The sequence below is a fragment of the Phragmites australis genome, chromosome 14, assembly GCF_958298935.1.
Source record: "Phragmites australis chromosome 14, lpPhrAust1.1, whole genome shotgun sequence".
Classification (NCBI taxonomy): domain Eukaryota; kingdom Viridiplantae; phylum Streptophyta; class Magnoliopsida; order Poales; family Poaceae; genus Phragmites; species Phragmites australis.
In genome coordinates this window covers 9,444,573-9,516,661 of record NC_084934.1, presented here as the reverse complement: position 1 = coordinate 9,516,661, position 72,089 = coordinate 9,444,573, and the positions used below count along the sequence as shown (strand labels likewise).

At 45.9% G+C, this 72,089-nt stretch overlaps 1 protein-coding gene across 4 annotated transcripts; it reads right to left on the bottom strand.

Annotated features, from left to right (window-relative positions):
• Positions 1-27,170: 27,170 nt before the first annotated feature.
• On the bottom strand, positions 27,171-47,256 carry LOC133891498 (protein RETICULATA-RELATED 1, chloroplastic-like). Of its 4 annotated transcripts, none has more exons than XM_062332228.1 (8): positions 46,402-47,256; positions 46,224-46,322; positions 45,906-46,126; positions 44,978-45,047; positions 44,799-44,878; positions 32,670-32,734; positions 27,639-27,856; positions 27,171-27,533 (listed from the first exon to the last, which is right to left on the bottom strand). In XM_062332228.1, the coding sequence occupies exons 1-7, from the start codon at positions 46,978-46,980 to the stop codon at positions 27,663-27,665; spliced, it is 1,308 nt and encodes a 435-aa protein (XP_062188212.1). In that variant the 5' UTR covers positions 46,981-47,256; the 3' UTR covers positions 27,171-27,533; positions 27,639-27,662. The 4 variants fall into 4 exon arrangements, with proteins under 4 accessions (XP_062188212.1, XP_062188213.1, XP_062188211.1 ...); XM_062332229.1 differs by having other exon boundaries at positions 27,662-27,856; XM_062332227.1 differs by having other exon boundaries at positions 27,171-27,489; positions 27,662-27,856; positions 46,402-47,255.
• Positions 47,257-72,089: the final 24,833 nt, after the last annotated feature.

Here is a 72,089-nt window from a genome sequence, read left to right as displayed (position 1 = left end):
TCTTGTCTATTTATTGTTGATTACAACTAAACGTGGTCCGGCCATTCTGCCATGCATGCAAGGTCCCGCACCACCACTCCCATGCCGCGCGCAGGACTCGCTCCACCTTACGTCGAAGCGCGGCGAGAGCGAGAGAACCGGGCATTACTCTAACAGCTTGTGCATACCGGCTAGAAAAGAGAGAATAAACTAAAACAAGTAAACAAGCTAGATTATCTAACATTACTCCCCCTAATCTAGTTGTCGAGGATGTTGACGACGCCGATCTTCGAGCGCAGGTGCAGGAATCTGACCCGGCCAAGAGATTTGGTAAGGATGTCCGCCAGCTGATCGTCGGTGTGAATCTTCTGGGCGATGACTTCACCGCCCTCGACGCACTCCCTAATGAAGTGGAACCGCGTCTTGATGTGCTTACTCCGGCCATGAAACACCGGATTCTTGCACAATTGGATGGCTGATTGATTGTCGATGAAGATTGTGGCGACGCTTGCTGCCTTTCCGTAGAAGCTCCCGAGCAGACTCCCAAGCCAAAGACCCTGGCACGCTGCTGTCGAGGCTGCAATGTATTCGGCCTCGCACGATGACAGCGCCACCACGGACTGCTTCTGAGAATGCCATGTCACTGGCGCGTTCCCAAAACAGAATAGAACACCCGTTGTGCTCTTGCAATCATCCACATCTCCGGCCATGTCTGCGTCGCTGTAACCATTTAGTTTGATCTCACCTTGGCCCTTGATGTAACTCAATCCGTAGTGCAGCGTGCCTGCTATGTACCGAAGAATGTGCTTGACGGCGCTGAGATGCTCCGTCGTTGGGTTCTCCATGAACCGGCTCACATACCCGACCGCAAAGCTGATGTCCGGCCGGGTATGAACCAAGTACCTCAAGCTTCCCACAATGCTGCGATAGTAAGATGCATCAACAGAAGGACTTGTGCTTTTCTTACTCAGCTTTAGGCGACTCTCCATCGGAACATGGACGGTGTTGCAGTCGGTCATGCCGGCCTTCTCCAATAATTTGGCTGCGTACGCCGCTTGCGACAGAGTAATCCGCCCAGGTTGTTGCTTGACTTCGATGCCCAAGTAGTAGCTCAGGCACCCGAGATCACTCATCTTGAATGAGTGCTTCATCTCCTCCTTGAATGCGTCGACCTCGCCTTGGTCAGCACCGGTGACAATGAGGTCATTGACGTACACGCCCAGGAGCACGCGCTTCTGCCCTTCGCCACGTGTGTACACTCCATGTTTATCCGTGCATCTGCTGAAACCGAGCTCCACCAAGGTGCGATCAAGCTTCATGTTCCATGCCCGAGGTGCCTGACGAAGACCGTAGAGAGCCTTGCTCAGCTTCAACACCTGCCGCTCGTGCCCCGCCACGGCGAACCCCGGAGGTTGTGCAATGTACACTTCCTCGGCAAGGTCCCCGTTCAGGAACGCCGACTTGACGTCTAGGTGGTGCACCGTCCATGCCTCATGCGCCGCGACGGCCACCAGTGCACGCACCGAGTCGAGCCTCGCCACCGGAGCAAACGCTTCTTCAAAGTCGATGCCGGCACGTTGTACGTACCCTTTTGCCACGAGCCGTGCCTTGTGACGGATCACCGCCCCGCTTGCGTCCTTCTTGAGCTTGTACACCCATTTCAGACCGATCGGGCGGTGGCCGGCGAGGAGATCCACCAGACTCCATGTGCCATTGTCAACGATGGCCGTCAGCTCCTCCTCCATTGCTGCTCGCCACGCCGGGTCGCCGTTCGCCTCCTCGAATGTGTTAGGCTCCTAGGACGCGGCAAGCAGGAGCTCATCTTGACCCAGCTCTCGCGACGCAGAGGTGTTGATACAGTCTGCCACAGAGCGGTACCGACGTGGTGCTCCTTCATCGTCCAGGTCCATCCCGGACGGCATGCTCGACGGCGGCGAGACAAACTTGACGCGGTTGGCGTCCTGTGCCTGTTCGCCTGGTGAAGAGACATGTGAGGCCGCAGGGGATACAGGTGCCTCCGGCTGGCCACCGCCTGAGGACGTGTTCACCGTGTATTCAACAGTGAAAGTCTCAGGAGCAGCACTTTCGCCAGAGTCAGCCCAATTCCACCCTTTGGCCTCGTCGAAGACGACGTCGCGGGTGACGTGAAGCCGGCCACTCACCGGGTCGTACACTCGGTAGCCCTTTGAGCCCGGTTCATATCCCACGAACACCATCTTGATGCTCCTGTCGTCAAGCTTCTTGGCGTGCGGGCGTGTCACCTTCACATGCGCGATGCAACCGAATGTGCGCATGAAGTGAACCACCGGCTTTGCCTCGTGCCACGCCTCATATGGCGTCATGCCGTGCAGAGCTTTCGTCGGTGACCTGTTCAGAATGAAGACGGCAGTACTCACTGCCTCCCCCCAGAACGTGCTCGGCATCGCCTCGCCTTGAGGAGACATCGCGCCATGGCCATCACCGTTTGATTCCTGCATTCCACGACGCCATTCTGTTGAGGGGAATATGGCGTCGTGAGCTGCCGCTGGACGCCCTTCTCCGCGCAGTACTCGCCGAAGGTGACCGAGGTGAATTCTCCACCCCGGTCAGTGCGCAGTGCGAGCAGCTTGTGCCCCGTCTCCACCTCGACGCTAGCCTGGAACTTCTTGATAGCGCCGGCCGCCTCGCCCTTGCTTGACAGTAGCACCAGCCACATGTATCGGCTGACGTCGTCAACAAGGAGGAGGAAGTAGTTGCGTCCGCCGTGTGTCGCCGGAGTGACAGGACCGCATAGATCACCATGTACGAGATCAAGCCGTCCCGTCGCCCGGTGCTTTGCCTCCTGTGGAAACGGCGCACGACGCTGCTTGCCGGCCAGGCACGCATCACACAGTTGATCGACATGATCTAACTGTGGTAGACCGCGAACCATCCTGCCACGACCGAGCTTCCGGAGCGTGTCGAAGCTGAGATGCCCGAAGCGTTCGTGCCAGCGCCACGCGTCATCGTCGGTGCGTGCCAGAAGTGAGACGGGCTGCGCGATGGTGAGCGTGATCCTGTAAAGTCGGTTCTGTGAGCGACAAACCTTGGCGATTAGCTCCTTCTGTGGATCGCGCACCCGTAGGACTCCTTGATCGATCAGCACCTGGCAACCGAACTCATCGAGTTGGCCCAGGCTGATGATGTTGCTGCGCAAACGTGGGATGTAATAGACTTCGGTCAGCACGCGGTGGCTCCCCCGTCGTGCCGAGAAGATGATCGTGCCGTGCCCGAGAATGTCCACGAGGGAGCCGTCGCCGAACTTCACCGAACCGGTGATGCCGCGGTCCAGCTCGGAGAAGGCTGCGCTGTTCCCGGTCATGTGGTTCGACGCGCCCGTGTCGAGGTACCAGACTCCGCGAGCTTTCTCGAGCTCGCCGGTGCCCCCCAGCTGCACCGTGGCCCGTTCCTCGTTGAGGTAGACTCGACTGTCCGCGGTCGCCACCTCATCATGCGCCGGTGAGGTGATCGACGCCACCTGGGCCATCATGAGGGCTGGCTCGTCCTCGCCATCTTCCTGTGCCAGGGCCAAGTTCGCCGCCTCATCGTGCTTCTTTTTTCTGCATTCACGCTCAAAATGCCCATATTTTTTACAATATCGGCACTGATCCTCCTTGGTGGCCCTGCGGGGCGCCGCACGACTCGGTTGTGATGAGCCGGGGCGCGAACTCCCAGAACTGCTGCTGGAGCCGCCGCCACCAGTGTTGCCGCCGCCACCGCGCACGACCTCCTTCTCCCACCGACGCATGCGACGGATCATCTCCTCCTCCTTGGTGGAGAGGAGCAGCCGCGAACCCATCTCCACAGCCAGCTTCCGCGCCTCGTGTCTCTGCTCGACGGCGCGCAGTCGCCCCGTCACCTCCTCGACAGACATCGTCCCCACGTCGAGCAATGTCTCGATGGAGATCGCGACCTGATCAAACCGCTCGGGGACGACCTGCAACATCTTGCGCACGACTTCGATCTCGTCGATGGTGTCGCGAGGAGACGCAGGTTGTTGACGAGGCCGGTGATGCGCATGTAGAAGTCGTCAACGGACTCTCCATCCTTGAAGGCGATGTTGTTGAAGTCGCGCCGCAGCTTCTGGGCATTGCCCTCTCGAACGCGATCGACTCCCATCCGCATGATCTTGACCGCCTCCCACGCCTCCTTGGCCGTGGGCTTTCTCCCGATGGTGGACAACATCTCCGGCGGGACTGAGCGAGCGATCGCTGCTAACGCCAGCCGATCCTCACTGTATTCCATGCCGCCGGGCTCGATTGCTGCCCACAGGCCTTGCGCCTGGAGGTCGATGGTCATCATGAGCTCCCACTCAGGATAGTTTGTCTTGGTCAGCATCGGGTACTGGACGGTCCCCGACGCCTCCTTGACAGTGCGGTGGACGACGACTTGGCCGCCGTCGTCACGGTGCCGGCCACGGCGCGGAGGAGGCGAGGGCGAGTGGTGTCGCTCTTGGCGCGGAGGAGTCCGCGACGAACCACCTTGCGACGCCCTGGACATGACGCTGCCAGAACACTCAAACTCTTGCTCTAAATACCAATTGTTGGCCGGAACGGCCCGCTGCAATCTGTCGACGAAGAGCCACAGAACACACGCGAACTCGTAGAACACACAAAGCGATTTGGTGCTGCGTTAAACCGGCCGCTTTTCTTGTGTTGATCTTGCCTATTTATTGTTGATTACAACTAAACGTGGTCCGGCCATTCCGCCATGCATGCGAGGTCCCGCACCACCACTCCCATGCCGCGCGCAGGACTCGCTCCACCTTACGTCGAAGCACGGCGAGAGCGAGAGAACCGGGCATTACTCTAACAGCTTGTGCATACTGGCTAGAAAAGAGAGAATAAACTAAAACAAGTAAACAAGCTAGATTATCTAACAACTTGTAGTTCCGGCACATAAAGAACATCCTTCTGTAGGTGTTGGAGAACTCGGAGGACTTCATCACCCTACAAAGGTCCCCACACTAGCACATGGGCACTTTGACCCCAGCAGGATAGTATTTGGCAAGTATTTCTTTGGGAAAGGATCAGGCGTCATTGTAGTAGGAGCTGTGGAGGTTGAGGCTGGTGGTTTGGTTCTACATGTGGCCAGGAGATCATCTATTTATACTACGGTTTCGTGCTAGTGCATGGACTAGTCCATGGAAATAGAATGTTGCAACGTAGTTGATTCCGCTGTAAGGAGTGGTCATGTCAACTCAAAAAGCTACTTCTGAAAATGCTACTTCTAAAAAGCCTACTTCTAAAAAGATTAGGCCTGAAAATGCTACTTCTGAAAATACTATGTTTGAAAAGGTTAGGTCTAAAACGGCTATTTCTAAAAAGTCTACTTTTGAATAGCCTACTTTTAAAAATTTTATTAGCATTGTTGGATATCTACAGGTAACACAAAGTTCACACTAATATTACATTCATGCGATTGAGAAAGGCTTCTACCAGGTGGACCGGGGATGTTTGCCCCTTCTTTGACATGCCGCTTTGTGCTCAACCTCTTCTTGCCGAAGCAGGAGTTATTCACACCTTTGTAGTTCTTCCTCATGTCTTTGAAGCTCGGCCTCCTACCTCCTTAGAATGTCCTATCAGAGACTGTGTTCCTCCTGAGGCCTCTGAAGTTTCTCGGCATGTCGCTTGCATTCTTGTTCTCGGCATTGGTGTTCTTGTTGGTGCTCTTGTCATGCCTACTGTCACTGTTGTGCTTCCTCCATCCTAATTGTGTACTCATATTTGGTTTCAGTCTCTCTGATGTAGGCCCCATTGTGCAGTGGCCTGACAAGGTCAATCCATTCCTTGAAACGATATGGGTTAGGACAATAAACCCGTTGTTAGAAGTGCTCTACGCAATATATAGTTGGGAGGTGTGGAGGAAGGGCAAAAGAGGGACGCACCATGAAATTGCCATCAAGCTCCACAACACATGAAAAACCTCCAACCAAAAGTCTTGACCTCGAAGGATGTCAACATTTAAGCTCGGTCATCACACAAGTACAATGGATGCTCATACCATTGTGGCACTCCCATGGGGTGGTTCCTCCAGGAATCAATGACGACCTATTTTGAGATAGCAAGAGTAAACAATTAGCAAGCAAAAAGAAGGAATGTGCGATACAAAAATAGTTGTAGATGTATGCATATTTCTTGTGTTGTTTTTTATGCTGCTTTGTGGAGTCATTTTGGTTGGACAAGTGATTTTGTGTGGTGTTAGCTATTCTTGAGAAGCTCAATAGTATGCCAAGTCCTTTAGGATGAAAAGACAATTCCTATATGGCACGACCAAAACAATTACGATGCAGTAAAATGAGCTATGTTGGCACCACACATCTATAAAAGGCACTTGTATCTTCAAACTAAACCCACAGCAATCAATGGAGGCTAGGGTTAGAAAATTCGATCGATCACCGGAATTCGCTACCTAGCGAATTTCCGAATTTCATGAGTATCAGAAAATTCGCTCAAAATTTGGTAAGAATTTGTTCAAAGTTCACTCGATCAAATATGTAATTTGGCAAAAAATGCGATCGAATTGACATTTGGTAACCGCTCAGTTTGAACCGAAAACCAGTCGAATTTGTTCGAAAATCGATCAAATTTACCGCTTTTTCTAAATTGACCGCATTGACCAAACTGGTCGCATTTCAAAAGATTTTGTCAAAAACTGGTCGAATTGACTGATTTGTCGAGCGCATTGTTCGAAATTCAGTGAAGTTAAAGGAAAATAAAAAATTAGAAAAAGTCACAAAAAATTAGAAACAAAAATAGAAACAAATGTGGCATGAGATTTGCAATGTTTTGTTTAACCATACTATCTACTCCATGCATATATCATACAAAAATAACAATACGGGCATGACCATACAATTGTTTCATCGAATATATTTAAACATTATATAAGTACCACCCCAAGTTAACAAATATATCGAATTGTCCATACAAAATATAGAAACACAATCGCATGCCACATAAGCTCACTTTATACTAGACATTGCCATCCACACTTACCAAAAGTGATGATCCATAGTTTTCATTGCATCAACACCATGTGCAACCTACCGAGATGGAAAAAATTAGTTAGATATTTTGTTATGTATAGAAAATTAGAAAATTATTCCAGAAGGTAAGCATCACCTTCCCAATACCACCAACTTCTAACGGGCCAATTAAATTTGTCTGTATTGTACTCCTCGGTGGACATGAGCACTATTTATCATGCAGATAGCAACTCTACCTTAAACTCTATCCAACTTTACCCCGCCCATGCAGAAGTGGTTGACCATTGTCCTTGCAATATGGCATAAAACTCAAGGTCTTGCTACTCATAGACCCACCGAATAGGAGGCTCTAATGAAGCATCGGGGACAGGATAGTGGTACGGATATGATCCAGAACTACCCTCCATGGTATAGTTGTTGCAAGAGCTCGCACTAGCTTGTGGTCCATCATGGTCACCCTGTATGACATGCCTTTGTAAGAATAGGGCATCGTGGTTTGGGTCCTATGTGGCATGCGTAAACTGACCCTCAGTAGTGAATTGCATGGGAACAACGGTAGAGGATGGGTGTGGAGGAGCACCGCCTCCCTGACCGTCATCATCATTGCTATTTGTCTTTGAGCTGCTCTTTGAGTTGCTGTCACTAGACTCTTGGTAAGTTAGGCTCTTTGAGCCACTATCCATGCTCTCATCGCTTTGCACTTGTCTTTTTCCCTTACCCTTAATCTTTTTGGTCTTCTTTGGATGCGCAATTTGCTTCTTCCTCTTTCCCATGTATGTGTCACCTACCACTTTAGCATCCCACTGTGATAGTGTATGTTCCCCAGTCTGCCATTGCAAATCATGTGGGTTCACTATGTCTATCACCAGGTGAGTTGGGAGGGGTATTTCACTGTCTGTGTCCTCCTCATCAAGCTCTGGGATAACATTTGATATAAATCTCCATCCAGTCCTGGAGTGGATTGCTCTATTCATTTAATGTGAGCTCCATAAGCCACTGAAATGGATCATCTTAAATAGTCGACCTGATGTCTACATCTAAATTATTCTGCATTCTCATGTTATAGTTTACATTTACCAACTTATGTAGCTTCTTGTAGCTTAACCGGTTGAAAACTTTCGTGTGGATAAATGCAAATGTACTCCAATTCCTCTCACATCCACTAGATGAAGCGCACTAAGACATTAGGCTCCTGGCAAGCATCGTTAGTGTAGATGTAGATGAACCGAACATAGACCACCATTGTGCTGCAAGTAGATAAAGAGATATAACATTTAGAAAAGTAGATAAAGTGGTGTAATGGTTATATATGTCAATGTAATATGTACCAGGTGGAGTCTTACCATCACATGCCATCCGTGAAGCGAGTTGACCAACGAATGACCAAGACTTTGTCCAATATATTTCAACCTCATTAAATGCTTCCGTGGTAGTATTATTATCGGTCATCCTCTCGAATGCCTCCCGGAGATCTTCGAATAAGGTTGGACACATGCCATACGCGTTGTGCATGCAGGGATGCAATGCGACCGCTGCAAGTTGATGATCAAAGCATTAGTACTATAAGAATGCAAGTGGTAAGAGTGTATCACCGGCATTCACGTAGGTCCCGTAGATTAGATCATACATTCTACGATCGACAACTGCCATGTACATATTGCCATGTACATGTCAAAGGTATCCCTATCATTTTGATACAAGGAATCATACTCCTGCATGATAATGTTGCATCTCAGGAGCACCTCACTTAATGTCGGCATCTTGCCTTGATCAGCAAATCAGAGGAAGGCATACAACGGCTGAACGGAATCGACAACCATTTTAAGGTTGTCCCACCATGTTAAGTTGGATAGGAAAGAATGTGCATATCTCCCAATGTCAGAAACAATATAGCGAGACTGCTGCAGCTTACTAGATGTCATCCATTGCATGAACCTATCCCTTTGATGTAGAAATCTTTAAAGAAATAGATAGTTTGTGCCAAACCTTGTTGCATTCCACTTCACCAACTCTCCACTAATCGCGGTCTTCATCATTTCATGGAGCTTTGAATGATCGTAAAGCCATCACGATATAGACCTTGAACTTTTAATGAAAATGTCGTGGTATCTAAATTCACCAGTTGATTTCAACATTAAATTTATCATATGTGCCACACAAGGCTTCCACACAATAGTGGGATACTCCCTTCTGAGAACTTGACAGGTCTTCTTATAGTTAGACCCATTATCGGTCACGATCTGCACAATATTTTGTGCCCCCACATCATTCACCACTGATCTTATCTCCTGCATAAACGAATCAATCAAATAAATATGCAACAATTGCAATACTAAGTTAGCAACTCAGCAAAATAATGTACCTTGTTCAAATACTTTGCATCTTGGCTGTAGCCAGTCGCATCTAAAGACTTGAGAAAAAACATGCAACCACTGCAATATAAAAGGAAATTAATAATACTCATATGCGTCGGTCCAGTCCAAGAATCACACATGATGGTCACACCATACTCTAGCCATTCTAGCTTTCACTTATCAAATATCTTCTTCAAATTTCTCTGTTCTCGTCCAGGTACTTACCATCTATATCCTAGCCAGTTGGAGATGGGACACCCTCTCCTGTTATAGAAAAGATGGTCATAAGTAAAAAAGAAAGAAATATGACAACAATAAAATTCATTACAAACTTTACCACTCACCCTATTTCTGTGTTTCTCTCACTGCAGCAACAAAGAATGTGTCTTCCGCCCTTCTACCAGGAATACCTGAAGTGTGAAAAAATTTGGACCATGCCAAACCAATAGCTGCCTTTGCATTCTTTCCCTTCTCACTCCATGACCCGGTGTCAATCCTCTGCTACACAAGGGGCTTTTGCTACAGCAACATTGTAATCCCTGACATTTGGTGCCTCCCTAGTTAAAGATGCCCTTCTAAGCATCCTCTTCAAAACATTGCCTCCTCTCATGCTTCCACTACCATCTCCATGCTTGTAGGAATCATCTGCCCTCCTCCTGAACTCTCTCTCCTCCCTAGACTGAGCCATGATATGCAGCACTTGTTCCTCTTCCGTCTCCTCATTATCGCTTATCAAATCTACGTGGGAAGTTGCCTCTTGCCTCTGATGCCTCTCCTAAACCTTTCCTTCCTCTTCTCTCTTGTCCTATCAAGCTCACACTTGAAGTAATCACGCACATCTGGAGGCACCCTATCACAACTTATAACATTCGATCCACACCCTGCCAAATGTTCTTTCGATCTTGTGGCACCATCACCTTTCGTTTCCTTGTGGCAGTAATTGCACCTAAACCTCGAGCACAAGTTGTCCTTGTGCTACCACACCACATCTCTATGCACCATTGATTACTACAAAACAACATATATCATCCTATTAGCACTCTACAAATTCCAACATTGAGTAAACATTGAACAAAACCAAGTACAAGACACTAACCAATGCTATCAGACACTAACCAACCCTAACAACTTAAAAATGGACCCTAACTGACACTAACCAGTTTGTATTGCCTCTGTTGGAAGAAGAAAGCTCAATGGTTATCCTACTGAATATACTTTGTGAACGAAATATATTGATCTATTTTAAAATAACCTTGAAGCTAAATTAATTATGTCCATGCATGTTAAAATGCTAAACATGTGTTGTCATGTTGCTAACCGAGCGCGCATGAGCTAAAACCGACCGCATCAAGTAATAAATTGTTCAGCTCCACCGAACCGACCACAGCGATCACTAAATCGTTCAGCTCCACTAAATCGACTGCATTACGCAAAAAATCACTCGGATTTAGGTGCTTACCGCTCGACTTGCGTTGATATTCACTCAGTCGTCAATGCGGTCGTGACTCCTTCCGAAAATCATGAAAATTGCATCAATGCGGTCGGTAACCACCTTGTCCCAACCGACTTCTTCGCTTTCTCCACCGGATTTCTTCGGCTCCGCAGTGCATCTGGCTATGCTCACGGAGTTCGTGCGATTTTTGCTATTGGTCGATGTGAGGGGAATGATGGAAGAGGATAAGGACCTCCTGCCCTTATCCCATTAAGCTAGGCTGAAACGGGTCGTTTGCACTGTGCATTCATCCCGTTTTGGCCTTTTCTATATTTTCAGCATTTTTTTCAAATTTTCTATGTTTGACCACATATTTCCTGATGCAAACAACATTTGTTTTGAAATTTTTTTCACTGATATTCTTAGAATTGTCTCTAGTTTTTTATGGATTTTTTATGATTTTTTTATTTTTTTCAAATCTGTTTTGAATTTTTTGAATTCAAATTCAAATACCGTTCAACTTCTGAATGCGGATCATAGCGCATTGGCTGAATATCACAAATACCGAGTGATTTTCAATGAATTTTTGAACCCTGATGGAGGCTAAGGTGGGAGGGTAGACAATATGCCAAGTCCTCCTGTAATACATCTCGAGGACCCTATTGTATGTATCGATCCATGGTGCCCCTACCCGTGCCACAAAAGGGTTGCTCTACCTTCTCCTCCTCCGCCAGCGCAATATGGTGGTGGAGCATATTGGGACTCAGGAGTCTCCATGTAGTTCACTCTAAGTCAATATGATTATAACCACTGTCAGGACATCGTTGCAATTTGTGTATCGTACCTTCGATCTGCGCCTTTTGACATTCCCTAAGGCATGTTAGCCAAAACTCTGGTACACCACTAGGTGTACCGTACATGCCATTGTACCTTAGGTTGATGTGTTTACTTTGTATGTTATGGAATGATCATAGTATGACTCTATGGTCCGAATAGCATCACACAAAAAAAGGTAGATACAAGATATTATGACACTAACTACAAAGCCACAACTGATAACTACACGCAGTGGTACATTATCCTAAAATTGTCCCCTCTTGGGTATGACCCCTTGGTCTCACCCGGCCTTGGAACCTTGCACCTTTGTGCTCCAACGCAGTGTGCTAAGTACGTTAGTGGGTCAGGGGAACGATCGGTCCTGCAGGCCATCCAGCGGGCGATGGCGTCGTGTAGTCGTCTTGGATGGCTATGTCCCTATCAGTGGTGCACCAGGTAGCTGTGAAGCCCTAATATTGTCCCCCTGGCCAAAGATGTAGTTGTATCTAGGGACCTGAGTATCGTCCCTGATCAGTTGCTCCATGTAGCTAGGCTACGCATCTATATCCTCGAGATCCTCAATCTCTACATATGGAATAACAAAGAAAACATGTTAGCACTGATGTCGCCTAAGATATGCAATAATTACTTAGTCATGAAGTGGTTGTCATACCTGAGGCAGGGACATGAGAAGAGGAAGGACCCGCGTTAGTGACGAAACGCTACATCGATCCACTGCCACTGTAGAAGTGGTCACTGGCACCAGTGAACGCTGAACTCAACACTACAACATTGTAGTGGGAGTCACCGATGACGGAGAAAGAGTACCTTGCTGAGGCACCGTTGTAGTGCTAGTCACCGTCACTGGTGAATGACTGCCTCATCGAGCCACCACCACAGTAGGGGTCAGTAGATTGGGTAGAAGACAGCCTTGATGGCTCGGTGACGTACGTTGGGCGTACCAGTGCCTGCAACGAGGCGGTGAACGTGGTCAAGGGGCATGGTGGAAGAAGAGCCGGTGCTCGAGGTCCTATCAAAACTTTTATGGAGGACTTGCAACTGGCGATCTTGATCACCTTCTAGGCCTGACAGTAGATCTTGCCGAACGCCATGCACAACTTGCTCATGGAGATGTCAAGGCCACTGTCCAACCGCTCCCAGTTTGTCAGTGCCTCGACCCCAATCTGGTTAAGTATGTCCTTCTGCAAAAAAATGTTTCAATGGATTAGATAATTTCTTTGTAACCTAAAATCGTAGTAAAAGACAAGTCATGCAATGCTCTATGTACCTCTAGCAAACGTGCTTGGTCCCTGTGCACTGGGTATTTGTCGCGCACATGCGCCACGTGCGAAGGAGGCTCGGCTATTGTGTACGTGATGTAGATCTGCATGCGAGCCACTAACCAAGCCAAGTACTTGACGTAAGTGTCGTTTGAGTGCAGCTGGTCTCCGTCCACGACGTCCTCGATAGCCTAGTCCCATTTGAGGACCCACGCCTGCACACGCATTGCAAACGTGCTCGTGGTATGAGCCCCGTTGCACGTCAACCTACATAAACATAAGAACATGACATATGGTTCGACAAAGACGAAGTTGAAGAGGTAATTTCAACATTATGAACATGTGGATGTTACTAGGCACTATCCTAGTTGGTGGGAGCGGGAATGCTTGGAAGCGGCCAAACTATCGCATCACACGATGCGGGGAGTACTCCTTGACGTAGATGTCGCACATGAGGGTGCATCGCATCAGCCAGTACTCCTGGTCCCGTTTGCATAGCACAGAATGTCCGAGGGGGCATGTAGATGTACCTCCTCATCGATGTACAACCTCCACTTGATGTCATTAACCGTCAGGTCATCGAACTGGTGAATGAAGTCTGGGTACGTGCGGTGGGACTGCATAATGGACCAAGTTAGCTATGCAACAAAACTAAGTCAGAGAAACATAGTAATGGAAGGATTTAACGAATACATGCAAAGTTGGTAGCTCTGACCTAATGTCAACACCACAAAGAGCCCAGGGTCGGGCCATTGACGCCGTCAGCAGGAAACTAGTATGCACTATGGTCAACAACGGGCCTGCTGATGGCGAACCGCTTGTACCAGAACTGCAACAGTAGTAGACACCTGATGAAGATCGCATTCATATCGACCTTCATGCAAGCATCGCACAGGCCCTAGTACCTCATAGCCAGCACAGCTGAAGCCCAGTTATACTAGTTATACTGGGGGACCTCTTACGGTTCAACATCTGCAACCTCTCCAGCGTAGTGGACCATGCTCTGTGAGATCGAGTTATTGTGGGTCTCGGTGAACATAATTCACTTGAATAACCATAGTAGGTATGCCTCCAAGTGGCCGGAGATGTCATCGTCGCCTACTAGTGGGTGGATGTTGTCTACCTGTCAATGAAGAAATGATAAAAAATCAGTTCATCAGTTTGTAGCATAAATGACATCAAAGAACATAACATGAGAAACGTACCACAAACTGAACGAGTAAGGCCTTCATCGGACCATGCTTCTCTAACCTTAGAAAAGGCCTAAAGGGGGCTAGGTCATCCCTCCGGACAATGACAGAGAAGCAGGCAAGGAACTTGTACACCACGCCATGCCCACATCCCTCACACCAACTTTGGCACCCGCACAACGTAGGACTAGTAGCAGGGAAACGTCCTCAAGCATGGGCGCCATCTCGCCGCACGGGAGGTGAAGGTGTGTGTCTCGGAATGCCACATGTCCATAAGGGTCACGAGTTGGGCCCTGTTGTAGCTGAAGTGCATGGCCGACTGAGCGCCTCCCAGCAACGCATCCAGCTCCACCATCCAACATAGCGGAAGAAGCCCAGTAGCACACAATCTGCAAACAAAATATGTTTAACGAAGACTTACGACAACAAGTTATAAACAATGTTACATTGAAATGATACAAACCTCAAAATCTATTGAGCGTCAACCTTCATGAGCTCATCTGGCACACGAGGTCGTAGTACCAGGAGCTCCTCGGCCTGCACAGTGGTGAGGTACAAATGATGCCTGAGGTCAAGCTGAGGGTGAAGTAGCTCCAGGTGTGCGATACCTGCAAATTCAAAAGTTATTTAGACTTTATTAAGCAAATCAAATATATAGTAACAAGTAAGAGTGCAACATATGATATGAGAGATGAAAGTGTTCAATGTACACGAATATGTTAACATAGTTTCATGCATACATTCGATAGGACATAACATACTCGACGAAAATAGCAATCACAACTTAACATGTTACAACATCAAACATAATAACAGTCTCACTTATTCAATAGGAAACTACAATATATGTTACAAACACAAATATTCATCACACTATGAATTACAACATGAATCAAACTCAATGAGTTGACGAAGCCGACAATCGATGAGCACGAGGATGTCTCCCATCTGAAGTTGAGCTGGAAGGACCTGCTTCAACAATGTTGCCACCTAGCACACCAACCGTGCATTTCTTGTAAGTGTGCCCTATTCCTTTGCACTTGTTGTACAATTTCATGCGATGGCTGACTTCTACTTGGTCCATGTCATTATGGATCCTCATCGTCCTGCATCGTCCCTTCTTCTGCTTCATCTTCTTAGGATCAGGGATGAACATACAATTTGCCTCGGGATCCTTCGTAAAGGAACCATAAATCCTGAAACTATGTACCTCATGGTTCCATGTGCTGAAGAGAGCTACCTTCTTAAAGTAGTCCAAGATGTACCTTTGAGTCATCATTCCTGTCACAGTAAGTGCGGCAATACACAAATAAGTTAACATTGTTTCATGCATACATTCGATAGGACATAACATACTCGACGAAAATAGAAATCACAACTTAACATGTTACAACATCAAACATAATAATAGTCTCACTTGTTCAATAGGAAACTACAATATATGTTGCAAACACAAATATTCATCACACTTTGAATTACAACATGAATCAAACTCAATGAGTCAACGAAGCTGTCAATTGATGAGCACGAGGATGTCTTCCATCTGAAGTTGAGCTAGAAGGACCTGCTTCAATAGGGTTGCCACCTGGCACACCAACCGTGCATTTCTTGTAAGTGTGCCCTATTCCGTTGCACTTGTTGTACAATTTCATGTGACGGCTGACTTCTACTTCGTCCATGTCATTATGGATCCTCATCGTCCTGCATCGTCCTACATCGTCCCTTCTTTTGCTTCATCTTCTTGGGATCAAGGATGAACATATAATTTGGCCCAGGATCCTTCGTAAAAGAACCATAAATCCTAAAACTATGTACCTCATGGTTCCATGTGCTGAAGAGAGCTACCTTCTTAAAGTAGTCCAAGATGTACATTTGAGTCATCATTCCTATCACAATACGTGCAGCAATCACATATGAGCATGGCTTGTGCAATAGCATCGGCTTGTAGCAACTGCAAACGCACCTATCATTAAATAGGGTGCACTCCTGGATAACTCTCTCACACTTGCCCCCTTGCCTTTGTCCCTGCAAAGAACTTCGTATCTATGATGTACCCATAGACTTCACCGGTGCATCTTTGCCTTCTCTGTCTTGTCCTCCATGTACTTAGTGATTTTCGTCCCATAAATCAGATGAGCATCATTTAGCATTGGCTGAGCTAATGCATAACTATCCATGAAATATTTGCAGGTTCCTTGAATAATGAACTCTACAATCCTAACTAGCAGCATGCCTCCCACACCTTTCATCACCTAGTTGTACACATTTGCTAAATTTGTAGTCATAATGCCATACCTGGCCCCGTTTGTGTTGTAGAGCAGAGCTCACTTATCCTTCAACTCATTCTCAATCCACTCGCTAAATGACCTGGTAGATAACCCGGTCCTCCGTGTTAAGCCAACTTCATAGTCCATTGGTAGGGACTCAAGAGCTACTGGTTCGTTCTCCGGTCTCCTCACTAGCATTCGTGCACGCTCCTATGTTTGCTTTTGCGTCAACTCATTCAGTGTCTTCCAATCAAACTTCCTCTCCGGGTTCTGACACCAAAGCCTCTTGAACATGTTTATGATGTTCTTGTTCTTGAATTGCCAGAAAAAATTAGCACCCAAATACCTCATGCACCACCTAGTCTACAAATCTTGCCACACAGGACCCATTATGCCATCCTCCACATCATTCTGCAGATCCAGAATAGCCCTTAGCATCCCTATATGCGGGTCATGTATAAGGCACATGTCCGCCCGAGCACCCACAATTATCATCTTTACACGGTACAGGAATTATTACCAACTACTGATGTTCTAACTCTCCACAAATTCAAAGGCCAATGGTAGCACTTGGTTATTCCCATCAACCCCAATAGCAGTCAGTATGTGACCATTGTACATGCTAGTAAGAAAAGTGTCGTCGATGCAGTGGATAGGGCGACAATGCTCGATAGCTTGGGAACATGCTCCTAAGGCAAAAAAGTTGCACTTCAAGACATACTTGCCAAGTTTAGACAACAATGGGTACTTATCAAAGTCATAATAAGTCATCTAGTTTCTTCGAGCAATGGTTTGAAGTGCATGGAAGATGTCATATGACATTTTGTAGGTCCCGAACCTCATCTAATTGTCTTTCTCTTCGCCCTCCATGCATTGTTGTAGCTGATAGTGTACTGGTACTCCTCGTCAATTGTCCTGATTATGGACCCTTTTTAGGAGTTAAGATTGTTCACAATTTGGACGTACATCATATTGGCAACAAAGGCTGATATCAGGTTCGTGTGGCTTGGCTCAAGTTTGTCCAGTGTGCAATTGCGGTCCACCACAATCGACACCTCCCAATACTCAACCCACTTCCCCTTGAAGTCATGCACCCACCACGGGTAACCCTCCTTCATGCATTTCACATCGTACTCCTTCTTGCTTGACTTCACAACAAAAAACTACCATCGAAGCGATATCGCCTATTGAATCACAACATCCTTCATAGCATGTCTGGTAGGGTACCTACCCTCTCGGTCATCTCATTATAAGTATACCCCAAAGAAATTGATTCCCCTCATTCACCACAAGGTTATTAAAGCTCAGATTGTTCTAGTCCATAAGGACAGGAGCATCATCCTCATCATCCAACATGTCATACTTATGAGCTTCGTCGGTCTCAAGATCATCCCGCTCCATCTGTTCAATTAGAGAAGAGATTTGTTCCCCCTCGTCTGCCTCACTGGTGGGTTCAATCGAAACAGCTAATGACTGTCTAACATCTGGTTTGTCATCCTCATTACCCTCCTCCTCATCACCCTCTTCCTAATCACCCCCTCCTCCACATACCCCACACCCTAGATCTCCCTAACTCCCTCCATATTCTTCTATTGCACAAGAAACATAGGTGGCCAACCTCTTTCCACTATATTCTGCAGGTACCTCCTCCAAACTTGGTTTCCCTAAGTAGGTACACCTCCCAGTACACAACATCTCTCCTATAGTTTCCCACAACACTAATGGTCATCTCTTGAACCTTGGTGTCTATTTTGAAACATCACATCAACCAATCGTATAAATGCCCAACACTCTTCTATATAGGCCTAGATATACCCTTGTCCATTGACTCAAAGACTGATGAGGAAATGGCTCCTTCGGATATGAGCAGCACTGCTAATAATCCTCAAATTGTACAAGGGCCAATTACAAGAGCACATGCACAACAATTAAACCACTAGGTGAATTCGTTCCTCGCTATTCATGCCTTCTTGGATGGATTACTGCTAAATCATTGTGATGTTTTATTGCTTAAGAATATGGGAGAGGCATCACAAACTCACTTGAACATAACCACTCGAGTGCCAAGTCTACTCGAACAACAAATCAAGCTCAAGTCGGACTCCAAATTTGGCTCAAAATCTCCGGACAGCATGTCAGTAAAGCAAGTATAATTCTCGCATACAGAGTCCAATTGAGACGATCTTGGAATTGCTGAAAAGCTTATGACTAGCCCATTCCAATGGATTTGGGCTTGACCAAATATTCCTTATAGTTTAGTCAGAGTCAAAGGAATAAGGTGTTGCATCACAATTTTGGACCTTCTCGAGTCATGTAATCGTGTCAAGGTCGGAGTCCAGGTTGTGTACGCCTCTTTCCATGGCTGCATAACCCTAGGTCGACTTCTCCACACCCCCCTATATATACATAGTAGCTGTCATAGTTGTAGGCTTGGGTCTTGCTTAGATTATTCTGTTTTAAACAGTTTCGCTGTATATCGCTTTGTAGAATCTCAAACTCGAACACTTCATTGGTAATCAGCAATATTCAGATTGCATCTACCTATTTTTGCTTGTGTTTTCAATTTACTTGTAGGAAAAGCCTTCTTGAAGAGGTCAACCACGTCTTGGCACGGTTGATAACCATAGAGTAATGTGTAGTGGTTGTAAGGGTTCTCGATCTGTTATGGTCAGAGCCTTTGGATCATCAACGTCGAAACTCCACCAAATCGACTTATCATATTACCTTCAGAGGATCGGGCAAACCCACATCAATTGGTATCAGAGCTTTAGTTGCCCGTTAGGTAATCTCAATTATCCCCTTTGTTTCGTTGTGTTTCATTACCTAGAGTCCAGAAAATTATCCCACAAAAAAATATTTAGATCTTAGTTTTTTCGCTCCAAACCACTTTGTGACTTGGCAATTTTGTTTTCAGTTTTTGCGTTGTTGAGTTTGAATCCATCGTCGGTATCTCTGTTGCTGGTCAAGTTATTGTATTCTAGTTTCTAGTGTCGAGTCTTTGTTGATTTAGTCATTGAGTATTCTGGCCTAGCCTTGTTTGATATAGCCGAGATTGTGTCTCTAGTCGAGTCGACCATCAACCAGTGTTTGACCACTAGTGGCTTCAACCATCTACTCGAGTTCAACCACTAGCCGAGTTGACCATCTACTCGGGTTTGACCACTAATCGTTTCGACCATCTACTCAGGTTCGACCACTAGTCATTTCGACCATCTATTCGGGGTTGATCACTAGTCGTTTTGACCACCTCTTTGGATTCGACCACCTAGTCAGATTCGACCATCCTTTTGAGTTCGACTACCTAGCCGGATTCAACTATCCACTCCATTTCACCTCCATAACCTAGTCAGAGTCTGTCTATTTTTGGCTGCTCTTGGACACCCCTAATGCACCCTTCATATTGAGCATTGTCTGACAAAAGTTCTAGTAGCAATTCCTTAGCCAAAACATAGCAAATCAAAGTTCAGAGAGAGAGGGAGAGAGAGAACCTTTATACCCCTGCTATCCGAGAAAAGTTTGTGACCCATATACCTCACTAGTCCTAGTAAAGGTAGTAGAGGAGTTTTGAGTTTGTGTCACATTCAAAAAAATCCAAAAAAAGAGAAAAGAAAGAAGAAAGTACGAAGCAAAGATTGCCAAAAAAAGAGAGTACAAAAAAAAGGAGAGAGAAAATTGAGGTTTGTATTGCGAATTTTGTTCTATTACGCTTGTGTCTGTTATAGTTTTCGGCTTGCTTGAGCTAGTTCTAGGATCATGTTTGGGCCAGCAATTATGACGAGTACTGTGGACTTTTATTCAGTTTTGCTAATCTGATTTAATTCATTGTCATTTCTTGCTACTAAATATTGGTTATCCAAGCTCCACCTTCTCTCGATCAGAATAGTTCTCCCTTTGCAACCGCTTCACTCGTACTCGATAAGGTATTAGGAACTAGCCACCGGTTGTGTCACCTGTTGTGATTGGTAAGAACACTTATGGGCATGGTAAGACGCTTGAGAGTGTGTGATTCTACTTTAGTCTCCACCACATAGTAGTCGATAGGGATAATATATTTTTTGTTGTCTCTTGTTTGCTACTAACCATGGCAGGTGAAGCATCAGATGTGAAAGAGTGTGTTTTAAGCGAAGAACTCACAATGTTGTTAGATGATCATCAACAAGCTATTGATGATGACACTGATAAGAAGCTTGCAGGAACAAATACCATATTGTAGCAACTCAACGATCGCATTGCAATGCTCAATACTCGCTTTAATCGGTTGGTCACTCAACCCCCGAACGATGGCCGTATGGACCCTCATGGTACAACCCATGAATATGATGAGTCCGTCGCTGATGATGAAATTTTGAGACAAGAATAGCGCCTTTGATGCATAACAACGGGACCTAAACTTCAACCGTTAATGTATGAAAGGTAATAATTTTTAGCAACATAACGTACGTGTTAATGATGATCGATTTGCTATGGTTAAGTTTACTATAGAATCTTTTGCAGGTGCGTATGATGCTAAAAAATATTTAGATTGGGAGATGACAGTTGAACAGAAGTTTAATGCTCATTTAGTTCTTGAAGTGCATAGAGTTAGACAAGCCACTAGTGAATTTAAAGATTTTGCAATTATCTAGTGAAATAGAGTATGCATCGATGGGTTAGCGCTTACTAAATGGAATGCTTTAAAGGTTGCTATGCGTAACATATTTGTTCCACCCTCTTTTAAACATGATTTGCGTAAGAAATTGCAGCACTTAAATAAAGGCGATAGATCCATAGAAGAATATTATCATGCGCTACAAATTAGTATATTATGTTGTGATATTATTGAGGATGAAGAGGCTGCAATGGCATGCTTTTATGGAGGATTAAGATATGAAATTATGACATAGTTTATTACAAAGACTATAATAGTGTTCCTAGATTATTCCAACTTGCAGGTTTGGCAGAGAAAGAGTTGCAGGGACGACAACAAAGACCCAGGAACAATTTTGGAAGCACGACTACTTCAAAATCAACGCTGGGACAAGTCGAAATAGCCTCACGTGTAGCTACACGGTCTGCTGCCCCTTTCTCAAGTAGAGTGCGTTCAGCAGCACCTCCAACACCGTCATCCACTTCAGAGGTAAGCAAATCTGCCAATGTGCAGGCTCCAGCCAAGAGCTTTTCTTCGGTTGATTCTATAGGCCATTCGACCGGAATTGTATGCTACCAATATAAGAGAATGGGCCACATCATGAAAGATTGTCCAAATCAGCGAGCGTATTGCAACAGAAGACGTTGGGTATGTAAGTGCTAGTAATGTTGAGGATGAATATGCTCTTGCAGCTAACCATATAGGAGATGAGGATGAACATGCGACATAAATCGACTACGAGGAAGAATTGAGTGTCGCTGCCATGGAGAATTATAGGATCCTCATTGTGCAGCGAGTGTTAAGCACTCAAATGGAGAAAGCGGAACAGCTACAATGCCATAATTTATTTTAGATGTTCTTCATAATCAAGGATTACCGTGTTTGAGTCATTATTGATGGAGGGAGCTACAACAACTTGATAAGTTCAGATTTGACCAAGAAACTTGAATTGCTGACAAGGACACATCCTCATTCTTATCACATTTAGTGGTTCAACAATAACGGTAAGGTGAAGGTAATACAAACAGCTAGAGTTCATTTTTCTATTGGTTCATACTATGATTACACTGATTTTGATGTAGTTCCTATGTAAGCATGTTCACTCTTGTTAGGTCGACCATGGGAATTTGATACTGATGCAACACATCATGGTAAGAGTAATAAATACACTCTTATGTATAAAGGAAAGAAAATAACTTTTCTACCTTTAACTCTTACTGAAATTGTGAAATGTGCACAAGAGATAGCTGAAAATAAGAGAAAAGTGCGTGAGCATGAATCTGAAAATCAACAGGTAGCAAAATATGTTTTTCCACTCAAAAAGGAGAAATCGACTACAAGTTCTAAGAATTAAATTGAAAGGGTGTGTCATGCTTTCCACTAAATCTGATCTTGCTGAAATTTATGATAACGAGCTGTCATGCTATGCTTTGATATGCAAAGATGTCTTAGTTTCACTCAAGGATATATCTAGCTCTTTGCCTCCTACTGTTGCTAACCTTGAAGGAGTTTATGGATGTATTTCCAACTAAGGTACCCCCGGGATTACCACCTATTCGAGGAATAGAACATCAAATTAAGTTGATTCTAGGAGCAACCTTGCCAAACCATGCTTCATATAGGACCAAACCAGAAGAGACTAATGAAATTCAGCGACAAGTCCAAGACCTTTTGGATCGCGGGTACGTATGAGAAAGTCTTAGTCCTTGTGTTGTTCCCGTTCTTTTGGTTCCTAAGAAATACGGTAGTTGGCATATGTGTTTTGATTGTAGGGCCATCAATAATATTACTATAAGATATCATCATCATATCCCTAGGTTAGACGACATGCTTGATGAGTTGAGTGGTTCTATATTTTTTACTAAAATTAACTTGCGAAGGGGATACCACCAAATTAGAATGAAACTTGGAGATGAATGGAAAACTACATTTTAAAACTAAGTTTGGCTTGTATGAGTGGTTAGTAATGCCTTTTGAGTTAACTAATGCACCTAGTACTTTCATACGATTAATGAACGAAGTTTTACGTGTTTTCATTGGAAGATTTGTGGTTGTTTATTTCGATGATATCTTAATTTACAGCAAGTCACATGAACTACACTTTGATCACTTACATGTTGTTTTTAATGCTTTGAGAAATGCACATTTGTTCGGTAACCTCGAAAAGTGCACCTTTTGCACGGATCGAGTCTCGTTTCATGGCTATGTTATTACTCCACAGGAAATAGATGTGGATGAAGTAAAAATCAAAGCCATAAAAAGCTAGCGGACCCCTAAGACTATCACACAGAAAGGAGTGGTTTTCAAATGGGGATCTACACAAGAAAAAACATTCAAGTTGTTGATAGAGAAGATCACCCATTATCCATTGCTCCAACTCCTGGATTTCGGTAAGACTTGTAAACTAAAGTGTGATGCTAGTGGAATTGGAATTGGAGGTGTGCTAATTCAAGAAGGTAAGCTCGTTGCTTATTTCAGTGAGAAATTAAAAGTTTGAACTTTTCTACCTATGATACAGAATTGTATACTTTAGTTCGTGTGCTTGAAACTTGGCAACATTATCTATGGCCCAAAGAATTTATTATATATTCTGATCATGAATCATTGAAACATATTAGAAGTCAAGCTAAACTGAATAAATGACATGATAAATGGGTATGATATATTGAGTCATTTCCATATGTCATAAAACATAAAACATAACAAAGGAAAGGACAATGTGATTGCTGATGCGCTTTCTAGGTGTTATACCATGTTATCTCAACTGGATCATAAGATTTTTGGTTTAGAGACCCTTAGAGATTTATATGCTGCTGATTTAGACTTTAAAGAAGTGCTTGACATTGTAAAGAAGGGAAAACATGAAATAAATATATGTTGATCGATGGTTTGCTCTATCGTGCTAACAAGTTATGCATTCTTTTGTTGTTGCAGGAGGCGCATGGAGGAGGATTGATGGCACATTTTGGAGCAAAGAAGACTGAAGATGTGCTGACCACTCATTTCTTTTGTCCAAATATAAGACGTGACGTCGAGCGCTACATGTCGTGATGCACTACTTGCAATAAAACTAAGTCTCGCTTCAATCCACATGGTCTTTACCTACCTCTTCATGTTCCTAGTGTACTATGGGAGGATATTTTTATGGATTTTGTGTTAGGTTTGCCTAGGACAAAGAGGGGGAGGAATATCATAGTTTTAGATGAGGATCTATTTTCTAAAATGACACATTTAATACCTTGTCACAAGAGCGATAATGCTACAAACATAGCTGATTTGCTTTTTAAGGAAACCGTTCGACTACATGGGGTGCCTAATACTATTGTCTCTAATCGTGATGCAAAGTTTTTGAGCCAGTTTTGGAGATCCCTTTGGAACAAATGGGGACAAAACTATTGTTCTTTAGTACATGTCATCCCCAAACTGATGGAGAAACAGAGGTCTGTACACTCCACCACCAAGATTTGAGGCTATACTTAAAAGAAGAAGATGAGCTCAAGTCGAGGATGACTTCAATTCAAGAGGGGAGGGGAGGATTATAAGGACATGGCTCCTTCGGATATGAGCAACACTGCTAATAATCATCAAATCGTACAAGGGCCAAGTACAAGAGCATATGCGCCATAATCAAACCACCAGGTGAACTCGTTCCTCGCTATTCATGCCTTCTTGAATGAATTACTACTAAATTCTTGTGATGTTTTATTGCTTAGGAATATGGAAGGGGCATCACAAGCTCACCTGAATGTAATCACTCAAGTGCCAAGTCTACTCGAATAACAAGTCGAGCTCAAATCAGACTCCAAATTTAGCTCAGAATTTCAGGACAACATGTTAGTAAAATAGACATAATTCTTGCATACAAAGTTCAATTGGGGCGATCTTGGACTTGCTGGAAAGCTTATGACTAGCTCTTTCCAATTGATTTGGGCTCCACCAAATATTCCTTATAATTTAGTTAGAGTCAAAGGAATAAGATGATGCATCACCGTTTTGGACCTTCCCGGGTCATATAATCGTTTCAGGGTAGGAGTCCAGGTTGTGTATGCCTCTTTCCACAGCTGCACAACCCTATGTCAACTTCCTCATGCCCCCCTATATATACACAGTAGTAATCATAATTTTAGACTTGGGTTTTGGTTAGATTATTTTATTTTAGACAGTTTCACCTTATATTAGTTTGTAGAACCCCAAATTCGAACACTTCATTGGTAATCAGCAATATTCAGATTGCATCTACCTGTTCTTGCTTGTGTTCTTGATTCTCTTGCAGGAAAAACTAACTTGGTGAGGACAACCGTATCTTGGCATGATTGATAACGACGGATTAGTGGTGTAGTGGATGCGAGGGTTCTGATTTGTTCTAGTCGGAGCCTTTGGATCATCAACGTTAAAACTCCACCAAATCGACTTATCATATTACATTCGAAAGATCGGGCAAACCCACATCAAAGACTGACATCACTATCCCTTTCGAATCATAAAATATTTCACTCTCCCCATAAAAAATCGTAAATTGTAACTTATCGGATATACCTACCAACCATCGACATAGAACCCTACCATTATTCGGACAAAAAATAAATAAAACATATGTAAACCTACATCTAAAATATTACAAAGTTGATTAAAAACATGGTTCAATATTTACTCTATATTGCAAAAAAATATATATATATATATCCTAACAACGTTACATCTAATACCTCTAAATCCTACATCTATTAGCTAAGTTCTGTCTAAACTATTTATAAATCCTACATCTAGTTCCGAACCTATATCTAAATACTATATCTAATTGCTAACATATACTACAGACTAGATCTAATTCCTAAACTATGTATAACCCTAGTTCTAAACTTAGATCTATATTCTAACTTATGTCTAAACCCTAGATCTAACATCTAACCTATATCAAAAGCTACCACTAGTTGCTATCCTAACAAGTTTGAGAAAAACAAAACAAAAAAATTACCTTTTTTCCAGCAGGACTTCACCTCTTCTTCTTCCTTCTTCCCCTCTCCTCTCCTCTCCTCTCCTCCCTCTTTGCGCGCTGTCTTTCTTTGCTCTTGGCTCAAAAAGGCTCAAATGATGTGCTGATGTCGGCCGAGCACATCGCGGCCTTTATATACTGAAATGGTATCTCCCGTTCAACGGGCGATACCTTTTCAATAGACCCGTGGGGCACGCTACGATGCTCCTATCGCCCGTTGGACGGGTGACAACAATATCGTACATCCAACGGACGATATCTTAACATGGCCCTTAGGTCAACGACTTTATTTAATTCGGATCGGTTTGATCATGAGGCTCACAAGATGTCGCTCATTAGATGTCGTGCGGGCGAGGATAGGGTAGTCTTACCATTTTTGAAATTAGCATCTACTTTTGTAGATATTAAAAAAATTCCTCGCGCTTGCCACTTGCTGCTCCCTCGTTCCTGGCTTCTCGTCTTGACGCACGGTCGCACGCGGAGATGTGGCGCTAACCCTAGCGTCAGGCATCAGCACGGCGGCGCCAGCGGCCAGTGGGACGGGAGTAGCTGAGATGCCGGCAGCGGCGGCGGTGGATGGCCAGCTAGCCAAGGACGGCAGTGGGTGGTTAATAAGCTCTGCAGCTGCAGAAATTTTGGAGATCGTTTCGTTTCTCTTTTCAATAGTGGCGAAATGCGAGCTTATTTTGAATGCGAGCTTACTTACTGTACTTACTCAAGTTTATACTTCAATCAAAGACTTTGCTACTCGGAAAGTTGAATATGTGCATATGTTGTACCTCGCGTAATGCGGCAGTAAATAAATGTAAGAGGTAACATCTATTTCTTCTTGATAACTTTTGTTATGCTACTCCAGGTAAAATAAAAGAAGCGATTTCCTTTTTAATTTTCTATTTCAGTAAGATGCACATTTGATAATCCACTCACGTTGCTGCCCTCTACCCGATTGTTATGAGTCGACGAAGAATTAGTTTGCTCGTCATTTTCATGCCAAACTCAAATATTTGTTTAGTAAATTGCGCTACTTATTTTGATACTACTCCAGTTTCATAAAACACCGTTCGACACTATTTCCACAGAACGCCAAGTTCGCATAACGTCGCGCCCGTTATATCAACAGCTTCGTTAAAGAAGGGTATTTTGCAAACTCCCAGTTGTTCAGAACGCAAAGAATTCCTTATACTCCAGGATTGTGAATTTCTGCTTCCAAAATGGAGTCTGACATATGAAACAATGAACACAAAGCCATTTCAGTAAAGCACAGTTTACAGATTCGACTATCCAAATCAAGATGGTGATATCATAAACAGGAAAACAAAGAATTCAATCTCTTCTGGATCTACCCTGCCTAAGCAGCACTCCTAATGCTAACTCCACTCAATTTCAGAATCTCTGTGAGAAACTTCGCATTTTATTTTTGAGGTCTTCGCTCCCCAAACAATTATTGGTATCACATCTTTTGACTTTGGGATGATGAAAATTCGACGAATTTGGGTGCAATAACAAACAGCAGACGGCACACAACAGCATCACTGTGAATGGTGACTGCAATAACAAGCATCTGTATCAGCATCAATTTGGCCAATACCCTACATATAATATACAGATACAGTTTTACTGGCTATATCAAGAGGACAGGTAGCTACACTTAGGGAAAAGGCTCGCATATATATCATCAGAAGAAGATATCTCACCAAGAAAATATGAAAGCTCGCACCTCATTGACAACCACTCATTCTCGCCCAGTCAACAAACTGCATTCCTCCGTACACATTGTTGGCAAAGCGCACGCCGACGGTGAACGCCAAAGAAGCAGCTGGGACACGCTTGGAAATAGGTGAAGCCTCAACCACACGCTCTAGTCCATTAATAATTTGATAACGTGTGTTGGAAGAAACAGCAAGGAAGGCACCTGCAACAACCAGGACGATTATTGTTTACAGAGCTTCAAAAGATGCAATCAGGTAATATCGAGGTACAAACCCCATCATTATGAAAACAATTGAGTATAAACCTGACTGCAATGGCAACAGTGAAAATAGCTTAGCTGAACAGAACTGCAGATTTTGACTAAAACAGAAACTTGTAACCATGTGATGACAGTCAATTTTAAACAGATGCATTGAAATCTCAGCAGTGAGACAAAGACGACATGTACTCAACAGAGACTGGCTAAATCTCAATTGCTGTGATGATCATACCAGATGCCTTTGATTTGAAACGCATTTTGCTCCAAAATAGTGAAGATGGCAAAATTTACCCTCATTATAGCTTCACAAGTCTTAATCCGGTATTGGTGTTCAAAACAAAGTCATATGAATAAACAAAAAACATTTTAGAAGCTTAAAATACAGCACAAACGGTACTTAAATTCAGGAAAATTATGTCGATAATCAGACTTTAAGGTACTAAATCACTGTTGGAGCAAGAGTACGTCTAGCCCCAGCAAGTACGGCGAGAGTTTCTTCTAAGGAGAAGACTCAAGCTTGGAGACGAAGTTTGAAAGGAAGGAACACCACGAGTATATTGATGATAGAAAAATATATCACTCTGGGAGGAGTATCACAACGTTCGCTGTGATGTGGGTTCTTTTTCGATGTGTCCTTGTCCCCATTTGCCTATAAAACCATGGCTTCCTATTTATAGAGCCATACGTAGCTTTGACGTACAAGTTATCATAATGTACAAATATTCAAGATCCGGCTAAATTACTGAGCCTTATTCCGAACAACTACCTTCTATCCTGTCGGGAGATAAATATCCACCGTGGTAATTATCATGATGCCTACCCCCTGAAGGGGGCGAACCGGTCGCCAATTGTGACCCGGCGCTGCACTGTCAAGGGTGTCAGGATAGCCCTCATCACGCCAGGGTGTTAGAGTGACGCCCATCAACCTAGGCCTTTAATGTCGGTCACTTCCTGACAAGCAAAGCACGATCGGCGCTTCCCTTTCAACAGATCTTCCCAGGGCCTGCTGACTCACGCCCGCAGTATGTAGGCATGTCGTGCTCCCAAGGAAACGTCCAAGGTGCACCGCAACACTGTCCATCAAGGATGTGCCCTGGCGCGTGGCATTTATATGACCGAAGCTATGCAATGCCTTCCAGGACACCCTGGGTATAATCTGTCTTGCAAGTGACCTAAGCATAAGCGGCGCCCATAGTATATAAGCATGTCGTGCAGAGAGGATTCCTTGCGACAGCATTCCTCATAGCACTGCATCTTCACATCAGGGCAGTCCCTTGATATGCGGCGTCCACACACTATCGAGGCTACACAATACCTTCCAGGAAACCTGGGCAATCTTGCCCCCAGGTTACCTAAGCATGCTACGCCCGCGGTGTGTGGGCTCCACTTCCTACCAGGGCAAAGCCTACCCTCCGGGAAATCTTTTCAGGTGACCTTGGGTTTACGCAAGCGATGCTTCCTAGTGCGTGGGCTTGTCACGCCTCCGGAGAAATCCCCCGAGGACGCCGCAACTACATTACCAAGGAAGTCCCTTAATAACCGGCATCTACACACTATCGAGGCTACACAATACCTTCCAGAAAACCTAGACAGTCTTGCCTTCCAAGTGACCTAGGCATGCTACGCCCGCGATGTGTAAGTATGTTGTGCAACGAGGATTCCTTGCGACAGCATTCCTCAGAGCACCGCAACTCCGCCACCGGGGACATCCCCCAGGGCATGGCTTCGACACCCGAGGCTATGCAAATGCCTTCCAGGGCACCCTGGCATAATCTGCCTTACAGGTGACCTAGGCAAAAACGGCGCCCGCAATGTGTGGGCCTCACTGTCTACCGAGACTACGCAATACCTTCCAAAAAAATCTAGGCAGTCTTGCCTTCCAATTGACCTAAGCATGCTACATCCGCGGTACGTGGACTTGTCACGCCACCCGAAGATGTCCTACGGGTGGCGCCGCAACATGGTCTATCAAGGAAATCCCTTGATACATGGCAACTACGCTTCTGAAGCTGCACAATGCCTTCCAGGAAACCTGGGCAGACCCACCCCCCAGGCGACCTAGGCACGATGCGTCTGTGAGAGTGTAGGGATTTTGCATGGTTTATACTAGCTAAATTTTACAGTCTACTGTTGACAATGAAAAGTTATTTGTAACATAAAACATAGCTAAGTGATATAACTGTTTATGCTAAGTGAAGATGTAACTTAAGTTCTACTGCTTCTACTCAGTGGCTATTTATTGAAAAAAGACTCCTGAGGCCTCCAACAGACTAACTTTGCCGTATGAAAAACGGATCACTAGGTAAACTATTTGGTAGTTAACAGTGGATGTAACTTTGTAGGAATGAGGCCTCTATTGTGAGGTTTGGTGACCTCAAAGTCTATGGATAGGCTGGGAGAGGCAGTGCTTGACCCCCTCAGCTTTTAGCCGTTGCCCGGCCCCGGAGGTAATCCGTCCGGAACCTGCCGACGGCATGTTGGAGGCGTAGTCGAAGGCTAGTCAGGAGAGGCGGTGCTTGACCGCCTCGGTCCTTGGCCGCTGCCCGGCTCCGGAGATATTCCGTCCGGAGCCTAACGACGACGTGTCCCCGACTCAGTTCTCGTTGCTGGATGTGGTACCGTTGGTAGTAGGGTTGGTAGTGACGGTGCAGGGTTGGGGCGGGGATTTGCCCTGGAGTTTACACCAGGCCTCCGAACCGTGCGTCGTCCTTCGCCCGCTCCTTCCGCGGCCAGGTATTTTGCTTGACTTCCGAGGTATTCCTCCCGGAAAGTCATGAGGGTGCGGCAGTCGTTGGTGTTGTAGTCACGCCCTAGCCCGTGAAGTATGCACCCGTGTGCCTCCGGGGGCACCGGAGATTGGAGTTGTCGTCGGGGTCACTGTCGAAGGCTGTGTCCCGGAGCCTGTGGTTTCCCAGGGGCTCCTTCCCCTTTGGAAGACCATCGAGGCTACCCGGTGAACCGGCTTTTGGAGCCGAAGTGGTTCTGACTATGCCTCATCGGACGAGGTGGGCTTGGGTTTCCCTGCGCGCGGTTGGCGTTGCGAGCGCGACGTCGGAGGCCCCCTTAGAACCCTCCGTTCCCTTGGAACTCTCTTTCGCCTGAGGGGCCCAAGGAGGCGCTGGGTGGACAGACTTTTCGAAGATGTTGGCTCGCTCAGGGTATCCCAGGTGTGGTCGAAGTGGACACCTGGGGACCAAGCCCAGGTAGGAGCATTCCTGGGTAGGATTGCCCAGAACTATTGGAAGACAGCATGCTTGGCTGTGGCTTCGGCCGTGTCCTCTCCTGAGGCGGTGAGGTCTTCGTCTCGCAGAGGCTGCAAGGCTTCCGCGCCGTCTAGAGTTCCTGTACCGACCCAGGGTTCTAAGTTGGCCAAGGTCGGAGGAACGCCGTCCCATATGGCAGCGGAGCTGAAGCATGCATACGGTGCGTATGGCTGAGGCAACAGTGGGTATGGCGGTTTTAGCTAATCCTTTGGTGGTTTCCCTGGTGGATTCCTACCTCTCTTAGCACTTCTGTGTTCGAGATCCCCACGGACGACGTCACTGTTGGAGCAAAAGTACGTCTTGCCTTAGCAAGTACGGCGAGAGTTTCTTCTAAGGAGGAGACTCAAACTTGGAGACGAAGTTTGAGAAGAATGAACACTACGAGTATATTGATGATAGAAAAATGTATCACTCTGGGAGGAGTATCACAACGTTCACTGTGATACGTGTTCTTTTTTGCTGTGTCCTTGTCCCCTTTTGCCTAGATAACTATGGCCTCCTATTTATAGGGTCATGCGTAGCTTGGCGTACAAGTTATCATAATGTACAAATATCCGGGATCCGGCTAAATTACTGAGCCTTATCCCGGATAAATACCTTCTATCCTGTCAGGAGATAAATATCCACCGTGGTAATTATCGTGGTGCCTGCCCCTTGAAGGGGACGAGCCGGTCGCCAATTGCGACCTAGCGCCGCACTGTCAGGGGTATCAGGATAGCCCTCATCACGCCAAGGTGTCAGAGTGGTGTCCATCAACCTAGGCCTTTAATGCCGGTCACTTCCTAGTAGGCAAGGCACGACCGACGCTCCCCTTTCGGCAGATCTTCCCAGGGCCTGCTGACTCACCCCGTTGCCTTCGGGAAGGTGGCCCGATCATCCCGAGACGGGGACCTCGGGATGCATAGAACAGGGAGGTGAAGGTGTTGAGAAGCGGGACCCCGGAGGGCCGGGACTTCGGGAGGCCAAAGCTTCGGAGGACCGAAGCTTCGGGAGGCCGTGTTTTGGAAGGCTTCAGGGGGTTGAACCGGCGGAGCCAAGGAAAAGCTTCGTAGGTGCGAAGAGATACCGTGAAAGGATCTGATGATATCGGAGATCGAGCTTTTAACAGAGGATTCGGAGATCAAGACTTCGGAGGGACCTGGATGGTGATCTTCAACCGTTATCCTCAGACTGGCTTATTTTCCCCCAACAATCACCTAAGTATGTCAGATCCATCTAGCCATCTAAATGAAACAAATAAGCAAGAATCCTTTTCAATGAAAAGACTTCAGAGTCCTAGACACTAACATGCATATGTTTATAAGAAACTGAAATCTCGGATATGATGCCTTCTATTTGTATCCAAAACATATATTCATCATATGCATTATGTACAGAAACGTCCATATATTTATTCAACCTAACAGAGATGGAGAAGCATAGATCCATCGATACACATTTGTAAATAACTAAGATATGAAATGGAAATAGGAAAATTGCTGGGTCACACTTACCCCACAAAGCAGAAGTTTTGAGAAGAGGAGGAACAGGTATGTCATCCTCTGACTTCTTAACACTCCTGCAATACAAATTTGAAGGAAATAATTAAGACTGAGATGCACAAACTGTATACAAACCAATTGAGGAGAGATTGCATGAATTTCTGATTAAAAAATTGTGTTTTTTGTGTGGTGTGTTGTGGTGGGGGGGGGGGTTACTTTTACATTGTTTACATTTTAATCTCCTTGTATATCAAAATGACAACCAAACAAAAATTTATACGGAGGTTGGCTTCCATAATTTGTAACCATCATTGTTGTTATCACAGTTGCAATTGTAAGAACTTATCTCAACAACAGATGCAAATACTTAATTGCAGCCGATAGAAATAGTTTAGTGGCCATGTGGGCACTCCTGTTTATTCTATCTATAAAATCTGAAGTCAGCATATGCATATGTCCATGAGATAGTGTTTGACTGTTTGGGGATATCGACTGCAATCACCCATGGTAGTGCAATAGTGCAATCTCTTTTGGTTTGAGGCACCAAATCACTATAACAAATTCCGGAACATAAAATGATGCAATCTATGGATTGTTCTAGCATTTAATTCTCATACTCAAAATATCATAGAGGAACCAAAAAGGATACATCTGACGAGAACAGTAACATGTCATTTATTTTTCATTTTCCTTTTGATTTATCATTTTTCAGGATTTTCTCATTTTTGTTACTCTTAACATATAATCAATTTGAACTTCAAGATTTATACATAGGAGTATATTGAGCGATCTATCATCAATTGTTTCGGAAATTTTCACACTGGTTGGGTGCCCATATTGAAGCTGATAGCACAATTGCACCCGCAATCACCCTTTTTGGACTTATATCTTAGTGCCAAATCAGGATCTGAAGAACGAATTATCAAGGTGCTCCTCCATATGTGGGATGCATTCTATTTTCCTGTAAATTTGATCTGCCCAATCCTATATCATGATGACATGATCTACAATGTTCAAATGGATGTTGAGTCGGCAACTCTTCTTTTGGACAAAACTCTTCTATGATTTCTTGATGATTCAATGAAAACACAAAGGGTACAGAACGTTGTTGGGCTCCCTACCAAACTCCTTATGTCATTTATTTTTCATTATTAAATCGCCGATCTAACAAACTTATTGAAGAACAGGAGATGCTTTGAGTAGACGAATCACAAGAGAAACATATAGGGGTATTTTAGACACGTTCAGACCTCTCTGAGAATAATAACCCTACATCATGTTTGTCTATTGATCTGAGCATATTGCAATGGAGTGTAGCTAACCTAGATGGATCTAAACCTAGTTAGTGACTACTTCTTTTAGCTTCTGTTGGCTTGTATTGCTTGAGGAACTTGTAACGCCTAAGACAATTTGTCCTAGCTTATCCTCCGCAAGTCCCTTCTGTCCCGTATATATATTGTAACACCCTAGTTATTTCAACTTTCTGGAAATAGTAATAAATATTCTTTTCCTTAGAATAGAGTATTTTACTTTGCCTTAAGACTTTAGGAGAAAAAAATATATATATTTTCTAAAAAGTTAGAATTTAGAATTTAGAATTTAGGCTTTATTATAGTTTGTCGCATTCATGATTGAGTTTATCTGCATTAGAGTTTTTACTGTGTGTAAAATATACTTTTGAAAAACCCCGAGCGCGTTATTTGAAATTAAAAAGAAAATAAAATGAAGAAACAAAAAAAAGGGAAATTGAAAAAAATGAAAAACCTTTTTCCTTCCTCTCTAGGCCGAAATCTTCCTTCCCGGCCTTTTTCTTACTCCCCACCCGGGCCGGCCTGTTTCTCCTTCCGCCTCCCCGCTTGGGCCGGCCGAAGGCCGCGGCCCAGCAACGCCAGGGCGATTTTTCTCCAGTGGCACCCGGCCTTTTCCCATTTTCTCCCGCAGAAGCTGCCAAGTGGGGCCCGCGTCTTCTTCCTTCTCCCGCCTGCGCCGGACTCCGCCCGAAACCGGATCAAAACCGACGCCGTTCGCCGAACCTTCCGCGTCCGAATCCCAATTAACTCGGGCCTATCCGCAGCCGCATACCCGCCTATATAAACACCCGAGCACCCTCGGCCTTTTCCCATCTAAACATCGCGCATGCGCAAGCCGTTCCGCCGCCGCCATAGCCGAACCGCCCCAAGCATCGCCGCCACCGTTCCGACTCCCACTCGCCGTAGCTAAGCCACATTTGAGCATCTACACCTTCTGCCGCGCCCGCCGCCGCCTTCTCCGACGAATTTCGGTCACTGGAGCTCCCTCCCCGACATCGCCCGAGGCTCGCCGACGTCTACCCCGCCGCCGCACACCACCCGAGCCGCGCCGTCATCGGTACGTGACTAAAACGGAATCCCCGTGCTCCCTTCTCTCTCTGCCGCCGCTCGCCGTCGCCCCCCGTAGCCGGCGACGAGGTCCGCCGCCCCTTCGGCGAATAGCGCCGCCGCGCCGAGCAATCCGCCACCATTTCTCCTCTGGCGCCGATCAGCTAAAGCCCCCCCCCCGGCCGGTAGCCGTTAGATCTATCTTGGATGGCCCAGATTAAAAGCTTCCCATACCCCTTCGGTGTCCAATCACCTCCTGCCACATGGCCACTTAATCCTAGTCAGCAGATCAGGCCATGTCATCGCTTGCATAGCCAGCCACCTCATCCTTTTAGCCGACGTGGCAGTGACACGTCAGCACTTTTTTTTTCAATCCTTTTTTCTATTTGATTTAATTCGGGAATAATGATAGTTTTGCAATTAAGCCCCTGAACTTTCTTATATTTAAATAAAAACCCTTGTAATTATGCAAATTAGTCCCTAAACTATTTTTTAATTACAAATAGGTCCCTCAATTTTTGCAAAAAGGCTCCTAACCTCTCTGTTTTATTTAAATTAAGTCCTTTTTATTTTTCAGATGTAACCCTAATCGTATTTATAGCATAACTTTCTCGTTTTAGCTCCGATTTAGATGATTTTTGCGCTCACGTGTTTGTAGCAACATGTACTATCTTGTAGTACCTTTTTCATAGATGTTAGCTACTGTGTGGTGTACTGTTCTTAGTTGGTTTTGTTGTTTGCTTTTCCGGTGCGTGTCGAAAGCAGACGAAGAGCAGTTCGAGAACCTTCAGGACCAAGTTTTTGAAGAGTCTGAGCAGCAAATTAGGAGAGGCAAGTGTCCTTGAACATTTTGATCCCAGCTTGTTTAAAATGCGTTCTTTTCAAACATGCATGCTGTTAATCCTGAATTCTATGTATGTATAGTACCCTGTTCCATATAATTCCTCGTCGCCATGTTGATAGTAGAGGATATGATGGGTAGTCATGCTTAGCTTCGCACAAGGGGATTGAAGGGTTAAGGGTTAAACATGATTAACTAATTAATGCAATTATGAGTTGGGAATATTAATGATGGCAATAGCAACATGGAATCTTAGGCCTTGAGCAAAGTTGGGTCAGTGATGATGATGTTATGATGTTGGTTTAGTCTTTGCTCAAGTAACCTAAGTAAGGACTGATTCGTGGAGCGACATCCCAAGAAATTTCGTACCAACCACAAGACCTGGTATGGGACAGGCCTAGCCTATTAATTAGTGAATTCCAGTTTTTGTGCGTGCCAAACGGAAGAGTGGATGTGTGCGGACGGCAAAGGCCAGAACCATTTGGTTAGTGGTATGAGATGTGTAGTGGAAGGGAAGGGTGAAAACTTTCCGGAGCTATAAGGCGCAAAAGGGGGCTTCTGGGTGGTGTGATGCCACTTTGACGACGGTGAAACCTAGCGAGCATGCATATACTGGATGAAACTTTGTAACAGCTTTGTAGTGACTTTCCGGGTGACACACCACTAGCGTGTGTTAAGTGTCTAGCTAACACGGCAACATGGAAATCACGACTTGTGGGGAAAGCTGGACAACCTCTGCAGAGTGTAAAAACTGTTATAACAGCCGTGCTCACGGTTATGAGAGACTTGGATCATCACATGATTAGCCAAGAGGGTTGGGTCATTTTGGTCTGTTGGGAGCCTGATGTGGGAACTTAGGTGGAGGGAAAAACTGTGGAGATGGTTCTAGGAGTTGGAGGTCTAATGATGATGAACCTAGTTAAGAAGGTTGCTTTCATAAAACTTCGTTAGTACAGTTGGCTTTTATGCAAAACTATAACTGTTATGGCATGTTCCTTGCTTAAACTTGCATAGCATTTTATTTCCCACACTTGCGGAGTACTAGTTGTACTCACACTTGTTGGTTTTTTTTACCCCAAATGTTGTTCAAGCGCTGCTCAGACATTGAAGGAGATCCAGATTTCTTCGATGATGAAGAGGAAGGCTGCTAGACTGGCGTTTCCCCAGTCAAATGCCTGTGGAAGTTGGAGTTTTCGCGGAGTATCGCTGTGTGCTTTTTGTTAAAGACTTATGGTCTCATTATTTATTATAGTTAAAGCGTTGTAATAATGACACTGAGTGTGATACACTGATGAAATAGCTGCATGTATGAAACTTGATTCTGGCATACATGTGGTTTACATCTGGTTTTGCCCCTTTCTAAAACCGGGTGTGACACATATGGAGGTGTCGTACGTCCTTTGATCCCTTCCTATTTTAGAAATAGACCTTCCTAGATACACCCTTCTGTCCCGTATATATATGGAGGTGTCGTATGTCCTCTGATCCCTTCCTTCCTATTTTAAAGATAGACCTTCCTGGATACAAGACGTCTTGGATACCTACGAGTAGTTTTCTTTCTTCCGAGATAAAGATATGCTTCGAGGATCACAGGACACCCTAGGGTACCCGGATATGGTAACATCCATTATTTATCGTCAAGCACCCCATCAATACACGAAATGAGGCTTCGAAAGTTCAAGTATATAGTCAGCAAAGATAAGCTTTTTGCCCCCTCATATCATCGAGTAAAGTCGGACTTTCGATTAGGGTAAAACATCTAACCGGATTTCCTAGGTCTTTAAGACCATCTACTCGAATGCCTCCAAGTTTTCAAGAGGGCTTTCGAGAAGGTATTCTGTCCGGATAGATTTTCTAGGCGGCCGAGTCCTTCGGAAGAAAAAAGGTTTGTTACTAGCAAACTTTGAATTTTGAAACGTCGCAGCGGATATTTCGGGTAGTGGTGAGAATCTTTCCATGCCATTTTATCATGATTACGGTAGCTGTGCGAGGAGGCGAACTCCTCAGGGTACGGCACCAACTGCCTCGCTTGCACCGGTCATTAAATACGACGTGATGAAAAAGAGGGAGATCGTGGCCTCAGGTTGTGTCACATCATCAGCCGGACCACCGTTTCCGAGAGCCTCCTCTTTGCATAAAGGCAAAGAAAAACCTGCTTCAACGTTCATCCTTCCATCATTGACTACTTTCCATCGTCCTCATTATTCTTCTTGTGCTTCTACTCCAAGAACCCTCGAAAAACCATCTTCCTCCAATCTCCCCGTCGCCATGGGCAAGAAGACGATCGAGAAAGAAAGATCCCCCGCCGATGAGATGGCAAGATCACGGAGGAGGCCTTAGAGAAGGCCGAGAGCGAGGAGGTGATTTCGCCCCGGGTTTTGATTCGCTGCATGTCGATGGTGGGGCGGACGATCCCAAGTTCGGACACCCACAGCTCGGTGGTCTTCCTCGACTTCTTCCGCTGCGGGTTCAGTTTCCCTCCTTCCAGCTTCTTCCTCGAGGTGCTAGCCTTCTATAGCCTAGAGCTCATCCATTTGAACCCCAATTCCATCATCATGTTAAGTGTCTTCGTGCATTTGTGCGAGGTCTATCTCTGTTTCCTCCCCTCCCTTGACCTCTTCCGGTGTTTCTATGTTCTGAAGAGACTCCAGAACAAAGTCACCAGTAGCGCCAGATTTTGACTCCGAGAAGGCAAGTCGGGAGTATATTGACTTCGCCGCCAAGTCCTCCTGATCAGGTTGGCACAAGAAATGGTTCTACTGCCAACCTGGACTGAAAGACTCCCTTATCAGGGCTTGGCACCAAAGTCAACGGCCGCCTAGACTGAGGAACCAGTGATGACTGCTCTCCGCCAGAATCTTATCAAGAAGATCTTGCTCCTAAAGGAGAAGAATCTAACGGACTTCATCAAGCGCCGCCTTAGTCCCCTGAAATCAAGGATTACCAGGGCTTGACTTTTCCCAGCCGGATTGGATCCAGCCCGAAATGGTGAGGTAGGTACTTCCCGACCCCGAGTAGTAATATGCAAGGGGTTTGCAAGATCTATCCTTATTGACTGTTGCTTTTTCTTCCAGTGTACTCATAGGACGTCGCTGATAAGAAGGTTACGGTGCTTTTTGAAGCCATCCCTTCTTCCAGTCGCAAAGACGTCCCGGCTCCCATCGTAGATATGGACCCCGAAGCTCAGGCGAGAATCTTGTTAGTAAGTTTCTCGGCCCTTCTCGATTCTTGCTTTAAGTAGTTGTACTCAGGGTAACTACCGTTGCGGGCTTGACAACTTCCCGCCTGTACTCTAGAAGGTCGTCCCTACGAGTTCATCGAGCGGTGCTCCCTCAGCTCTTACGGGTTCGGGAACCGATGGGAGCAACCCCAAGAAGACTCTTAAAAGGTTGGCGCCCTTAGTCCCGGCGAAGCCATCCCTTTTCAAGAAACAGTCCAAGTATGTGCAGGTATCGTAGTCCCTTTCCTTATGTTAATAGGAGTTCGGTTTCCGAATTTCCTTATCTATATGCTTTCTAGAGTACCACCAATGGTTCTCAAGTCCCAGCCTTCACATGCCCTGGTCGTGGCCTCCTCCGGAAGGGATACAAGGAGGTGTAGCAAGTCCCCAGCGTCGATCGGCGAAGACAAGAAAGATGGTCTTCCGACTCCCTAGGCCCTTCCTGCGAATTAGGTGTATGGGCTGCCTAGGGATTTGGCTTAGAGGGAGATAGTCACTAGGCCTCCCGGTTGCGATCTGGACAATATCTTCTTGTCCTTTTATACGGTAGGAGTTCCTCCTGCAAAAACAACTATTTTAGGTAATCAAATTATATGTACTAACCTTAAATCCTGCCGGTATACGCGGTATGACTAAAGAGACTCCGAGATGAGACCCGAGAAGCTAACTCTCAAGTGGCCACCCTTGAAGAGGATGCTGTTGCAATATGCCAGCAACTTTCCCAGGAAGCCGCTGAGAAGGAAAAAGCAATCGTTGCCGAAAAAGAGAAGGCAACTTCTAAACTAGAAGGTCCGACGAAAGGTATGCTTCTCGAAATTCTTGATTTGATGTCTTGCCATTGTGCTACTCTAACATGTTGTCCTGTACAACTCTCCGCAGCCCGAGAAGCCCTGGCCCAGGAGGAATCCAAGATATCGGCTATCCGCGAACAGCTCGCTACAGCCCGAAACGTCTTCCAAGAGGTGCTTGTCGGGGTCGGGATCCAGGTGGAGGCTTATGGCGATGATGACCCCACCGATCTAGCCTCCTGGGTGACCAAACTTGCCGATGCATTCAGAGGACTCTGAGGGAAGGTGGTTGAGCACATCTCGAGTCAATCCCGGCAAAGCGCAGAGCAATCTATGGCCTTTGCCCTGGCTATCCTGAAGACCCACTATCTGGAGATTAACACCGACATTCTTTAGGAGGGCTTCGGGGAGGAATCGAAGGACTCAGCTCAGAAGGTGGAAGAAGTAGCGGGGGCCACCAAAGCCTTCATTTACGAGATGGACTTCTTGGGCGGATCCACACCATAGTCTTTCTTCTTTTCTTTTGCGTGTAGCTGTAAAAACACTTGATAATTTCTGTCACTTTGGTTGGGAACTTTAAACGCTTTTTTACATTTACCGGGAGTACTTCGTGTTGGACTCTTTTTGACAACAGATCGTGATCTCCTTAATGACTTTTTCCTTCAATCAGTTCGAGACGTATAGATCACTAGTCGGAGCACTTATTATGATCAGCCTTAGGTCCGTTTGAGTGGGAGGCATAGTAGCCCCTAGTCCCTCGTAGAACACGATAAGGAGCCTTTTGCAACCTCAAGTTCGCAATGCAATAGTCCCTCTTTTCGTTGGAATATGTTTTCAGAAGGTACACATTATGTTGTCTTTGGTTTCCGGCGCCTAGTACTTACTAAGCCACCGATTGTCTACCCAGAAATAGTGGTTCCATGTAGGCAATTCAAATAAAACATCTTTAAAGTAAAAGGAACTCATATTGCCTTTGGATCAAGATAAGCTTTTCGCCACCCTAGGTGTGTGTTTGGATAAAGGACCCGAGAAGCAACTTACCCGTTTGTCGGGCATCAAGATGCGTGGAAAAATAAGGCAAAAAAGGAAGTTGATAGATCTCTTAGGCAATAAGATTTTTATTATTATGAAAAGGTACTCTTAAGACTTACTCTTAGAACTTACAGAAACTCTTGACGACCCTTAAGCTGTGTATACCTATTATCTTAAACCTAAACGAGACAGATTAAATTAACCCGATAAGCAATGACCCTTACTATTTCAGGGGTAGTGTAGACGCTATTTCGTGATCTCCAGATGAGTCGTGAAGCCGAGCCCCAAGTCTTTTGGGTGTGCGTCTCGAGGCACTATGATTGTGGTTACGACTAAGACTTATTATCCGCCTTGATCCTTGAGCTTTTAGGTTCCTCACTTGGTTGGTGTTGAACTATCATGTCGAGACTTCGCTTGTCGCAACGGAGACCTACTTTAGGGCAACCCCGAACGGTGATGACCCTTCGGGTTTCAGGATCTTCACACACTGATAAGCGTAGTGCGTAGCTGCCATGAATTTAGCAAGAGTAGGTCTTCGTAAGATGCCATTGTATGGCGTCTCGAAATCGACCACGTGAAACAGACTTTTTTCTGTTTGAAAATTGTCTTGCTTCCCGAATGTGACAGGTAGCGATATCTTACCAATGAGAGTGGCCGAAGATCTGGTATTATACCATAGAAGGTTTGAGTAACCCATTTGATTATAGGCCGTGAGATCTGCATCCCTCCGAGTGCGTTAGCAAATAGGATGTTCAAGGAACTTCCACCATCGATAAGGACTCAGGTTACCCTACACTTGTTTATCGTTGGCTCGACAATTATCAAAAAGCGGCACAGCCATATAAAATTATCAGGGCAGTCTTCTTGGCCAAAGGAAATTTCTATGTCTGACCACTTCACGGCTTGACGCCCCTTTGGAATAGTAGCTAGGATTATCGGGCTAGTGTCTTGTATTGCCGCTTGGACTCGTAGGACGCGGAACCACCGAACATATGATCAATCGTCCTCTCGCTGGGCTAGAAAGACATCGTGTCCATGTCATCCCCGTTGCCACCCAAGTCGGAGTACCTGCTTTGGGTCGCGACCTTTAGCTGCTTTTTCGACCTCCGCCTTGACCAACTTTTTCCAGAGACGGCAATCATAGATATTGTGCTTGTCGGTTTGGTGGTCGCACTAAGGCTTCCCGTCTCGTTCGTCAGAACCTAGTGTCAAACTTCTGCCTTGGGAAGGACCTAAATGGTGATCGGGATGAACATTGAACAGATCTGGAAAAACTTCGTCAAACTTGGTTTTCTTGCCCTTACCTCCCTAAGTCTTACCCTTAACGTAGAGGAGTGCATCTTTAGCCCTGGCAGACTTGTCGACAGCCTGCATGAGCTCCTTAACTGTTTCTAGTTCTTTTCGGGCGATGTCTTCAACGCAACGCCGACTCTTAACCCCTTGAGTGAACGCCTAGATGACATTGTAGTCGTTGATCTTGGGGATGGTATTCCAGGTATTGCTGAAGCGATGCACAAACTTGCACAACGTTTCGTTCGCCATCTGTTCACAGCGGTGAAGATCGTTTTTCGTGCCAAGGCAAACGTACGTATCTTGGAAGTTAGGTTGGAATACGTGACAAAGCTGCTCCTACGAGTAGATTATCCCTGGCAATAGATTGGCTAACCATGTCCTGGCTGCCCCTTCAAGGGCCGTAGGGAGATAATTCACCATAACTTCTCGTCCCCACCAGCTACTTGTATAGACGTGGTATAGATCTGGAGAAACTCGACGGGATTTGTGCTTCCATTATATTAATCAATCGTCTCGGGGAGGAATCTTGCCGGCCAACTTACGTTCCGTAGATTTGGAAAGAAGACTAGGCATACGTTGATGGCGCCTTGCTTAGTTCGAGCACCTCCAAGAGTTTTTTCCACGACAATCGGGAATCTGGCTTGATTTGATCAATATTGGGACATCTCCCGATTAGATCGATGAGTGGAAGAAGCTTCTTCAGAAGCCCCTGAGCATCTTCGTCGGTTGTCGATGGCCTGACACAAGTCATTGATCAATTGTCCCTTCACTGGCGAGGTCCAATGGCGGTTGTTTGCCCGATTATCATCCCGAGAAGTCTTGTTCCTAGGGTTACATCTTTTCGGGTCCGACACGTCTTGCGACGGGGCATTGTCCAACTGGCGCCGATTTGTACTAATTCCGGCAAGGGCTAGATGGGAGTTCTTGGCCTGAAGCATGATCTCCTTCGTTAACTCGACCACCAAGTTCATCCAATCCTTACCGGCTGCAGTAGCCAGATCTGTGGTCAGAGGGCGCATGAGGGCTTTCTGTACAAAGAGGATCCTCTCAGCAATTGCGGATTTGAGGCGGTCAGCCCCCTGTTGATAGTCGAGAGATCGTAGAACTAGGGCCTCGATAAGGGCTAGAGACGGTGTGCTCGCTTGAAGCTGGCCATTGCCTGCTGCCAAGGCCGAAGGATCCCGATCATTCGCTAGGTCACGATGACCTAGATCATCACCCCTGTTTCCGATAGCGGAAACTTCTTAGGGGTAAACTCCGTTGGAGGAGGCGTCTAGATCCATTATAGATGCTTCATCGGATTGCTCCGAGTTGGTGTTTTGACAATCCATGTTGTCAGAAGTTGCTTGGACAGATCCCGGTTTGCTGTGAATTAGACATTCACAGTTGTCTTGGCAACCGAGTGGTTCGAACTCGATGTCGTACTCTTTGGCACATTGATCCATGAATCGACTTACCTCATCGCTTGAATCGTCGCTAGAAAGTTTATCATCGAAATCCACCTTATCGATCCCTGGTTCATCGGGAAGAAAGGTAAAGTTGTCGTAGAACCCTTCATTCGAAAAACCGGTTTCCGACGAAGCTTTGGGCGATGTTGATGGCATGTCGTGTAGACTCTTCAATGCCTTTTGTCATGATTCCACGGACGGCGCCAGCTGTCGACGATAGTTAAATCGCCGATCTAACAAACTTGTTGAAGAATAGAGGGATACTTTGAGTAAACGAATCACAAAGGAAACACACAGGTATTTTTTAGACAGGTTCAGGCCTCCCTGAGGATAATAACCCTACGTCATGTTTGTCTTGTATTGATCTGAGCTTGTTAACAAGGAGGTGTAGCTAACCTAGATAGATCTAAACCTAGTCGGCGACTTCTTCTTTTGGCTTCTATTGGATTGTATGGGCTTGAGGAACTTGTAACGCTTGAGACGATTTGTCTTGGCTTATCCTCCGCAAGACCCCCTCCGTCCCGTAAATATATGGGGGCGTCGTACGTCATCTGAACCATTCCTTCCTATTTTGGAGATAGATCTTTCTGAATACGGGATGTTTTGGGTATCTGCGAGTAGTTTGCTTTCGTTCAGGAATCCCCTTCCCAGAGATAGAGATATACTGCGAGAATCACAGGACACCCTGAGGTAGCTGGATATGGTGACTATCCATTATTCATCGTCACTACCATCATTTATTGGTAGTTAAAAGCTATATCAAAATGCAATAATATTGGACACAGAAAATGCAGTAAACATGCCAATGAACTATCAGCATATTAGTGATAGTTTTCACACTTTAAAACAGATCAAGCAACCAGAAATGACACTCTAAATTCAGAAGTTTAGACTTTAGTGTAACGTAGTGTACACACACATTTCTGCTCCTTTGAATAGACTACCGATCGCAAGTAAATACCATAAGGCAGCATGCAGCTCAAGTATGTTCCGTTGCCAGAAAAAGGAAGGAAAACTATCCCATCATTTGTAGAGTCGTGGCATATGATATTTTTACCAATGTATATGCGCATTAAACAGAATAACAAAATAATGAATGTGAAAGAATGAATGTGAAAAGAATTTGCTGGATAGCAAATATAGCACAAGGAAAACAAAATACCTTTTGGCAGTCATTATCAAATTAGCAATCCCTTGTCCCACAAGACCACAAAAGAATCCAACGGTACCATATAAAATTCCCTGTTCTCGAAGCAAATATTTCAGGTATTACAAGATACAGCAATAGTTGATAAGATTTCTGGGTGAAATAATAAGTATTGCACCAAAAATAAAAGTTACCTTGAAAAAGTATGTTCCTATCCGTTGTTGAACGGAAAATCTGTATCCTGGCCTTTCAGCTTCAAAAACGCTGCAAAAATCAGTTTCAATAAGCATAATTCAGATGAATGGATGAACGCACTACTAAAAACCATAAATGAACAACATTGTCAGGATATGATAGTGGCACAACTAACAAGCAACAAGTAAAGAAAAAGAAAGACAAGGCTAGAAGATGCCAGGTCACTATTACAGGAGGTTACCCAAAAAAAGAATGAGGCCTGTTGCAACCTGAGTTACTATTACAATCTAAAGGTTCGGATTTATTTATCCAACCCAGCATTGCTACCCATAAAAGATTGATAGACTGCTTTCCTTGTAAGTTGTGACTTGGTTGTAAACATAAACATTGCAGAAAAAAACTAAATAGTTAATACAATAAGCAAGACTTATCCACTTTGTTTGTCCAAATGAAAGACTCTTATGTTCTGCTTCCATATAAGGAAGATGTGGACACAACCTGCTTGCTTAGGGAATAAAAGCAAGCCTTAACAAGTTGGAAATGGAGCTTGAACTGACATGTTTTTGTGATCTCAAACATAGTGAGACAAAGCTTACAAACTGTTCAATGTCCCTTTGATTCACATAGGCATCATTTTAGACTGTAGTGCAGGAAATAAGGTATAACATAGCTCTTTCCCCTAAAAAATAAAAGAAACAAGAAAAAGGAAACAACCATGATAGGACTATTTGGTAGTCCGACTTTTTACTCTTCTTCAAAGTCCCTTTTAATAACATATAACTTTAGATATATTGACAGAAATATATTTAGAGTTATTATTAGTCTTGGATGAATAAATTTCAATTATTCAAATAGGGCACGTACAATTGGTACGCATGGACTGCATTAGATATAACTGTCAAAGAAGAGTTATTGTTCACAGCTCACCTGCTTGGGAGGGCATCATAAGCATGCCTAACACGCCCAAGGAGACCTTCAGATGCAGATCTGCCACCGAATCGAGCATATGGTGCTAACATACCGACTAATGCTACATTAACAACTACACCCACCAACATATCTGCTGCATACAATTCAAACTCTGACCAAAACTCCTCGCCTCTCTTCTGAACCTCCGCAAATGTTGCGCAACATGTGTCAATAACTATCTGAACATATTCCGGGGAACAAACAATCAAAACCATATCAATAAACAATCATCAATATCAATGCACAATACTAGTCAAAACAAATAACTGAACCTACCTCCGTCCCAATTTTGAAGAGGAATGCAGGATCAACTAGCATCCTGTTCCGGATAAGCGAGCAGGACCTAATGGCGGGACCCAGGGGCCAAACCGACGCCTTCGATTCAAAGAACAAAACAACTTCAAGCAGCCTAATGCCAATCAAATTACCTGATGAACAAGGGAGATTTGCTAACCTGCAAATCCAAGTATCTCAGCAGCAGCAGTTTCTGAATCCCAACGCTCTTCGCGGTCTCTACCATATCCGAGGGCAAGCTGGGCAGGCTAACCCCGCGCTTCTCAGCCTCCTGGACCACCTGCTCGAAGCTAAGGATGGGCCCGAACTCATCCTCCGCCCCATCACCGTCACCCCCGCCGCCTCCCCAGCTATTATCCCCGTCCCCACCACCGCCGCCGGGCGGGAGCTTCCCGTTCCCACCGGCCCCATCATCAACATCAGCTCCACCCGCCTTGCCGTGCCTCTCCGGAAGCACACCAGGCTGAGCAACCGCGCCTACTTGTTGACTAGAGTCTGCTACAACATCCACTGCTTCTGGGATGGCGACGGCCGCGCCGCCATCTGCGCTCGCCTGCGGCGGCGGCGGCGGCGGCAGCTCGGACCGGGCTCCCCTGGCGACGCTCCACCTCCGCGCATTGGAGCAGAAGCAGCTGCCCCGCCGCCATACCAGAGCGGCGGCGCCCACGCGGCATTTGGGCCCGCCGACGGCGATACGGCCGTGGAGGCGCGCGCCCGCGCACGAGATCGCCATGCTCATGCTGGCCGTCGCGCGGAGGAATGGTCAGATTGAAACGGCCGAAAAATTGGCGGTAATCCCGGGAGAAAAAAAATCTGAGCGCACGATAGAGTAACGAGGAGACTGCGGATCAAAAATTGTGGGGCAAGTGGATTGGATTCGGATGGGAAATAGCGGGATTGGAGGAAGGGACGACGTGGAGGGTTGGTGGGGAACTGGGGATTGCTGGCGGCGGCGCGAAGAAGTGTGCAGCGTGCGAGCGCGGTGTGGTTGGTTTGGCGTTTGTAGCGGCCGGGGTCCGTGAGGAACATGAGGCGGTGGCGCATGTGACGCTGGCACGTGGGGTCTCATAGCTGTTTGTTGTGTAGCTCTGGGGTTGGTGTGCGGACTACAGGTGGGGCCCGCTTGACATGGACGTGGGGGTGGGTGGTGGCTAAGAGGAAGAGCTGCAAGTGGGGTTTTCCTAGGTTTATTTGACTTCTGGTTAACTGTGCTCGCGGGTATAATAAAAAATGAAAAAAAAAGCAAAACCCCTTCTAAATTAAAAACCAGGGAAAAGACAGCTTTATCCTTTGGTCCTCTTCCGTGCCCACCTTAGTCCATCGCTCATCTCTCCGATCACTCACCATCGTCCCCGCAGTAGGTAAAAACTATATGCACCGCCCACTCACTTTTTGAGTCACTTGCTCGCTCATCTCTCCTATATGAGGAGTTGCTCCCACCCATTCATCGACGTGTCGCACATGGTGAGCACGCTCGATGTGCGTGGTGGCGTAGGTCGGGGTTTAGGGTAAGGGAGCTGGCTGATCGGAGATGGAGGCTAATGAGGTGTAATATCCGTTTTAAAGAAATAAATGGGGCACAACATATGTATGACAGGATCAAGTTTCATACATGTGTTTACATTATCAGTATATCATCACAGTGTCATTATTACAATAACATATTTAACTTATTACAAAGTGACCCGAGAGTCTAAAAGAAACACAGCAGAACAAGAGAGCTTTAGTGCCAGCGGGTCTTCCATCTTCCACAGGCGTCAACCGGGGGCACACAAGCCTAAAACAACAACTCCGGATCAAAGTCATCTTCGTCGAAGGAAGCAACTTCATTGACGGCTTCTGAACAGTGGTAGAATGCAAAAGAAGGGACAACGAGTGTGAGCATGTCGAGGGTAAATCATTGACAATGATTTCGGGGTGTGTTGGATAGTGGGTGCGTGAACGGTATTTCAAGGACTGGGTGTGTCTGTGTGTAGATGATGAATTCAGGGACACTAGGGTTTATACAGGTTCGGGTCTCTCGAAGGATAACAAACCTACGTCCTGTGTTTGTGTTATAGTAGATCTCACTTGGTTACAGACGGTGTTCTAGCAGTTTGCCAAAATTGATCTATCTTGGTTACAGACAGGATCCTCATCCCTTTATATAGTAGGGAGAAGAAGAACTTACAAGCGGGCCTTACACAGATGACCTCTGCTTATTCTAATATCTAACTCAACTCATCATTACAGAGTACAGGGCATGCCAACTTGCTTTGACGGCATAGAGCCTTATCTTGCTGCATTTAATGCGACGGGACGGAACAGTGCCCTTCTGCACTGTCCCCGTCCGCTTGCCTCTCTGCGCCGTCCCCGTCCACTTGCCTCTGCGCCTTTCCCGTCCACTTGCCTTCTGCGTCGTCCCCGTCCACTTACCTCTCTGCGCCATCTCTATCCACTTGCCCTGACGGATAGCTGACAACATCCCATCTGTCGTGCGGCACTGCGCCGGCCTGTAGAGTCTCACTCCATAGCCTTTAATGCTACGGGATGGGACAACACCTCCTGCACTGCCCACGACCTTATCCGTCGGGGCCAGTGCCTGGTGAAGAGAAGCGTTCGGGTGAGTGTCCAATCCAGTCCTGCGACTGAGGGGGCTGGTCATGGGTTTGTGTGAAGGCGTAGCGAGATTGGTCGATGGAGTCCTTGCATTGGTCGGGGTAGCTCATCGACCGATTAGCGTTTTTAGGAGATGTTCTCCTGGTTGTTTTCACCTTTTGTGGGGTCTATTAGCCGGGGTACCCCTTTACTTGATACATCCACAGTAGCCCCCAAGCTCCTACGTGATCGTAGTTCAGCCTGATCTTACCATTTGGGTCCCAGGCCAAACGTAGTTCGCCCCAGGAGTGGTTATTGACGCCGTCCGTCCTCAAAGTTCAACTTTTGAGTTTCGCATCACGGGGGGAGGTTTCAAGTGCCCTAGGAGAGAAGAAAGGGGCAGGCACATTTATCGCCGTTTGGATCTGAAGGACTCTTGGCTCTTTCTACGTGCCCCCTTGGGTTTTGAGTGGTTTGAATGTTGTGTTGGTTGGGATGCCGCTATAGTTTTTTTAAAGGACGGGTGTTTGAGGGTCCTTCGAGTCCTCCTTTTGCATTCTTTCTTTCCTTCAAGCCCTTTTGTGCCCAGAGTCCAGTTTCTTTATCCCGTCTTGCGCTCGGCTCCATAGTGTAGACAGACCTGGAGGTCATGGCGCGCTCCCCTCCCTTCTCACCGGAAAGGTTGACGATTTTGGATGAACCGGCGGAGGGGGATTTACTTCCCACCTAGGATCCGCCTGCCGCGGTGCTTCCGGACAAGGCATATGTCGCGGTCATGATCGCAAGATCGAAGCCGATACCTGCCCGAATGGCGCCCGCGACCAGCAAGCTTACACCGTTCTACAAAAAGCCGTGCTCTCCAGGGCCGTCCCGCTCCCCTGCCCGGGTGGATCCCCCAGCTGATGTCATCGATATTTCTGATGATGAGGAGAGGATTGATTGGAGCCTTCTGGAGAAGGAGATCAATTAAGAGGAAGAGTTGGACAAGTGGAAGGGAGGTCTTCAGGGCACGCTGGAGTCGGTCAACAGCTCCAGCAAGGCCTTTGCATCGGCCACGTATCCTGGCCCTTACGCTGGTCGCCGTCCGATCCTCGGAGTGATGAGCTGCCACCCCTTGAAATGTTCAGGGGCAGATAGAGGTGAGTGTCCAGTGGGCTTTATTTGCTATCCTCACGCTGGTCACTAGAATTAGGGAGGATAGGGCAGGTAAGTATTGGGATAACTAGCCCGAGTGGGTGTAACTAGTCGGCTTGTAACCTATCCTCCTCATGAATGGAATTCGCCAGGGTCATACGGTGCCCATCTTCGTTCCGGCCCCCTCCTTAACCCTTGCCGATGGTCAAAGGATAAAAACGGAGTTCCGCGGTTTCTCATATGGATTGGCCTGGACCACTGCTTGGAGTTTTTTGGGGAAAACTTTCCTGGTGTCGATGCGAAGAATTGGCTCAGCTTGTCCCATCCTGCTTGCTAGTGGGGTTTTTAGCAGGTAGAATGGCCATAGCTCGACAAGTCCGTCGGTGGCGACCAACGCTCGGCCCGAGTGAGGACTTATGGCCCGGCCGTCGTATTTTTGGCCGCCCGTAACTCTGTTATCGCGTGAGCATACGGGATGAGGCTTCACCCTATTCAGGAGTCTGTGGCCGCTCTGTTGTTTGTTGCCCTGGTCACCAGGTTCGGTAGTGGTCGTCAAGCATGCTCGGGTGCTGTGGTCGGGCGCTGTGGTCGAAGGACCAATTTGCGGGGAGTCCCTTTTTTGGTTGGGAGCTCTTGCAAAATAGGGAGTCTGGTTTTTTAATTTGAGAACTTACAGGTTGTATTCCACGCTCATCTGGAAGGTCCTACAAAATACAGAAAACATATCCGTTTTTGAGCGACCCTACACATAGAACTTGCGCAACAAGGCAATGTTTCAGGAGTTGTGTAATTCACAGCCATCCTGCATGGCTAACTTGACCGCACCAGGTCGGGTGACATCGATCACCTTGTAGGGTCCCTCCCATTTTGGGGAGAGTTTATTCCGACCAGCCTTATTCTGAATTTACCTAAGGACGAGGTCGCCTACGACCAGTGTTATTGTTGTACCCTTTGGTCATGGTAGCGTATGAGGCTCTGCTGATACCGGATGGCTCGAATCAGAGCACGATCGCGGAACTCTTCGATCAGGTTTATGTCGTCCTCTCGTCGTGCCACTTGGTCGTCATCCGAGTAGTTACTGACTCAGGGTGACTAGAGGGCGATTTAGGAGGGGAGCATGGCTTTCGCACCAAAGACCAAGAAGAAAGGGGTTTTGGCCGTGGCCCGGCTGGGGTCATCCGTAGTGACCAGAGTACTATGGGGAGTTCATCCACTCAATATCTTGAATAGCTTTTAAGCCGATCGAAGACCCGGGTTTTGATCCCTTGGAGTATCATCCCATTTGCCCTCTCTACTTGTCCGTTGCATGGTCCAGTGCTCGTCTACCTCCGGTCGCTGCACCTGCTCGGGCTCGAAGGACGACCATTTAGCTACGAAATCAGCCAGCGCCTGGGACTTGATAGAAGTTTGGGGGATTTACTGGAGGTGGAATCCCCTGAGCACCACTGCCCACTTTGCTGTTCTCCCTGTTGCATCTCTATTATGGAGAATTTCCCTAATTAGGAATGAGGAGATCACCTTGATCTTGTGAGCCTGGAAGTAGTGTCTGAGCTTGCGAGAGGCTATCATGATGGCGTACAGCAGTTTCTGAGCCTACGGGTACCAAGCCTTGGCGTCGTGTAAGACCTCGCTGACATAGTATACTGGTCATTGGAGGCCCTCTCGCTCAGCGATCAGGACCGCGCTTGCGACCTATGGTGTTGCGGGAACATAGAGCAAGAGCTCCTCATTGGGCCGAGGTGCGGTTAGTATGGGAGGGGTGGAGAGGTACCTTTTGAGTTCTTGGAATGCTATTTCCGCCTTTGGTGTCCACAGGAAGTGGTCATTTTTCTTTAGGAGTTTGAAGAGTGGCAGTCCCTTTTCCCTCCAGCCTTGAGATGAACCTGCTCAGAGCAGCAATGCATCCCGTTAGTTTCTAAACTTCGTTTAACCTGGTCGTTGGTCGCATCAGGTAGATGGCTCTGATCTTGTTGGGGTTTGCCTCAATCCCTCGATGAGATACGAGGAACTCCAGTAGCTTTCCTGATGGAACCCCGAATGTACACTTCTCCGGGTTCAGCTTCATGCGGTACTTCCGAAGATTATCAAATGTTTCTTGGAGATCGGCGACCAGGTCCATTTTGATTCGACTTTTGACGACCACATCGTCCACGTATGCCTCGATGTTTCTCTCGAGCTGTGGTCAGAGAATGAGTTGAATGCATCGTTGGTAAGTGGCGCCGGCGCTTTTCAAGCCAAAAGGCATTTTTACATAACAAAAGACCCCGAAGGGTGTAACAAAAGCCGTTTTTTCTTCATCCCCCCTAGACATGCTAATCTGATGGTACCCGACCAGGCATCTAAGAAGCATAACAGGTCGTTGCCGACGGTTGAGTCAACCAGCTGGTCGATTCGAGGAAGGGGAAAAATATCTTTCAGGCATGCCTTGTTCAGGTCAGTGAAGTCAACGCACATCCTCCACTTACCATTGTGCTTTCGGACCATGACTGGGTTAGCTAGCCATTCTGGGTACTGTACCTCCCGGATGAAGCCTACCTCTAGGAGCTTGTCGACCTCCTGTCGAGGTGCTTCCTTCCGTTCAGCCGCAAACCGACGCGCCTTCTGCCTGACGGGTCGTGCATCCGGCCGTACAGACAGCTTGTGCTCGATCACATCCCTGGGGACTCCAGGCATATCATACGGACCCCATGAAAAGACGTACGTGTTCGCCCGGAGTAAGGTGATGAGCGTGAGTTCCTATTTGGGGTCTAGTGAGGCCCCAATCTGGACTATCTTAGTCGGGTTGGTGTCGTCCAGGCTTACTGCTTTGAGTTGATTGTCTGGACTAGCGACGACCTGGACTTTTACTAGTCGCCCGCTGGGTTCAGAGGTCTCGGGCTGCAACTCGGGAGTTAGCTCGACCATGTCGAGGCTCCTCTTGTCGCAATGCAAGGCCATCTTGGCGTTGCCAGCAGTGGTGATGGCCCCTGTTGGCCCAGGGATCTTGATTGCATGGTACGCGTAGTGAGCAACAGCCATAAACTTGGCCATTGCTGGCCGCCCGAGGATCCCGTTATACGCAGTCCCGAAGTTGGCCACATCGAAGAGGATCCTTTCGGTCCTGAAGTTGTCTGGCGAGCTGAAGGTGACCAGTAGCTCGATTCGTCCTAGCGGCTTGGCCGAGGAGCCCGAGGTGATCCCGAAGAAAGGTGGGGATGGATTTAATGAGCTTCTCAGAATTTACGGATCGTCCAGTGCATCGGTGAAGAGAAGATTGATCGAGCTCCCACCGTTAACGAGCATGCAGCCTAGCCGGATGTTCTGAACCATGGGTTTGACCACGATGGGGTAGCGACTTGGGCATCTGACATATGCTGGATGGTCAGCCTGGCTGAAGGTGAGCGGGACCTCTGACCACTTGAGGCGTGGGCTCAGGTCTGATGCGGTTGCCCACACTTCCCGGACCACCGACTTGTATTCCTTATTAGAGGAATATGTCGCGCCCCCTTCGAAGATGTGATGGACCATGTGGTCGGCCTGCTGGTACCCCAGCGCCGACTGGACGGGGGCAGCCTGGTCTTCATCATTGTCGCTGTGTTTGTACTTGCGCTCTCCGAGCTTCTGGTAGATGATGCCTTGTACGACCTTGCATTTGGTTAGGTCGTGGCCGTCCGTGCGGTGGATAGGGCAATAACCCTGACCCTTTTTCCCGTCCTTCTTTTCGAAGCGTCGGCATGTAAAGCTGGCTTGTTCGACTGCCAAGACCTTGGGGGCCTTTCGCTTGCTCTTCTTTTGTTTTCGGTCGGCTCCTTTGGAAGAGGCAGGCCGGTCGGTCGCCGGGTGCGACTTGGAGTCGATCTGCCGTTCCTGGGCCTCGGTGGCCTATGCGCATTTGTTTGCGAGCTCGAAGAGCTTGGTGGTGTTTCGAATCACCCGGGTGGCCAGCTTCTTGAAAATTTTCTGGTCCTTGACCCCCGTCTCGAATGCTATGACCACGGATTCTCCCGTGATCCTTGGAATGGTGTTCCGACGCTCAGTGAAGCGATGAATGTAGTCTCGTAATGACTCGCCTTGTCACTGTTGAACCTGATACAAGTCATCCTCGACCTCTGGTCGGGCGTAGGTTCCTTGGAAGTTGGCGATGAACTGGTCGCACAGGTCCTCCCAGGAGTGAACCAACCCGCAGGGGAGATTCATCAACCAAGACCGGGCGGAACCGGTCAGGGAAGTAGGGAAGTAGTTGGCCATAACCTTCCCATATCCTCCAGTGGCCTGCACCATGGTGGTGTAGATTTGTAGGAACTCTTTCGAGTTGGTCGAGCCGTCACACTTTTCGGCTAGGACCGACTGGAATTTGTCCGGCCAACGCACCTCCTGTAGCCTGGCGGACAGGACGTTACACCCCGTCCCGTAACGAGGCGCTGCTCGTTGTTTAGCAGCGGCGTGTGTCCTGGGGGAGACATGGCGGTCTCTAGGCCCTGGCGACGGGGTGGAGCCGTCCGATGCCTCCCTGCAGGAGGAAGGCATACGGTAGGGCTATTTGCCCTTTTTTAGCACCCGTCAGGCCCTGTTCTCCTCCTCTCTAATGGCCACCTGGCTCTAGATTACGCCACGAAGGTCACGCTGGCGTAGGGAGTCACGTAGGTCGGAGGGTTGGCCACCCTGACTTGGTGGTGGCCCACAGGTACTCTCCGTGGTTGGGGGAGCACGGGACCTATTCCATAGCGGGCCCGGCTGTGACCCATGGCGATCGTGACCCTCACCGAACCTCGTGACAGGCGCGGTGCATGTCGACATGGTCTGGCACTGGGCGGTCTCGACCAGGAGGGTGAGATCATGTAGCTATGGTGCCACCGACGAGCCTTTCGGTATGGGCCCGGCGGGAGGTTGAGGAGAAACCGTAGGGTTTGGAGGTTCTATGCTGGCGTCATGGTCTTGTAGTCGAGACGCTGGGCGTGGAGTGGTGATAGGTCGTGAGGTGGGGAGCCCCCAGTGTTGGGGCGACGTGATGGCCTAGGTGAAGATGCCACTATAGAAAATGCCCTGTGTAGGGGCTCCTCGGGATGGTGCTGGGAATGCTGGGGCTGTCTTGAAGCTCTTGCGTATTCGGCGCTAGGCTGGTTTCCCTCTGGGCGAAAAGCTGGGGGTTCACTGCCGGCGTTTGAGGCATGGGGCCCTCCAGCACCCTCTGCGGAATGGGCCGCCATGTCGACCTCACGTTGGGTCTCGAAGCTCCCTAATTCCTGTTCGAAGTCCCATGCCTGGAGTACACCTGGTTCGTCCGGATGGTATCCCATGACAAATACGTCGCCGCGGCCAGGGTCCTCAAAATGGGACTTAGCGGTTGCCGTGGATTCGGCCATGGGTAGCCTGATCAAGTTTTTTCAAACTTGCTGAAATGATGAAAACGCGCCCCCTACCTGGCGCGTCAAATGTCGAGGGTAAATACCTGACAGTGATTCCAGGGTGTGTTGGACAGTGGGTGCGTGAATGGTGTTTCAGGGACTGGGTGTGTCTGTGTGTAGGTGATGAATTCGGGGACACTAGGGTTTATACAGGTTCGGGTCTCCCGGAGGATAACAACCCTACATCCTGTGTTTGCGTTATAGTAGATCTCACTTGGTTACAGACGGTGTTCTAGCAGTTTGCCAGAATTGATCTATCTTGGTTACAGACGGGATCATCATCCCTTTATATAGTAGGGAGAAGGAGAACTTACAAGCGGGCCTTACACAGATGACCTTTGCTCATTCTAATATCTAACTCAACTCATCATTACGGAGTATAGGGCATGCTAACTTGCTCTAATGGCATTGTATATCGTGCTGCCGCGCGTCGTCTTTGCTTAGCCCGTAGAGCCTTATCTTGCTGCATTTAATGCGACGGGACGAAACGGTGCCCTTCTGCATCGTCCCTGTTCACTTGCCTCTCCGCTCCATCCTCGTCCACTTGCCTCTGCGTCATTCCTGTCTACTTGCCTTCTGCGTCGTCCTCGTCCACTTGCCTCTCTGCACCATCTCCGTCCACTTGCCCTGCTAGATGGCTGACAACATCCCATCTGTTATGCGGCGCTGCATTGGCCTGTAGAGTCTCACTCCATAGCCTTTAATGATACGGGATGGGACAACGCCCCCTGCACCACCCACTACCTTATCCGTCGGGGCCGGTGCCTGGTGAAGAGAAGCGTTCGGGCAAGTGTCCAATCCAGTCCCGCGACCAGGGGGGCTGGTCGTGGGTTTGTGTGAAGGCATAGCAAGATTGGTCACTGGAGGCCTTGCACTGGTCGGGGTAGCTCATCGATCGATTAGCATTTTTATGAGATGTTCTTCTGGCTATTTGCACCCTTCATGGGGCCAGTTAGCCGGGGTACCCCTTTACTTGATACACTGACAGAGCACAAAAATGTACGCCGCAAGTGAAGGAAAACACATGCTATGTGGCTTAAGTCAAGGAAAGGTTAGACACGGTTAACTGCACTAAGCAAACTTTAACCTAATGACTCCAACAACAGATATCCTATTTACTAAGTGTGAAGACATCACTATAATAAAAGGATTGACTCATCGGATTTCATCCGACTACCAAAACTCATAAGGTAATTCCATTATCCAGCTACCCAACCAACCATACCAAGTCCTAATCCCATCTAATCATAAAGAAGTCAAGCCACTCTTGACCGTGAGTGCGGCTGATCTGATCGGTTTGTTACTTTGCAGAATTTGCACTGCTTTCCCCAAGGGTCGTGATTCCTGTGTTGCTTCACACTTCTGGGGTGTGGAGTCGGAGTCTCACTACAAGGCCTTTATAAAGCTTCCGCCGATCTGTAGGCACGCACTGAGGTTTCAGCGCTAACAGACGATTCCATTGCTGCAGAACCCCCTCTTATTCCACTCTACCGCCCATTGGTGCCCATAGAACCGGAGGGGTAGGTAATTAGTTGTCCAGGTCGTACCCATATAAGCCTCGTGGTTGTGTGGTTTATCCGGGTTATATGCTTCAAGAACTGGTCCTTAGGATTCCACACAAGAACAATCACAAACCAACAATGCATTACCTGCACACGTGTATTCTCGCACCATCATCATATAAACATTTCGTTGGGATCCCTATACCATGTTGCTACAAAATTAACATACCCGATTCTTGTTGCATAATTATTAGTCGAGATTAACATTTCCTCAACTATGACAGCACTAGCATATCTACCTATCATTAACCATGACTCAACAACGATGACAAGGAATAATCATACAAAAGCTAGTAAACCCTAACATGGGATTCCAATTTTGACAAGCATGCTAAGAAGGATAAATAACTACACACGAATCCTAAAACAGGAGCACGATGTTCAAGGGCACTTGTCGTCAGCTGAGGGTTGCTCAAAGTCTTCAAAAACTTGATCTTGTAGATTCCTGAACTGTTCACCTCCTAACGATGAATCGAGAAAACACACAAGGGAAACTACTAAGAACATTACACCAAACAGTACTAAAACTAGGTAAAACACTATAAAAAAATTCTACATGACGCTACGAACATTTGAGCGCGAAAATCGCCCAAATCAGAGCTACGAGCAAAAACTTATAAGCTTTTGAAGTTCCAGGGGCTAATATGCAAATTTTACTTAATTTCAGAGAATAAACTGAATATATTTTATACTAAAAATATTGATTATGATGTCATAAAGCAAAATCGGAATTATTTTTCTATTGAAAAAAAATCGCGTGAAATAGGTTCACGAGCCCGTGGACCACGGCCTGGAGGCCGGTCCACGGGTCTATGGTGGGCCAATTAAGAGGTTTGAAGGGGTATCTAACCTCGACCGTCGGATTTAGATCGGGCGGCTGGGTTTTAAAGGGGTGGCGAACGGCTCGACCGGGTGGCGCAAGCACGGGTGGACGGCTGCCGACGATGGGAAACGGCTCAAAAGAGAGAGGGCGACATAGGGATTCTTTACCGCGGCTTCACGATGGCGGAGAAGGTCCGAGGGTGGGCAGCAATGGAGAATGGCGGACGGCGGGGCTCCGAGCTCGCTGTGGCGGCGTCCGGCAGCAGAAGAAGAACCAAGGAGCGATGGGAAGCTTCGTCGGAAAACCTGCGACGCCAAAGAAACAAGAGCCGAAGTCATAGGAGGCTCGACCAAGGAGAAATGCGGCGGCGGGGAGCTCCTTACTGACAGTGAAGAAGAACCGGCGCCGAGGTCAAATCCGAAAGAAAGAGGAAGGGGAAAACAGGGGAACAGTGTGGAATGTCGCAAAGAAGGAGATGGAAGGCTTATATGGGAGACAAAGGGAGAGGAACGGGCGGATTTTACAGGATTTGGTCAGTGGCTTTAATTCCATAATTATGACGGTTTCCAAATTTGTGAGGGAGGAATGAAGGGGGAAACGGCCGGAATCGAGTGAAGGAAGGGAGGGGATCGTGGCCATACACTTTAATTGGCGAGTGATGGCGTGGGGAGGCAGGATTCTGAACCGGTGCAGCAATTGGGGCGAAACGGGCCGGTGGCGAGAGGTAGAAGAGGGCTAGCCTTCTCGGGGCGGGCGGCGGCTCGGCTCAGGGCGGGGCCCACATGGCGGTGAGAGAAGGCGGGAGGGGGTCGGCTCGGGCGCATGCAAGCCGGCTAGGCCTAGCGGGCCGGTGCGGAGGAGAAGGGAGCGACCCACTCGGGAGAGGGGAGGGGAGAGGAAGAAGTGAGTCGGAGGAGAAAATCGGCCTGGAAGCATTTTCCAATTTGAAAATCCTTTTTCTTTTAAGATTCTGAACAATTTTTAAAAGGGGTTTTAAACGAGCAACTACTAGCGAATTTTTGCAAATATTTTTCAATCATAAAAACCTATTGCAACTACGATGACATGAATGCAACAAACTTAACTATAACCTATGGCAATTTGAATTTAGAAATTAATTTCTTCTATTGAACAAAATTGCAACTCCTATTAATTTCTAGCAAAATTTTAAACTATTGCAAAAAATTGATAAGGTGTTACATGAGGGCTGATGTCTGTGCTGGTGATCAAGGAGGTCTCGGCTCTATACGACATTGACTGTAGGCCCTCCACCCGAAACACTAACAATGATGCCACTATAGATGGGGGCGGCCACATGTAACGGGTTGCTCCACATCTCACCTGAAGACCTATAATAGAAGCTATTGCTTCCTTTTGATATCAGTTCAAAGCAATGACTCATGTGTTTCAGTTGCGTGTATCGTCGCCAAGGATGTGTCCTCATGCCTACAGGGCTAACTAGCGGCCGACTACCTCTTCTAGGTGTCTCCTAGGTTGCTCTCTGTTTGATGGGGGCGAGTGCCTGATCTTCCGAAAGGTGATAAGATAAGTCGATTTGGTGAAGCTTCGACGTTGTTGATCTAAAGGCTCTGACAAGAGCAGATCGAGAACCCTTACAACAACTACACTACTACTTCATGGTTATCAACCGTACCAAGACGCGGTTAATCTCGCTAAGAAGGTTTTTCCTACAAGCGAATCGAGAACACAATAAGAACAGGTAGATGTAATCTGAATATTGCTGATTACTAATGGAGTACTCGAATTAGGATTCTACAAACTGATATATGGTGAAACTGTCTAAAATAGAATAATCTAAGCAAAACCCGAGCCTAAACTATAATGGCTACTGTATACACACACACAAACATGAGGAGGTCGATCTAAGGTTATACGTCCATAGATAGAGGCGTACAAAACCTGAACTCCGACCTTGACACGATTACAAGACCCAACAAGGCCCAAAACAGTGACACAACAACTTATTTCATCGACTCTGACTATACTATAAGGAATATTTGGTGGAGACCGGATCTATTGGAAAAGGCTAGTTTTCCAGCAAGTCCAAGATCATCTCAATCGGACTTCGTATGCGAGAGTTGTGCATGTTTTATTGACTTCGTATCCTAGGACTCGACCTCAAGCTCGAGTAAACATTAGAGTTGACTAGGACTCGAATTGGAGTCCGAGTAGACCTACCCTTTGAGTGATAACGTCCAAGTGAGCTTGTGGTGTTTCTCTTATATTCCTAAGTATGAAAACATCATAAGATTTTAGTAGTAATCCATCCAAAAATCATTAACAACGAGTAACGAGTTCACCTGGTGGTTTAATTATCTTGCGCGTGCTCTTGTAATTGGCCCTTGTATGATTTGAGGATATTAGCAGTGTTTCTTGTATCCGAAGGAGTGATGTCCTCATTATCCTCACCCTCTTGAATTGGAGTCATCCTCGACTCAAGCTCATCTTCTTCTCCCAAGTTTGGCTTCAAATCTGAAATTTTAGTGTGGGACTAACCCCATAATCTGTAGGTAGACCCAATTTGTATGCATTGTCATTTATTTTCTCAGTTATCTTAAAAGGTCCATCAACTCTAGACATCAACTTTGATTTTCTTAATTCTAAAAATCTATCCTTTCTCAAATGCAACTAAATTAAATCACCTGGTTTAAATTTTTTTTTTCCTCTCTTCACTTCCAGCAACCCTATACTTTTCAATCATGCTCTCTATATTCTTTTTAGTTGTTTTATGCAACTTGAGAATAAATTGAGCATGTTTCTTAGCATCTAAATTAAGTCTTTCAAAAGTAGTCCAATGTAGTAAATCAATAGGAGCACGGAGATTAAATCCATACACTACCTGAAACGGACTTACCTTGGTAGTGGAGTGTACTGACCTGTTGTAAGCAAATTCAATATGTGATAAACACTCTTCTCACATCTTATGATTCTTCTTTAGAATAGCCCGCAACATGGTCGATAATGTGCGGTTGACGACCTCTGTCTGACTATTAGTTTAGAGATGACAAGTAGTAGAAAATAGAAGCTTCGTCCCCAATTTGTTCCAAAATGATCTCCAAAAGTGACTCAAAAACTTTGTATCATGATCCGAGACAACTGTATTAGGCACTCTATGTAGGTGAAAGTTTTCTCTGGAAAACAAATCAGTTATGCTTGTAGTATCACCGCTCTTGTGACAAGATATAAATATGCCATTTTAGAAAATCGATCCACAACTACAAGCTATCCCTCCCCCTGTTTGTCCTAGACAACCCTAAAATAAAATCCATAAAAATATCCTCTCAAGATACACTAGAACAGGAAGAGGCATGTAAAGACCATGTGGATTTAAACGAGACTTAGCTTTGTTGCAAGTGGTCAACGTGACACATAGCGCTCGATGTCATGTCTCATCTTTGGCTAAAAGAAATAGGCCGCCAACACATCTTCAGTCTTCTTTGCTCTAAAATGTGCCATCAAACCTCCTCCATACGCCTCCTGCAACAATAAAAGATGAACGAAGCTAACCAGAATGCATAGCTTGTTAGCACGGTAGAGCAAACTGCCGTTTAGCACATATTTATTCCATGTTTTTCCCTTCTTCACAATGTTCAAGTACTTCTTTAAATTCTAAAGTAGCAGCATATAAGTTCTTAATGGTCTCTAAACTAATATCTTATAATCAAGTTGAGATAACATGGTATAACTCCTACAAAGCGCATCAGCAATCACATTATCCTTACCTTTCTTATGCTTTGTAACATATGGAAATGACTCAATAAATTCTACTCATTTAGCATGTCATTTATTCAGTTTAACTTAACTCCTAATACGTGTTCAATGATTCATGATCAAAATGTATAACAAATTCTTTGGGCTATATATAATGTTGTCAAGTTTCAAACACACAAACTAAAACATACAATTCTTTATCATAGGTAGAATTGTTCAGACTTAGCCTACTTAATTTCTTGCTGAAATAAGCAACTTGTTTACCTTCTTAAATTAGTGTAACACCCAGTTTTAAGGGAACAAAATCAGGTACAACACATGTATGCCAGGATCAAGTTTCATACATGTGTTACATCACCAGTGTATCATCACAGTGTCATTATTACAATAACATCATAACTTATTACAAAAGGATCCAAGGGTCTAGAAGAAAAACAGCGGAAAAGCTAAACTCCAGTGCCAGAGAGTCTTCCATCTTCCACAGGCATTTACTAGAGGAACAACAGCTTAGAAAAGGAGCTCTGGTTGAAGTTGTCTTCTTTGAAGGGTGCAACTTAATTGATGGCTTCTGAACAACAGTAGAATGCAAGAGAGGGAGCAACGGGTGTGAGTACATAATGTACTTTGCAAGTGTAGGAAAGCTTGATATGGAGCTTAAGTCAAGAAAAGATTAGACACTAGTTTACTGCACTAAGCAACCTTAACCTATAACTCCAACAACAGGCATCCTATTTACTAAGTATGAAGACACCACTTGAACAAAAATAATAGCTCATCAGATTCCATCTGACTACCAAGACTCACCAGATAATACCATTACCTAGCTACCTGACTAACCATATCAAAACCCTGATCCCAACTAATCAAGAAGTAGTCCAAACCACTCTTGACCATGAGCATGGCTGATCAATCAGTTTGATACTCTATAGAGTTTGCCCATCTTTCCCCATGGATCATGATTTCATCACCTGCATTAACAGGTGACAGTCTCCATATTGTTGTGCCGGCCAAGCACTTACGCACTTCCCATGGTGTGTCGCCAGGAGATCACTACATGACCTTTACAAAGCTCTCACCGACTTGAAGGCACCCATTGCGGTTTTACCACTAACAGTGATTCCATCACTGTAGAAGCCTCCTCTTATGGCACTCAAGCGTCCAATATTGCTCACAGAATTAGAGGGGTGGCTAATTAATTGGTCAGGCCGTACCCATATAGGTCCCGTGGATGGTTGTGGTTTAGCTTGGTTACAGGCTACAAGAACCGGTCCTTAAAACCCCATACAGGAAGAGACACATTTCCACCGTGCAGCACAACACATGTGCTTTCTTGCACCATCCTAAAACCAACCATCCTATTAAGATCCCTATACCATGTTGCTACAAAATATTATCACACACGATTCATGTTGCATAAACATTAGTCAAGTTTAACTCATAACCTAACCATGACAGTAAGTAGCATATCTACCCTTTGTTTCCTATGACTCGATCAACGGCGACAAGGATAATCAAACAATTGCTAGTAAACCCTATTCATAGGTTTCCAATTTAGACAAGCATGCAAAAAGGATAAACTATTAATATAAATATCCTAAAATAGGTGCGAGATATTCAAGGACACTTACCTTCAGTTGAGGGTTGCTCGAAGTCTTCAAAAGCTTTGTCTTGCAGGTTCACGAACTGCTCACCTCCTACTTGGCATACCGAAAAAGTATACAAAAGGAACTACTAAGAATAGTACATCAAATAGTAATAAAATTTTGCCAAAAAAAACCCTATAAAAAGATTCTACACATTGCTAAGAGAATTTGAGCATGAAAATCACCTAAAACGGAGCTAGGAGTAAAAAGTTATGATGGTTTGAAAATCTAGGGGCCTATTTTCAAAATTACCTAATTTCAGAGAGTTCTAGATTCCTTTTATTCCGAAAATCCTTTTTATTGTGCAAGCTGACGACATAAATCGAAATTGAAATATTTTTGTTAAAGAAAAATGCGCGAACTGGGTCCAGGGCTCGGTTCACAGGTCCACCGTGGACCAAAGGGGCCGGAGGGGTGAAAGTGCATCTAGGCCCCCTAAGGGGGTTTTGGCTTATTGATGATAAAACGATTAAGGAACTAATATGTTTATCGAAGTCACGAACAGGTCTTAGTCTAAGTTGTGAAGACTTACGACGATTGACACCCCTCGAAAAGAAAAGAGAAGCAATGAGTAGTACTCAATAGGATTTAAATTTTTCTATCTTTGAAATTGAGTCTAGGGTAGTCGTACTATTAATAGGGTTGCATTTGTTTGCTGTCATGGTGTCTCAATGCTCAAGATAACCTTTAGAACCAATAAGTTGAGAGACACATTCACCCACGGACACCGGGAAGATAGACAGAAGTTTACTAGGCCCGGAGTCTCCGGTGTTCACCGGATACTCCGGTCCTCAGTACTTAGGCCGGAGTCTCCGAGATAGTCTCCGAGATAGACTCCGCCAGAAGAGGCTCGGTTCCGAATTTTTATTTGTCCGGAGTATCCGGTGTTCACCGAACACTCCGGTAGTTAGTGAGTTTTTAGGCCGGAGTCTCCGAGGGAGACTCTGCCAAAGGTCGCTCGGTTAAGTATTTATTTTTTGTTAGAAAAAGGCCGGAGTCTCCGGTGTTCACCGGATACTTCGGTAGGAAAAATATTTTTGGCTGGAGTCTCCGAGGGAGACTCCGCCAAGGGTCACTCGGTTAGTATTTATTCTTTTATTAAAATGAGATCGGAGTCTCCGATGTTCACCGGATACTCCGGTACCTGGAGAAGTCGGAGGGTTGGGCAAGTCTCCGGACCTTGTCTGTGTGGTAGCCAAGTCTGGGCCGGAGACTCCGGTGTTCACCGGAGACTCCGGCAACTTAATAGAACCGTAACGGCTAGTTCTGACACAGTTATGTGACCGTTCTGACGCCGTTTTGGATTTTAGACCGGAGACTCCGGTGTTCACCAGATACTCCAGGGTAGGTGTGTCAGAATAGTAACGGCTAGTTTTGATAGTGAGCTATATATACTCCCACACCCCCAAGCATTAAAAGCTTGCTGTTGTTGCTGAGCTCCACATTCACAAAGCCTTCCAAGAGCATTTAAAAGCCCTCCAAACATCTCTAGTGCTTAGTTTTGTGCCAATTTCGTGAGATTGTGTTTGGAGTGAATTTGAGACACGTGAGCATTGAGTTCATCATCAAGCATTCGCTGTGATCATTTCTCTTGGAGCCTTGTGCTCCTAGACGGCAAGGCGTCGCCCGTAGAGCACCCAATCTTTGTGGAGTGCCACGGGAAGTTTGTAATCGACATCAACTTGAGTAAGGAAATTCTAGCTTGATCTTTGTGGTCACTAGAAGAGGATAGGGTTGGAGAAGACCCGGCTCTTTGTGAGCTCCTCAACGGAGACGTAGGCACTTCTTTGTGAGGTGGCTGATCTCCGGGATAATCCCTTGTTTCTTCATTTGTACAATTTCATTTAATTGTGTAGCTTTGGGATTTTTCCCATACAATTAGTCTTTGTGATCATCTTGCTAGTGTCTATTGTTGTTTAAGCTTTGTGCTGTTAAGTAGATTTAGTATCACCTTTTAGACTCTAGCTGTTCCCGTTAATTCTTAGTTGTTCTCGAGCTCCTGTATAGACTGGAGACTCCGAACTAGACCGGATACTCCGGACAGACTAGAGTATCCGACCTTCACCGGAGTATCCGGCGTCTGTTTAATCCGCTAATTAGTTTTAATTTTTAGAAAAGCCTATTCACCCCCCCCCTCTAGGCACTTTTAAGTACATTCAAGGGGCTCGACACGGCGGTGGGTGACCGGAGAGTGGCCAGAATGGCGCTCTAGCGGCTGGGGTGCTTCGATGAATGGCTGAAAACGTAGAGGAAGCGTCGGCGGGCTCACTCCGAGCGAAAACGTGGCTAGAGACATCACTTGAACAAGAATAATTGCTCATCGAATTCCATCCGACTATCAAGACTCACCAGATAATTCCATTACCTAGCTACCCAACTAACCATACCAAAATCCTAATCCCAACTAATAAAGAAGAAGTCCAAGCCGCTTTTGACTTTGAGCAAAACTGATCGATCAGTTTGATACTCTGTAGAGTTTGCCAATCTTTCCCCTTAGGTCGTGATTTCATCACCCACATTACCAGGTGATATTCTCTATGTTGTTGTGCTGACCAAGCAGTTACAGACCTCCTATGGTGTATTGCCATGAGATCACTACAAAGCCTTAAAAGAAGACATCTTGAGACTAGCTTGATAACTATTATTGTATGAGAACTCCACATATGGTAAATTTTTGTCCCAGTTGTTTCTATTTTTCAAAGCACATGCTCTTAACATGTTTTCAAGGATTTGATTTACCCTTTCTATCTGTCCATTAGTTTGCAGATGATATGTTGAATTGAAATTCAACCATGTATCCATAGACTCATGTAAGCGTTGCCAGAATCATGAAGTAAACTAGCTACCACGGTCGGATATAATTATCTTAGCTACTCCATGTAGACACACAATCCTAGACGTATACAACTCAGCTAGTTTTGGACCTTTATAAGTTTCTTTAAATGGAATTAAGTGAGTGACTTTTGTCAACCAATCAACTATGACCCATATGGTATCATATCCTGACTGTGTTCAAGGTAAGCCCACTATGAAATCCATGCTATTTTCTTCCCACCTACATTCGAGTACTTCAAAGGTTGTAATAGTCCTACTGGTCTCTGATGCTTGGCTTTGACTCGCTGACAGACATCACACAAGGCCACGTATTCTGCTACTACACGTTTCATTTGTACCACCAATACTGATCTTTAAGATCTTGATACATATTGATACTTCGTGGGTGAATGGAATAGGTTGAGTCATGAGCTTCTCTTAAAATTGTAGCCTAAATAGCTTTCACGTCTGAAACACATATTCTGTCCTTGTATCACACCATGCCTTGCTCATCTTTGGTGAAATCTAGAGCTCTACCAATTTTGATAAGCTACTTGATTTTCAAGACCTTTTCATTCTCAAGCTGACCCTTCCTTATATCTTCTTCAAGCGTTGGGTCTATTTCCATTGCAACTATCTTGGTGTTACACACCATTCTCAAATTCAACTTCTCAAAATCCTTGCATAGAACATCAACCACTACATTTGTCTTTCCTGGGTAGTAGTTGATTCCCAAATTGTAGTCCTTGATAAGTTCTAACCATCTGTGTTGTCTGATATTAAGATCCAGTTCAGTGAATATATACTTCAAGCTCTTATGGTCTGAATATATTTCACACCTTTGACTTATCAGGTAGTGTCTCCAGATCTTGAGTGCATGCACTACTGTGGCCAACTCCAAGTTATGTGTCAGGTAGTTCTCCTCATTTTTCCTTAACTGCCTAGATGCATATGCTACCACATGACCTTCTATATTGAGCACACATCATAACCCTTGACGAGACGCATCACAATACATAGAGAACGGCTTCTGAGTATCTGGCATGATCAACACTGGAGCTAAGGTTAATATTTTCTTCAACTCATTGAAACTAGCTTCTCGAGCAGCTCTCCACTTAAACTCTGCTCCTTTCTCTAACAGTTCTATCATTGACTTTGCTATCTTGGAGAAACTTTCAATGAATCGACAGTAATAACCTGCTAGACCCAAGAAACTGTGGATCTCTAAAATATTATGTGGTGGTTTCCAGTTTAGAACATCCCTCACTTTGGATGGGTCCACAGATACACCTCCTACTGAAATAATATGGCCTACAAAGGGACTACCTTCAACCAGAACTCACACTTGCTCAACTAGGCATATAGCTGGTTCTCCCTGAGTTTTTGCAATACCATCCTTAGTTGTTCCTCGTGCTCTTCCTCATTTTTGGAGAAAACAAAGATATCATCGGTAAATACCACAACAAACTTGTCCAAATATTCCATGAATGCTTTATTCATCAGATACATGAAGTAGGCTAGGGCATTTGTCAATCTGAATAACATCACCGTATACTCATATAGACCATACTGAGTAACAAATGTGATCTTTGTAATATTTAAGGCGCGAATCTTTAAATAATGATACCCGGACCGAAGGTCAATCTTGGTGAACATGCATGCTCCTTTCAACTGGTCAAAAAAAATCTTTAATGCAAGGCATGGGATATTTGTTCTTGATAGTTACTTCATTAAGGGCTCGATAATCTATACACATCCTTTGTGCTCCATCCTTCTTCGGTACAAAGATGACTGGGGCTCCCTAGGGTGAAGAACTGGGGTGGATAAATCCTTTGTCTAATAGCTATTGGATTTGCTCCTTGAGCTCAGCCGGCTGATTGACATCCATTGTATATGGTCTCTTATATATAGGAGCAGTTCCAAGTACCAACTCAATAATGAACTCAATTTTATGATCGGGTGGCATAATTAGCAAATCATCAATAAAGACATATGGAAATTCATTAACCACTCTACTATCTTCCACTGCATTAGCCTTGTTGAGACTGGCGTTGACAGCTGACTCCGTCATGGCTTGGAACTCTACCTTGGTACCATCTGTGTGTGTCAACTGTATTGTCTTCTTGGTACATCCAATTCCATTGTACTTAGTTAACCAGTCCATTCCAGTATGATGTCAATCCCCTTGGATTCCAGAATGATAAGGTTTGCAAGAAAGTCTACCCCTTATGCATATACTTATTTTAGAGCATACATGCCTTGACTCCCTTTCTCCTCCAGGAGAACTAACTAACACCCGATTTTTCATTAATGCTCTTGGTAATTTATATGTAGTCACAAACTAAGATGATATAAATGAATGCGTAGCACCAAAATCGAACAAAACTATAGCGAGGTGAGAGTTGGAAGAAAACATACCCAGTACCACATCAAGAGCATCCTAGGCTTCTTCCACTGCAATTGAGCCTGTGCTTGACCTTACTGCTTCTTAGGGCACTTGTTGGCGAGGTGCCCGAAGTTACCACAACTGAAGCACATGCCGATATTGTCTGATCCTTGACTGGTGCAATTCTGCTGCTGGGCTGGTTGTTATTGTTAGGTCGCTACTGCTGGCAGCTAGGGCATGACTGCTACTATTGCTGCTGCTACACTGGCTGTACTGGCGGCTTGTACGCACCTGTAACCTGGTTGGGCATCTTCTACGGTGGCCTCTGCTGCTGATTCGGTCCTCCCTGGCGGAACATAGGACCTGTGGAAGGGGGGTTGAAGCGGGGACGGGCGTTGCTGCCTAAAGATTGACCTTGCAAGCTATGCTTGTGTTCTTCTCCTAGATTCTGCATCTTCTTTTCTATAATGAATGCTCTATCTAGTAGCTTCTGGAAACTGGGGTACTTGTTTCGCCGAGAGGGCATATTGTAGTCCTATGTTGAGCTCTTCTAGGAAATAGTCCTGCTTCTTCTCATCAGTATCAACATCATTGGGGGCATTGGGAGAGGCTGTGTGAACCTGGTAAGGTACTCTCTCACTGACATGGGTCCTTGCTTCAGACTGAGGAACTTCTTCCTCTTCAACTTCACTTCTCCTGTAGGAATGTGATGTGCACGGAAGCTGTTTCGGAACTCTGCCCATGTGATCTCCTGGGGATCCACATGAGCGGGTAGTATATGATATCCACCATTCTTGTGCTGGCCCAATAAGCTAATGGGAAGCAAAAAGAACTCTTTCTCTTCCGGTACACTAAGCAATCAGCAGATTGCTCTCAATAGTCTTTAGCCAGTCATCTGCCTCCATGGGTTTAACTACTTGTGAGAAGGTGGGTGACTGAGTACTCGGGAAAGTTCTGAGCCTGGACTGTGGCTATTGTGGCGGTGCTTCTTGGACTTGAGGTTGTTGATTATTGGCCATAGCCTGCACTAGACCTTGGAGTATCGTCATCAATTTGTTGGCATCCATCAAAGGGGGTGGGGGAGGAAGATCGTATTGGTTGGCGTTGGTGGTGTTGTTGGTGTTATTGCCACGCTGGGTGTTCACCATCTGTTTGTACCTAAGATACGAGTGGGGAACATAAGAGAAAAGCAAGGGCAGAAAAACAAGACAAGAACAGATATAGCACGAAAGAAAGGACTCCCAACTATATTATATTATTAATTTATGCAATGTAGAGAAGGAACTCCCATATTACATCAATACTCATACAAAGATCCAACTCATAACAAGATTCATACCACAAACACAACAATCAAACACAAATTAGAATAGATGACACATGACAACTGAAATACACGGGTCTAAATGACTTATTCTGCTAAGGATATCCTGCTATCTTGATACTACTCCTCGCCTGCTGGATCTACTGCACTTGCTTGACCTGGTACAGCCTCCAGACGAAGCCTCTTGCGCGAAGGGGAATGGGGTGGTGCAGCCACAGGCCACTCGGGAGCCTCCTCTGGAAACTGGTCAGGGTCTTCTAATAGGATATGAAGCTCACAGATGCTCTACTCCTGCTCCGCATGATGCTGATGCATATCCTCAAGCTTGTCGAGGGCTCTATCAAGCTTCGCGTACAGGAAGGCAGTGAGGTGGACCTGCTCTCTCAGACAGCCATCTGGTTTATTATTGACAAGCTTGAAGATGACCTCCAAACTACCAGACGGATGCTGCCGCAACTTGCCTAACTAGGTGAGACAGAGGACCTATCTGTTCTACCTATAGAGAATAGCCAGAGCCTAGCGAGCGGCGTCCTCGATCCCAGCCTCGAAGGTAGCTCTGGGGGCCATGGCGGAGTGAACTCGGCGAAGACTGTCGTCAGTAGCTGTAACACCCTAAGTTTTAGCATTTTAGAAAATGGTAAAATTCACTCCATATTAAAAAATTTCTAATTATTTAAACCAATATAAAATCAAGGAAATATATATTTGATGTATATAAATTTGTATGTATGTATTGAAATATATTATGTTGGCAAAGTATTCCAGAGAGCACCAAATTAATTTCTAAATTAATAGTTGCAATAAATTGATCATATGCATTTTGGTTTAATTGTTTTTATGGTTCTTTGTGTGGCAATTCGAATTTGAATGTCTCTCAAATTTGAATCCGTTTAAGTTACTTTCGGTAACTTCCTTTTCCAAATAAATATGTGAAAATCAATCTTGAAATCCAACTCAAATCTCTAATTCGATTATTCAACTGAATTATCCCCAATTAATTTTGATCAACTCGAATTTGAATGTCTCTCAAATTCGAATCTCAATCTCGAATCCTCCTTATAAAGTCTTGTCAAATTCAAATTCAAATTCAATTGAGTTGCCCAATCCAACTCGATTCAATCTATTCAAATTGAATCCGTACAAATCCAATTACAATTTCAAGTCATTCATCGAATCATCATACAATCTAGTCCAATATCGAATATCTTTCTTTGAATCATCACACATTCCATTTACAATTCAAATGCATCAATTTGGTTTGTCACACAAATATCTCCCTCTTTCTCACTCTCTCTGAGCTCTCTCTCTCTCTCTCTGTTCATCTACACAGGCAAAATGTCCCTGTGCCATCACTCCTCCCTGATCTTTCTCACCGCTGCCATATCCTCTCATGTTCACACCATGCCTCTCTCCCTCCACCTGTAGAGCACCAACCAAAATCACTGCACCCCCTTTCTGATCTTTCACCAAGCAGCAAAAGCCAACCTTCTCTTCTCCTCCCTTTCCTTCACCTGCAAGTCGCCCTCATCCACCATACATACACACATGCACTAGCTCAAACACACACACATGCATAAAAGCACAACAGGAGCACCATGTCGCCCTTGGCTCCTCTTCGCACCCCTGCAATCACACCAGCAGCCAACAGCCACAAGCTCATGCAGACTCGCGTGTGCTCCTATCATTCTTTGTCGCCATGCACATCGTCCCAAGAACTGCCGTCCCACGTTGTCTCGCGCGTGCCGTTGCTCGCCTGCACTCTGACCCTTCGCACCGTGGCCTCCTGCGCCACCGACGTTGATGCCGCCCGGCTGGCCCAGCTGCAGCCCTGCTCACATTGCCCTGGCCGAGCTCAGCCGACCATCTCTTGCGCTACCTTTGTGCCGTCGTGCCGCCCCATCATCGTCCATTAGCAGTGAGCCTCTCCCCCCTCTCTTTTCTGCTCCCCGAAGAGCCACACCATGGCTTGCCTTTTGTGCGCGCTGCCACATCACCACTGGCCCTCGCGTTGATGGTCCACCACTACTGTCTTGTGCCACCTCAGCAACTGGCCTTCGCGCCACCATCCGGCACATTATGCCGCCATTGGCCCTTCCTGTCACACTGCACCGCTCCCTTCCTAAGCAGCCATTGTGCCGCCACACTGCGTGCCATGCTGTCTCACATGCGCACCATCCCGCTGTCCCGCACATGCCACAACTCGTAAATGTTCCTCTAAAATCATAATCTATCTCTCCGCCAAATCTTGTAATTTTTAGAGTTCGTTTAATTTTCTTGTCCGGTATTTACTTTGGTGTCGCAGCATTTAACTAGAGATAGTTTCATCTTTTATTAATTAATTTTGTGTTATATAATTCAATAAACATGTTTAGGTTATAATCATAGATCAGTTGCTTATGTTAATGTAACTTAACTATATGTTTAATCCCTATGTTAATTAAAGAATAGTTTTTAGAATAAACTAAAGAG

What these genes read in the sequence shown, in the direction of transcription:
- LOC133891498 (XM_062332228.1), bottom strand. Translation starts at nt 46,980, where the DNA reads ATGAGCATGGCGATCTCGTGCGCGGGCGCGCGCCTCCACGGCCGTATC. An exon ending in TATGATGCCCTCCCAAGCAG is followed by an intron (nt 45,048 to 45,905) that starts GTGAGCTGTGAA and finishes TGATTTTTGCAG; the next exon opens with CGTTTTTGAAGCTGAAAGGC. An exon ending in CAAAACTTCTGCTTTGTGGG is followed by an intron (nt 27,857 to 32,669) that starts GTAAGTGTGACC and finishes TGGTTGTTGCAG; the next exon opens with GTGCCTTCCTTGCTGTTTCT.